This window comes from Leptodactylus fuscus, chromosome 10 (assembly GCF_031893055.1).
Source record: "Leptodactylus fuscus isolate aLepFus1 chromosome 10, aLepFus1.hap2, whole genome shotgun sequence".
Lineage (NCBI taxonomy): Eukaryota > Metazoa > Chordata > Amphibia > Anura > Leptodactylidae > Leptodactylus > Leptodactylus fuscus.
Window position 1 is genome coordinate 3,232,978 of NC_134274.1, and position 72,089 is coordinate 3,305,066.

At 46.6% G+C, this 72,089-nt stretch overlaps 2 protein-coding genes across 2 annotated transcripts; both read right to left on the reverse strand.

The window, feature by feature from the left end:
* Window positions 1–13,064: 13,064 nt before the first annotated feature.
* SMC3 (structural maintenance of chromosomes 3) lies at window positions 13,065–30,400 on the reverse strand. Its single transcript, XM_075258698.1, has 29 exons — window positions 30,205–30,400; window positions 29,006–29,081; window positions 28,433–28,471; window positions 27,452–27,519; window positions 26,306–26,377; window positions 26,132–26,211; window positions 25,619–25,697; window positions 25,261–25,378; window positions 25,008–25,183; window positions 24,782–24,862; window positions 23,780–23,944; window positions 23,549–23,670; window positions 23,176–23,389; window positions 22,696–22,799; window positions 22,025–22,124; window positions 21,059–21,219; window positions 20,469–20,610; window positions 20,213–20,363; window positions 18,708–18,860; window positions 18,180–18,331; window positions 17,852–18,010; window positions 17,401–17,508; window positions 17,205–17,313; window positions 15,875–16,122; window positions 15,301–15,513; window positions 15,023–15,214; window positions 14,765–14,942; window positions 14,497–14,603; window positions 13,065–13,458 (listed from the first exon to the last, which is right to left on the reverse strand). The coding sequence occupies exons 1-29, from the start codon at window positions 30,217–30,219 to the stop codon at window positions 13,387–13,389; spliced, it is 3,654 nt and encodes a 1,217-aa protein (XP_075114799.1). The 5' UTR covers window positions 30,220–30,400; the 3' UTR covers window positions 13,065–13,386.
* An 8,595-nt stretch (window positions 30,401–38,995) lies between these two features.
* DUSP5 (dual specificity phosphatase 5) lies at window positions 38,996–46,053 on the reverse strand. Its single transcript, XM_075258557.1, has 4 exons — window positions 45,529–46,053; window positions 42,582–42,718; window positions 41,094–41,313; window positions 38,996–40,279 (listed from the first exon to the last, which is right to left on the reverse strand). The coding sequence occupies exons 1-4, from the start codon at window positions 45,986–45,988 to the stop codon at window positions 39,873–39,875; spliced, it is 1,224 nt and encodes a 407-aa protein (XP_075114658.1). The 5' UTR covers window positions 45,989–46,053; the 3' UTR covers window positions 38,996–39,872.
* Between the last annotated feature and the right edge of the window lie 26,036 nt (window positions 46,054–72,089).

Here is a 72,089-nt window from a genome sequence, read left to right on the forward strand (position 1 = left end):
TGAAGGCTCCAGGTTGGCCTTGGACAGGTCTCTGCATGGTAAACCTGTGTGCAGAGGATGCCGGACAGGTCTGTGGTGTCATTGAAGAATGGTGGAAAGTGCAATATAAAAAAGGGGAGTTTCCCCTGAAAAGTTGAGTGTCAAAAATCTGGCATTTCTACATTTGGTAAAAACCCCTGTAGGTCCACTGGATTCCTTAGAGGGTCTCTCCTGCAATCCTCCTCCTAAAGGCGGTCTCTCCTGCGATCCTCCTCAAGGGGTCTCTCCTGTGATCCTCCTCCTTGGGGTGTCTCTCCCGGGATCCTCCTCCTTAAGGGGTCTCTCCTGCAATCCTCTTCCGTGGGGGGTCTCTCCTGTGATCCTCCTCCTTGGGGTGTCTCTCCCGGGATCCTCCTCCTTAGTGGGTCGCTCCTGGGATACTCCTCCTTAGGCGTCTCTCCCGGGATCCTCCTGCTTGCTGTGATGCTCATCTTCTTCTCCATCCATTTGCTGCTCTGGGACTTGAACCGGGATCTGTCTGTAGCTGCTCCATCATCACTGACACCATCCTCATTGCTGGCACCTTTACCTTCTGCTCCACCTCAGCACATGAAAGCTGTAGGATCTTATGTGTAATATAACATGCAAAATGACTGTCTGACTTAGTCTGAGAAGGCTGATAACAGGGAGCAATAAATGATGATGTGGCTGATACCAGATAGTAATAAGATGAGATTCCCTCATGACATGGTTGATAGTAATAGATTGTATCCCCTGTCCTACAGTCGGCCTCTCCCTGACCTGAAACGGCTGATCACAGATAGTAATAGATTGTATTCACCCGGAGATATTATGTGTTCAGTTCATACTTTCCTTCCGGATTATTAGCTCCGCACTATATGGGTCACCCAACAACTCTTCCCCCTCCGTTACCAGTAATAGATCAGCCGTCAGCGGACAACAAATCCCAGCAGCTCAGTAATACTATAATAGTGATGACTGTTACTCTATAATTCCCAATCTGCTGCCCCAGGGATCGAACCAGGATCTGCCCATAGCTGCTCCATCACCTGCACCGGCACCTTTACCTTCTGCTCCACCTCTGCACATGAAAACTTCCCCGCTTATCGTTATTATAACTATGAAACTGAAAGTGATTCCTTATGGACAATATATAGGGGAGGGAGAAATCAGAATCTGATCTGAAACAAAACTAATAGGGGGGAAGTAACAAGTAATAGAATATATATCCCAGGACACAGCTCATATGTTGTGTGAGGTGATGGCTCACTGTATATGTGCTCTGGCTGTATCTGGAGGACTCCTCAGGTTGCAGGTTCGATCCCCGGCTGTACAGAACTTTCTAATACTCTGTTTTCCTTTAAAAACGCTGCACCCCTTTCTAACATCATATATGACGAACGACCTGTGTATGTTGTGCTGAGGTGATGGCTCAATGGGTATATTCTCTGGCTGTCTCTGAAGAGCTCCTCAGGTTGCAGGTTCAATCTCAAGGGTGTTGGCTCCAGGTTCAATGGTGAATGAAGGCTCCAGGTTGGCTGAGAATGAAGGCTCCAGGTTGGCCTTGGACAGGTCCCTGCATGGTAAACCTGTGTGCGGAGGGTGCTGGATGGGTCTGTGGTGGCATTGAAGAATGGTGGAAAGTGCAATATAAAAAAGGGGAGTTTCCCCTGAAAAGTTGAGTGTCAAAAATCTGGCATCTCTACATTTGGTAAAAACCCCTGCAGGTCCACTGGACTCCTTAGGGGGTTTCTCCTGCAATCCTCCTCCTTAGGGGGGTCTCTCCTGCAATCCTCCTCCTTGGGGGGTCTCTCCTGGGATCCTCCTCCTTAGTGGGTCGCTCCTGGGATCCTCCTCCTTAGTGGGTCGCTCCTGGAATCCTCCTCCTTAGTGGGTCGCTCCTGGGATACTCCTCCCTGAGGTGACGCTCATCTTCTTCTCCAACCATCTGCTGCTCTGGGACTTGAACCAGGATCTGTCTGTAGCTGCTCCATCATCACTGACACCATCATCATCACTGGCACCTTTACCTTCTGCTCCACCTCAGCACATGAAAGCTATAGGATCTTATGTGTAATATAACATGCAAAATGACCGTCTGACTTAGTCTGAGAAGGCTGATAACAGGGAGCAATAAATGATGATGTGGCTGATACCAGATAGTAATAAGATGATATTCCCTCATGACATGGTTGATAGTAATAGATTGTATCTCCTGTCCTACAGTCGGCCTCTCCCTGACCTGAAACGGCTGATCACAGATAGTAATAGATTGTATTCTCCCGGAGATATTATGTGTTCAGTTCATACTTTCCTTCCGGATTATTAGCTCCGCACTATATGGGTCACCCAACAACTCTTCCCCCTCCGTTACCAGTAATAGATCAGCCATCAGCGGACAACAAATCCCAGCAGCTCAGTAATACTATAATAGTGATGACTGTTACTCTATAATTCCCAATCTGCTGCCCCAGGGATTGAACTGGGATCTGTCTGCAGCTGCTCCATCACCTGCACCGGCGCTTTTACCTTCTGCTCCACCTCTGCACATGAAAACTTCCCCGGCTATCGTTATTATAACATATAAAACTGTAAGTGATTCCTTATGGACAATATATAGGGGATGGAGAAATCAGAATCTGATCTGAAACAAAACTAATAGGGGGGAAGTAACAAGTAATAGAATATATATCCCAGGACACAGCTCATATGTTGTGTGTGGTGATGGCTCACTGGATATGTGCTCTGGCTGTATCTGGAGGACTCCTCAGGTTGCAGGTTCGATCCCTGGGCTATGCAGAACTTTCTAATACTCCGTTTTCCTTTAAAAACGCTGCACCCCTTTCTAACATCATATATGACGAACGACCTGTGTATGATGTGCTGAGGTGATGGCTCAATGGGTATGGTCTCTGGCTGTATCTGAAGAGCTCCTCAGGTTGCAGGTTCAATCTCAAGGGTGTTGTCTCCAGGCTCAATGGTAAATGAAGGCTCCAGGTTGGCTGTGAATGAAGGCTCCAGGTTGGCCTTGGACCGGTCCCTGCATGGTAAACCTGTGTGCGGAAGATGCTGGACAGGTCTGTGGTGGCATTGAAGAATGGTGGAAAGTGCAATATAAAACAGGGGAGTTTCCCCTGAAAAGTTGAGTAAGTGTCAAAAATCTGGCATCTCTACATTTGGAAAAAAACGTTACAGGTGCATTGGGCTGATCCTCTTCCTTGGGGGTGTCTCTCCTGGGATCCTCCTCCTTGGGGGTGTCTCTCCTGGGATCCTCTTCCTTGGGGGTGTCTCTCCTGGGATCCTCCTCCTTGGGGGTGTCTCTCCTGGGATCCTCCTCCTTGGGGGTGTCTCTCCTGGGATCCTCCTCCTTGGGTGTGTCTCTCCTGCGATCCTCCTCCTTGGGGTGTCTCTCCTGGGATCCTCCTCCTTGGGGGTGTCTCTCCCGGGATCCTCCTGCTTGCTGGGATGCTCATCTTCTTCTCCATCCATCTGCTGCTCGGGGACTTGAACCGGGATCTGTTTGTAGCTGCTCCATCATCGCTGGCACCTTTACCTTCTGCTCCACCTCAGCACATGAAAGCTGTAGGATCTTATGTGTAATATAACATGCAAAATGACCGTCTGACTTAGTCTGAGAAGGCTGATAACAGGGAGCAATAGATGACGTGGCTGATACCAGATAGTAATAAGATGATATTCCCTCATGACATGGTTGATAGTAATAGATTGTATCCCCTGTCCTACAGTCGGCCTCTCCCTGACCTGAAACGGCTGATCACAGATAGTAATAGATTGTATTCACCCGGAGATATTATGTGTGTGTCACAGTTCAGTTCATACTTTCCTTCCGGATTATTAGCTCCGCACTATATGGGTCACCCAACAACTCTTCCCCCTCCGTTACCAGTAATAGATCCTCCTCAGATGATTTTTATAATAAATCCACAACCTGCAGCTCTGAGGATAGAACCAGGATCCGTCTGTAGCTGCTCCGTCACCTGCACCGGCGCCTTTCCCTTCTGCTCCACTTCATCCATATTACAATATACACCTGACCAGAGCCGCTAAGCCTTACACCCCTTGGTTATGTTTGCCAGATTTATGAGCTGCCCAGTTGGCAAGTGTTGGCCCTCCTGCGGTCAATGAAGCCTGGACTTGGCTGGAGCGCGGTCACTGGTGTGACGCTGTGTGCAGGGAGAGCCGCTCATACAGCTGCATGTCTCCCCCGGCACCTGTTCATCGCAGCCTCACTCATAAAAACGCTTCTTTAAGATTCCTGTATTATTCTCCATGACTGCTCACATTCCCGGCCCTGACACGTGACACAAAACAATGGGGATCATTATAGAGGGAGCAGCGCAGAATGTGAGGGCTCTGAGCGTGTAACGTGGGATCTCCAGTATACGGGGCAGAAAAGTACAGGAGAGGGGCCGGGACCACCTACATTACATTGCATAATAAGCATAGTAAAACCAGGGAAGGGACCAGAGACTTGTCAGAGCCCCCAAAAAATAAAAGATGTATATGAAGATCTAAGATCACTGGGATGAAGACATTTAGTATTGTATTCTGTCAGCATCGCCTATCTCAGTAACAGGGACTGGGTGACAACCCCTGAACTGCACAGACATCTGCGTGTGTGTGTGTCAGTCATTACTGAGGCTCTTGCATTCTATTCATAAGGCTAAAACTGAAACGCAGCTTTTTTTGTTGCAGATTTTGCTGTGTTTTTTTGAGCCAAAGCCATGAATGGCTAAAAATGGAATGGGAAATATACAGGAAGTTTTTCTACTGCTGCCCAGGAGTCCCCTCAGGTAGAGGCATAATTTGAGGGGGTGCAGTCGCACACAGACCTCGGGACCTTTTCCCAATATACTATAAAATACCTATTAAAGCTCCATGTTACTTCTCTGCCCTCGGGTCTCCCCTTTAGCTACTCTTTCTGGGAGTTTGTCACCCTGACCCCAGCTCTTTTATGGGATTATTTCTGTATCTGCATTTACATTTGGGAAGGACACGGCGGCCACCAGGGGGAGCAAAACTGAAAGCAGAAGACAGAGGCTAAACTGGTCCAACACTAGTAGAACCCATTCACCTTCATCATTGCCCCTCCTAGTGGCGGCCTTGTGTCCCTACAAATGAAGCCAGAAGGATGGATCTGCATGGGATTGTAATCTGAATTTACTGAAAACTCACGCTGTGTTACTTTACCATGTTACTATTGTGCAGAAGTGAATAACATTTCACCAGTGTATACTGTATTCCAGGTTCTGGAGTCTCCGCCACAAAATCGCAGCATGAAGTTGTTCATCTGTTCTATCACTTTCCTGAGATTTATGACAGAAAAGCTGCAGAGGAGGCGTCACATGTGACAAGTAAGGCCTGGCCGCCATGGGGGTGGGGGCACTAGTTGTAGGGTCTTCACTCCTGTAATCCGGCAGCCACTTCCATCCTCAGTGTCACCACATGGAACATTTCCGGGGTTTGCACTTCACCTTCAGACATTCAGGACAGCTGCAACAAGTTCAAAGCTCCTGAGTGTCACATCTGTTCCTGACAAAGACGTTATAAGACAGCGCTGAGAACGGAGGGGACTTACCAGAGCATTTGTGTGTCCACGTGCGGCCATTATCTACGGCTATCCTATATGAGAGCAGGCCTACAAGTGACGCTACTGCAGTGTAACCTAGTGGTAGGAACTGTTACTGCAGCAGTGTGTAATGAGCAGGACAGGACAGCTGTGCAACTATGGAGTCTGAGGAGAGCTAAAGCCGAGCGACCGTGGTGGAGGGGAACTACTAGTATCAGCAAGTCCTGTACAGAAACAGCTGAGCAATCCTCTGCTCACTGGTATCAGCAATCTGCAGACTGATATTACCGATGTCCTTGTCTTTACTCCTATACTGTCCCTGTATTGTCTGGTTTCTCCCCTGCAGAAGGCGGAGACATCAAACCTGCAGGAAAGACCCAGTGGTGGAAGTCTAATAATGTCACAGCGGACGGTGCGGGGTCATAAATCTACCCGATAGTCTGAGTTTACACCACACATTCACTTCAGTCAAATAACTGGCTAGGTTTTTGGTGCATTGTATTTTGGCACATAGCAAGCACTGCCCCCTTTACACTGACCCCGCCCACTTGTCTAACAAGGCACAGAAACATGGGATTATGTAGATAATCTGTTTTCCCTTAGCCCAAACAGCGGCACAATATGGGGTATTCCTGCCCCTGTGTACTGTTTAGGACAGGTGGAAAAAATTTAATAAACTAACAGAGTCCCCTCCCCCTCCCCTATAAGAGGCCAGAAAGACCTCCTCCCCCTCGTGTTAGCAAAAGAGTATAATAATTTCTATAGGCAATCCAACACCTTATCATACATTCAGGGAGGGTAGCTTGTGCCGCTGTTTGGGCTAAGGGAAAACAGATTATCTACATAATCCCATGTTCCCCCTACGCCAAACAGCGGCACAATATGGGGATTTAGCAAGTAAATTATCCGCTAGGGAGGGTGATCCTGGCAGACTGAAGACAAGACGGAACGCCCAAATGCCACCGCTTCAGAGGTGCGCCAGTCTAGTCTGTAATGTCTTGCAAACGTGGAATGCGAGCTCCAGGAGGCCGCACTGCATATTTGGTCTACTGAAAGTGACTGCCTCTCCGCCCAGGAGGCTGCCACTGCCCTTGTTGCATGGGCACGCAAGAACTCAGGGACCGGTAACCCCTGAGACTGTAGAGAGACAGAGATGGCCTCTCTTATCCATCTGGATAATGTGACTTTGGAAGCTTTAATACCCTTGGTGTGACCAAAGATGTTTATAAGCAGATTCTCTGATCTGCGAAAAGCGCTTGTCCGATCCAGATATGTGCGCAAGGCTCTCACCAGATCCAATTTGTGCATCCTTTCTTCATAATCGGAGGATGGGGCCGGAAAAAAAACTGGTAGGGATATTACCTGATTAATGTTTCCCGGCGTGGGTACCTTGGGTAGGAACCCACGGACAAATCTGAGTTGTACCCTGTCTGGCAAAAATAAAATATAAGGTTCTGAGGCTGCCAGAGCCTGTAATTCCCCGACCCTCTTGGCAGATGTGATAGCCAATAAAAAGGTCACTTTGAGTGAGAGGTATCTCAAGTCCACCTCATCCAGAGGCTCAAAGGGGGGATCACATAGCCCCTGTAGGACCGAGGCTAAGTCCCACTGTGGAACTGGGGCCTGAATTGGAGGGCGGAGCCGAGAGGCCCCTTTCAGAAATTGCTTAACCAGAGGATTCTGAGATAAACGTGTTCCCAGGTGAGCGGATAACGCAGAGACATGCACCCTTAGGGTGGCAGTTGTCAATCCCTTCTCCAGACCACCTTGTAGGAATTCCAGGACCGCCTCAGTGGAGGGACTCTCAATCTGTTTTTCCCTGCACCAGTCCTGAAACACCCGAAAGATTCTGATAACTTCGGTTAGTGGAGTCCGCTCTGGAGTTGGCCAAAATCCTTAAGACGGCCTGTGATAATCCTCTGTCTCCACATACGGTGCGGTCAACCTCCAGGCAGTGAGGTTGAACCGGTTCAGGTCCTGGCAGAGCTGACCATTTAGAGTTACCAGGTTGTGAACTTGTGGAAGCCTCCAGTAGGCCCCTCGACTCATTGACATGAGGTGGGTAAACCATGCCCTTTTTGGCCAGAACGGCATGATCACAATTGCCGAAATCTGGTCCTGCCTGAATTTCGCCAATACCTTCGGGATCATCGGGATTGGAGGAAATACGTAAGCCAGCTTGAATTTCCATGGTATTGACAGGGCATCGATCGCCAAGGGATTGTCCTCCCGGTAAAGGGAGCAGAATACCTTCACCTTGGCGTTGTATTGGGTGGCCATCAGGTCCACCTCGGGGAGACCCCATCTCTTGGTAAGTTGAAGAAATATCTCTGGGTTCAACGACCATTCTCCTGTCGTCACTAAGCCTCTGCTTAGCTGGTCCGCTAGAATGTTCAGATGACCTCTGATGTGTACAGCCGACAGTTGAGGTATGTTGTCTTCTGCCCAGCTGAAGATCAGATCTGTTACTTCCATGAGCGAGGGGGATCTGGTTCCTCCCTGCTTGTTTATATAGTGTACTGCAGTCAGATTGTCTGACCTTACTCTCACAGCCTTTCCCCTCAGGTTGGGGGCGAGGGCTAAGAGTGCTCGATGTATTGCCGTCAGCTCGCGCCAGTTGGAAGAGTGGGCTCTTTCTAGCGGGTTCCAAGTTCCCTGGACTAGGGTCTCCCCCAGATGCGCTCCCCAGCCTGAGAGGGAGGCATCTGTGGTCAACAGGGTCCAGGAAGTCTGGGCCGTGGACCTCCCGTCTTTGAGAAAAGACCACCAATTCAGTGATCGACGGGTCCTGATGGATAACTGGATTGGCTTCTGTAGTCCCGAGGGACTGTGGTTCCATTCTCTCAGGATCTCGGCCTGTAGGGGGCGCATATGCCATAATGCCCACGGTACTGCCTCGATGGTCGCGGCCATGAGCCCTAGGACCTTCATCGCCGTCCTTATGGTGACCTTCCAGGTTCGGGTAAGGTGATCTACCGCTCGACCAATCTTCTCCTTGCGAGGAGGGGGCAGGGAGATCATCATGCTGAGAGAATCTAAATTGAACCCCAGAAATTGAATCTGAGTGGAAGGAACCACCACTGACTTTTGCCAGTTTACTAGCCAGCCCAGCTTGGTTAGGAAAGCCACGGTGATGTCCAACTGTGTGGCAAGAGTCTCCCTTGCCTGAGCTTTTAAAAGCCAGTCGTCTAGATAAGGAACAATGAATATCCCTTGGAGACGCAGGGCGGCTACGACCGGGGCCACTACCTTGGTGAAGGTGTGGGGGGCCGAGGATATACCGAATGGGAGAGCCGTGAATTGGAAATGAAACAACTTTCCGCTTAGGTATACAGCAATTCTGAGGTACCTTCTGTGAGGGCCATAGATAGGTACATGGAGATAGGCGTCCCTTAGGTCTAGGGTGACGAACAACTCTCCTGCCTGCAGAAAGGGGAGTACCGACCTGATGGTCTCCATACGGAACCGGACTCTGCAGATATACTGGTTTAGATACCTGAGGTCTATGATCATCCGCCAACCTCCGGACGATTTTGGGACCAAGAACACAGGAGAATACACACCCTGACCCTGTTCGTTTATAGGTACCGGTTCCAATGCAGCCTTGTCCACGTACTCCCGTACGGATTCTTCCAGATGAAGTTGCTTTGTGCCCTGAAGAGGGCGGGTCCTCACGTACTTGTCTGGCGGGTGGCTGGAAAAACTTATTCTGTACCCAGTACATACTATCTGAAGGACCCAAGGGTCTCTGATGTGCTGAGACCAAGCTGGAAAAAATAGTGAAAGGCGACCTCCTACCGCCACGGGCCCGCGGGGCGGAGTGCCTGGATAGTCAGAAACCCTTCTTGGCTTCCTGGGAGGAGCCCCGACCGCTGCTCCTTGCCTGGTTACCGGAGGGTCTGCGGAACTGGCCTCTTGTAGCTCCTCTGGATGGACGATAGCCTCGAAAGGGCCGTTGTCCCCTTCCTGCGGGCTGAGGGAGATTTTTCCCTTTGGAATCGGCGAGCCCTTCCATGATGCGGTCCAATTCTGAACCGAATAGCCTGCCCGGCTCAAAGGGAAGAGCGCAGAGGTTAAATTTTGAGGCGTTGTCTACACGCCAAGGTTTTAACCACAATGGACGCCTAGCGGCTGTTGATAATGCCATTGCTCTGGCGGCCAGCTTGCCTTGGTAGAATGCTGCCTCCGCCAAAAAATCTACCATCAGCCCGATGTCAGAGATGGAGCCCAGTAAATCATCTCGGTGGACTCCAGCATCAGTATCTCTGTGTAAGGCTGCTACACTGGAATGGAGCTTGGTAGCCACTTCCGTAGCTGCTATGCCCACCGAAGCCTGGGCCGAGGAGGCAGAGTAGATCCGTCTCAAGGAACCCTCGGTTCTACGATCCAAAGGATCTTGTAGATTGGAGCCATCCTCGGCAGGTACAGCTATGCGTTTGGACAGCTTGGCCACTGCCATGTCTACTCTGGGCGGATGACCCCAGGTGCTGTGCTGTGCCTCGGAAATTGGAAACAACGCCCTGAATCTTCTAGAGGCATTAAATGCTCTTTCTGGGCGCTTCCACTCTGCTTCCATTCTTTTGGTCATTTCCGGGTCTGCCCTGAAGGATTTTAGGGATCCTCTGGGGCTTTCCGCTGTGGGCTCAGAACTTGGATCTCTGGCCCGTAAGATCTTCAGGAGCTTAGGAATTTTCTCCACCGGGAATAACGCCTTTACAGGCTCCTCAGGTTCCTCTTCCGAGGAAACCTCATCAATAATTTGCAACTCCTCCAAAGGGGGGAGGGAGGGTTGGGAGAGCTGGGGAGACTCCAGCCGCGGTCTTTTAGCCAATTGTGAGATGGAAGCTCTCATCTCCTTCATGGAGTCCTCCACGAACTCCTTGACCCAGCCCACCACGTCCCGAACAGAAGTTTCTTCCGACAGGGGGGCTCTGCACCCGCGGCAGCACTGGTACTCATAGCCATCGGGTAGAGGGATTTCGCATTTTCTGCATGCCAGGTGTCGGCGTTTGGACGTGGCTTTCTTCCTGGGGGACTCCCGGGTGGAGGAGGAAGATGACATCTAGGAGGGGAAAGGAGGACAAAATTAATCCTTTTCCCCCCCAACAGCAGTGCCCCCACCCCACATCAGTCATGCTCAAACCTTGCAGGTGAACAGGGAGCTTAGACAGAACCCAAGTACACTGTGAGAAGTCAGAGCTTGCATGCAGGTTGCAGACAAGCACTGACTAAAAGGTCCTGCCTGTTTAAATAAGGAAGGGGGCGGAGAGGAAGAGGAGGAACTCCCCTCTGAATTCCACCCGCCCCCAATACAAGTGCCCCCGGCAGGTCCTCCCCCCCAGAAGAGAAGACTCGGGGGGGTGTCATCGCAGCCAGGGGGGAGCAGATCCATGCCCCCTCCGAGCAGTTACAAGCTCGTCTGCCCGAGATTCCGGGCCGGCCGCGCGCGCCTGCAGACAGGACGGACAGCCCGAGCCGGAGAGGGTCCGGCGGAGGCCTCCGCCGGAAATGAAGGTGTGGAACGAAGGTTCCGCTTCGCCCAGGGAGCCGGACGGAGGGCTCCTAGGAGATGCCGAGGACGCCGCGCGCCCGCAGCAGGGGGAGAAAGGACGCCTATTCTCCCCAACACCTACCACCCAGGTAGGTAAAAAAAATACGCAAACTAGGAGGGGAGAGACAGAAAGCTCTCCCCCCCCCACCTGTCACTGTCCACAGGACAGAAAAAAACTCGAGGGGGGGGAGGTCTTTCTGGCCTCTTATAGGGGAGGGGGAGGGGACTCCGTTAGTTTATTAAATTCTTTCCACCTGTCCTAAACAGTACACAGGGGCAGGAATACCCCATATTGTGCCGCTGTTTGGCGTAGGGGGAATAGTACAGTACACAGGGTTCAGTCCAAATATAATGCACATAGGAGTAGTGATGTGACCTATAGCAGCCCCGCACCACTGATAGGAGCCCGTCACAGCAAACACACAGAACAGATCAGACGTGGCCTCGATTTCATGAGGAACTTGCAATATTACTATTGGGAAGGCAAAAAGTTGCCCCAAGAGCATTAGTGCAGATACCCATTGTATAGGACACGGGACTGTGAGGTTCTTGGAACATTGTGATAAAAGTGTCATTGTGAGCCCTGCACCTGTCCCAGTCAGGGGTCGGCCCCTGCACTACAGGGACTCATCTCTCTTAGGGCCCGGGTCTTCCATGAATGAGAGTAAATGTGTTTTTTAACAATATCATGTCCTGCAACCACCACAATCCTTTCTGAATGAATAGGGGCCTGCAGTGCACAGCCTTGGCCAGAATGGTGGGGAGCACAAAGTGTCACTCACTTACATCATGGGGTAGGTGCAGGCACATAGTTTGTGTCTTCTCAATAGATTTTATTTTGCTAAAAGTAGGTTCAGATGAAATCTTCAGGAATGAAGGAGCAGAAACCACCGGCAGGAAAACCCAAATACTTGTAAGTAAAGGAGCAATTACAATCAATCGTATATCGGCCTGGATGAGCCTGAGACCTTCTACATCATGGTTACCTATGGAGCGTTCCGGCCTACACAATATACTGAGGTCTCCCTCATATATTCCATAGTAGAGCAGGATACGAGGACCCCACAGGCCTGAGATGACCCCCTGCTGCTGGAGCTGGCATCTATTAGGGGATTACACACCCACTTCAGAGGATCGGTTACTGGGCTCCCATAAGCTGATGAAGAAATTCCTCCATCATCCCTTCGCTAATTGACCTTCTACACTGATAGATGGGTGGACGGGGCGCAAATCTCCATTTAGAAGTATAAGCTTCCGAAAATAGAACAACTGCTCCCAGCAGAGCCCCTACAGAGGGAGGGTTAGAGTGTGGCCTCCACCGCTGTTTATATAAATCCCCATAGAGCTGACAACAGCGAGAAATAACTCTTCAACAAATGTGTCACAAGATCCTAAATGTACCTGCTCCCCTCTGCCGGGAAGTCATGTGACCCAATGAAGGACAACACAAGCTATGGAAATAGGCGCGCACGCTCTCACCGGATCAGCGGGGATCTCTGAAGCTGAGGAGAAACCCTATAAGGGAATGTTACATCTGCACCAGCAAGTCAATGAGATCCTGCGACATCTCTGCACTTGGTGCATGTTTTCTGCCCCTAATAAGTTCAGGCTCTAAGCACTAAACTACACATGTCCTACCGGACAGCATGTACTGCAATGTTCTATCCCAGGAGCACAACACAGCGCCATCTTGAGGCCTCTTTAGGGTGAAGTCCAGTCCTGACTGCTGGTATGAGCACAGATGGTGGTGGTGTCATCTCGGCTCCGGGCTCGCTCTCCACCTCATCTGACTCTCTGGAATGAGGCCTGGGATTGCTGTCTGATGATTACATGTCGGCTGTCTGGAGCTACAAGTGGAAGCACTCCGCCAGGCCAGGCCATTACCCCGACACTTCCCGCATAAATCTTATACAAGCTCATTACTTATCAAAGCCGTAAAATCAACAGTTTATTGACGCTACTTAAAAGGAGGTTCACACGAGGCAGAAGGCTAAAAACAAGGATTGAAATGCAAAGAATAAAAACACGGGGAGGCGAAGAAAAGAGACATAAAAACCGCGTCTGAATGACAAAAAGCGCAAATTCATAATAGTATAAAATACGGAGAAAAAAAAACCTGCGCTACAACATATTAAAACAGCTCCAGAACGAGACGAGAGCGAAACTTTACAGCATTAAATATACAGAACCTGGTGCAAATACAACAACAGGTAAAACTTTATACAAGGTCCTCCGGGGCCGGAGCTCAGCCGTGGGTTGTGTCGTCCTCCACAAAGTCCTTGGCCTGTTCTGCTGTGATCACGTCAATATGACTGACCTGGGGGGGAGAAAAAGTAAAATAAATGACTTCCCCTGGTCTCTGCTCCGCAGACAGTGATATCACTTGGCATTTCAAGTGCATCTGTGAACATGTTATCAGAGAGAAGGGCAGCGCATGCCAGCGAGCCGCTCCGTTATCTGACACTGGCAGGGAATTCTGACCCTCTAGTAACAGCCAAATCTCTGCAGCCGGGCGGCTTCCTATATCACTGAGCACATACTTACAGGCTGCCAAAATACAGGACACGCTGCACAGATTACAGGCTGCATTTCTCTAGGGGTTATTTTTATACAGCGGGGGTTAAAGGGTTAAGTGTCAGTTCATTGTAGGGAGTGATTGGTGAAGGTTTTCAGAATATTTTAGTAGAAAAGAGGCTCTCGGCCTACATTCATGTGAGGGGAAGGGGGGGGGGGGGGTTGATATCACAGATTCCTGATATACTGCAGTGTACGAAGATATCTCTGAAAATAGAAGATGAGTAATATCATCAGGTCCGTTACAACAGGCAGGGTTCATATAAGTGGGGATCGGGCAGAAAAAAAAAGCGTCAAAACACCAGCAGATTTTTCTGCCCCCTCCAGACTGTATCACTAAGCCTAGCCCCTCCCACCCAGCCTGTGTCACTAAGCCTAGCCCCTCCCACCCTGACTGTGTCACTAAGCCTAGCCCCTCCCACCCTGACTGTGTCACTAAGCCTAGCCCCTCCCACTCCGTTCTGTCTCTCTTTGGCCTAGCAATCCGGCCCATTACTAGCCCCTCATAAATCCCAAGTCACCCCACTAATCCACAAGTAATGTTAGTGAAGGGCTTTGCTGCAACTGTAAAAACATCTGATCAGTTTTTGTGGCTGACACTTGGAATATTCCAGGGCAACAACAAGGTTGGGTGATGGGTACGGCAGCTAAAATCAGTCAGTCTGGATTCAGTCGTATCCTGACATCGCAGCACTGAACACCCCAACACACTATACATGTACCCGAGGTAAAGCTTGCACACAATCACATTCTACTTGCAGCAGTTCAGTCTGACACTCACCTTGTTCCTAAATTTCACCCCATAAAACTTATCCGCAGATTCCAGGAGTTCTGGCCTGAAAGTTGTCGTAATGAACTGAGCGTGAGATGCAAGCTCCATGATCATATCTGTGGGAGGAAGGAGAACGATTACATGGGGAGGTGACAGATTTGGGGATGATTTTAGTTCCCCCATTAAAGGGATGAGGTTGCAGTGTTCCCCATCCCCTGATGACATAAACATGAGGAGAACACAAGATGTAAGTGACCTCCAGCCAATGTCTTATTACCTGACACAGCCTTCCTGTGCTGAGCGTCCAAAGCCTGGTCAATCTCATCAAAGAGGTAAAAGGGAGCCGGGTCACATTTCTGGATGGCAAAAATCAGAGCCAGAGCCACTAAAGACTTCTGGCCTCCGGAGAGCTGCTGCATCTCTCTCATCTCTGCCTGCTTCCCTGTGAACGACACCTGGAGAGAGCAGACAGACCATAAACATCTCCAGCCCCTCAGTCTCATCCCATAGACACCCACCAACACCCAATACTTACCCGAATCCCAACACCAGTGAACTGGTCTACGGAGGGTACGCTGCTCTGCGAGCTGGAGCCCTTCTCGCTCTCTGCACCGCCCTCCCCTTCATCCTGAGACTGACTTCCTTCCACGTCGCCTTTCTTCATCACTAGTGTGGCTTTACCACCCGGCACCAGCTTCATGAACACTTCACTAAAGTTCTTGGACACCTAGGAGAGCGGGTTGTCAGGTTACAGCTCTACACATGGGAGCAAAAGGGGAAAAAAAACTTCAAAACCCAAGAAAAGTATCAAACCTGCTTAAACGTGAGCTGAATGGCTTCGTATTTGCGGAGTTCCAGGACGTTCATCAGCTCCATGATAGACTTGTAGCCGCGGTCCAGCTCCTCCTGACGTTTAATCAGCTTCTCCTTCTGCTCCGAGAAATTCACAAACTGGTCCAGCGCCTTCTTGTTGACGTGGCTGTACTTCTTCAGCTCGGTGTTACACTGCTCCAGCTTACGGAATAACTGCAAACAAGGGGAACAGATTGTTAGTCCCATCACTTAAAGGGGTTTTATGTACTGATGACCTATCCACAGGATTGGAATATCTGACGGGTGGGGTTCAACACCAGGACCCCACACCCATCAGCTGACACCAGCTCCGCTCCTATTCTAGTATTAGGCTATTGTACAGTGGTGGCGCCAGTTACTGCAGGTCTGCAGAGAAGCTTCCGGTGCTCTGGGGTGACTGATCCTGTTGTTGGCCAAGATTTTTATGTTAATATTGATGCCTATCCCATCACCATCACTGGAGGAAGAGCCGCAGAAATGTCTGTGTGTCTGCTGCATTCATGTGATGTCCAATGTGCACAGGGTTTTAGGTTACCTGTTTTAAACTCAAGGTCTGATATTTCTCAAACGCCTCCTGAGGAAGGGAGCCCAACTCTCGGATCTTCTTCATACATTCTTCTTTCTTCTTTAAGAGCATTCCTTGCCGATTAGTCATTTTCTCAAGTTCTTTTGTATCATGGTTAATGGCATCCATATGCTCCTTCTCCATATTCTTCCACCGATCCATACTCTTCACAAGGTCTTTGATCTCTGCTTCAGTTTTATCAATGGTAACATCAAGAGCTAAAGAGAGACATCTTCATTAGAGGCCACACAAGCATACAGCAGAGGATACAGCAGCAGAGTATACAGCAGACAACACCTACTAAGGAAGTGGTAACAGTAGCACATAAATGAAAAATGTTGCAAGGTTTTGTACAAAAAATAATAATTGCAATTTTTCCATTGTGTACATATTATTATACTCCAGAGCTGCGCTCACTATTCTGCTGGTCACTGTGTACATACATTACATTACTTATCCTGTATTATACCCCAGAGCTGCGCTCACTATTCTGCTGGTACAGTCACTGTGTACATACATTACATTACTTATCCTGTATTATACTCCAGAGCTGCGCTCACTATTCTACTGGTACAGTCACTGTGTACATACATTACATTACTTATCCTGTATTATACTCCAGAGCTGCGCTCACTATTCTGCTGGTCACTGTGTACATACATTACATTACTTATCCTGTATTATACTCCAGAGCTGCGCTCACTATTCTGCTGGTCACTGTGTACATACATTACATTACTTATCCTGTATTATACCCCAGAGCTGCGCTCACTATTCTGCTGGTACAGTCACTGTGTACATACATTACATTACTTATCCTGTATTATACTCCAGAGCTGCGCTCACTATTCTACTGGTACAGTCACTGTGTACATACATTACATTACTTATCCTGTATTATACTCCAGAGCTGCGCTCACTATTCTGCTGGTACAGTCACTGTGTACATACATTACTTATCCTGTATTATACTCCAGAGCTGCGCTCACTATGCTGATGATTACTAGATTAGCTAGGCTACTATAATGCATGAATGTACAGAGCTCCGTGTAAAACTAAACTCCCCGCAATACACATGACCTAAGCAGCTCTAAACAGTGGAGGCTGGAAAGTTTGCAGAATCATGAATGCAGCTCTGGAGCATTGAGAACAAGATAAGCCATATTATACATGCAGAAGGTGACAATGTTCAGGTTATAACACAGTAAGGTGGAGGACTATGTTAGGACAGGACACTGCCCTGCGGCCTGACCACACAGTATAAGGAGCCCCAGGCTTGTGTCCCCCCCCCAGGACTCACCATCTGACCGTGCCAATGTGTCCTTCACCCGTTTGTTAATGGCCTCCAGTTCGGAGGTGGTCGCTGTCAGGACGGTTCCTCCCTCGGTTTCCCGCAGCTCGTTCAGTTCCTGTCACGCAGACATAACATTTATAAGATCAGTGACGTCCTGCCTTACACAAGTGCGGGGGTCTCCGCTCGGACCCTCCAGACTTACCTGCTCCACCTGGTCCAATCTCTTGCGCAGATTCTCGTTCAGGTAAGTCTCCACCCTGGTGATCGTTCCTTCCAGCTTGATTCTCTCATTTAGAAGTTGTCGGTTTTCCTTAAAAAATGAAAGACTAACATTTGAGAAAATCTCAAAAGAAATGAAAGTGTCTGAGCAGTGACCAGGATATTCCTCCCCGAATGTTAGATACGGGCGCATCGGGCGGAGGGGTCATGGGGTCTTGTATTAAATGACAAAGTTTTACAATGTAATAAATCCCAAAATTCTACCAATGGAACCTTGAACTACAAAGACAATGGTGGGATTGTCGCGTCTGGATACAAAGATGAAACAACTGCTGAGACATTCAAGTCTAAGAATGTACAGAACGCAGAGGATAAGATGAGGCCGTGCAGGAGCCTCGGGTACCCCGACCCGCCCACTAGGAGCCTGTACACACCTGCTGTAGCTGGCGGATCTCGTCATTCAGGGCATCCACTCTCTTCTGGTCCTCCAGGCTCAGCTGAGATAATAAGTCTGTTCCCAGCTCAGCTTTCAGCGACTCTCGGGTCGACTCCATGGCGTGCAGACTCGCCTCCAAGCTCTGCAAACTACGTTGCTGTGAAACATGAAAGAGAAGTCAGAAACAGGACACAAACCTACCAAGGTCTGGTGGGGAACGCGGCCTAAAATGTCCCTTTCTGAGAGGAGGAGTCTGTGCAAAGTCTGTTGGGAAAGATCCCTGTAATCTGTATGTAAGAGCGCTGGACCCGGCAGCAACGTTTCACCTTCGGCATGAACGTCTTCTCTGACTGCAGCCGCTTCTCCTTCAGCATCTTCATCTCGGACAGGATACTATCCCTGGACGCCTTAAATTTTCTCTGTTGGGTTTCGATCTGTTGCATCTGATTCATCAGTTGGTCAATTTCATTATTGATCCCTACACAGCGCTAAGGAAGCTTCTGTATAAGACGGACGGTAGACAAGGCGTATATCAGACTGGCACAATGCTACACGTGGATGGGGGAGATTACACATCATGGCCTCTGCACTGCATCTCATCTGGACAAATCATGGCAGACGGGAACAACTGACCACAAGGCGGGGGACAGTGACAGGTGAGCGGGGGCTGATCCCTACCTGTGACTATGGAGATACTAAAACTATGGGGGGTGCCTGGGGGTGAGGACTTACAGACAGTTATTCCCAACATGGCCATGATTTACCAAGATAGGAATAGCCCGTCGTAGGGACACTTCCCAAATACACCTCACGTTCTAGAAGGCAACACTGGATCTCCATTCAGAAAAGGATACTCTCAATGTTCCTCCTCAGGTTCTCGTTCAGTTTCGCCTCCAGAGCGTGGAGCTCGTCCTCGACTTTCCGGACGTCTTTCTGCAGCTCCAATCTGGATTTCCTTGTGTCGTAGTAACCGCCGGTAAGAGCACCGCGATGGCTGACCTGATCCCCTGGGGTGACACAAAATAGGTATAAGAAAGGAAATAAATGAACCTGAAAGGCCCAAATGTGAAGCTCCGCACTGAGACCCTGCGCGTGGGGGCGGCCATGTGGCAGTGGGCATTAGGGCAGTGGGTAATGACAAGGTCTATAAAACGCTGTGGAATATGTCGCTGCTATATAACATTCCTTTACTACATTCCTGGTTTTCTACATTTTATTGTACAATGAAGGACATGATGTCTCGGCACTGCATAACACAACATGGGAGCAGAAAGTTCTCTATACATCCACCCCTACAGGATTCTTTGGTTTTGGGTGGAGCGAACCTTTCAAGGATTTAGATAGTGATCACATCTGTTGGTGCGACACTTTACACGCCAACCAGGGAGGACCAGGACACAGTGTACGGAGCAGTGAACCGAGGAGCAGAGCTCTGTGCACTGTGATAGTCCAGGAGACAGACTTATACTACAGTAAGCTAAAAGGGTGTCAAATCTCAAACAGGGATGCTCTGGAAATCCACCAGGGGTCACCGCACTTTGGAAGATGACTGCATGCCTTCATGCAACATTGTGTGCGCCCTTGGGGCATTTTTTTGGAGTCTAAAAAAAGGTTGGGAAACTCTAACCTTACAATTCTAGAATGTAACTTATCAAATGACACATCGATCACCTGTATTTACTAATAAAGCTACATATATACCACATATACTGACCGTGTGAGACAAGAGAGACCAACAAAATCCAATGTGCAGGACGTATACAAAATAAGGTGTGTATTAGACAACCAGGCGTGGGCCTGAGGGCTGCCCATCAGAGGGAATCCGACCGATCAGCACTCGTCTGCACTGGCCTTATTACACTGATCTGGGTCCTCTATCCCCTATAAAGATGGCGTCAGCCTAGCAGCGAGCAATCACTCTTAGGTCAGCTGACTGCAGCTCTATTAGACACTATCAATAATAGCCCTGAATATCGGCCTGTCCTACAGAGGATTGTCCGCAGTCACAGGTTACTACACGGAGATATCAGGGCGCAGGGCCTAGACCCTAATCTGGTGGTAAAGCCCATACATGAGCGAGGGGCAAAAAAACACAGAAACCCGCCGTGTGACCAGACTGCTCACTGCTTATAGTCTTTAGATTAAGGACACGGCCGAGGAGATATTTTCATGTTCTCAGCGACAGCTGCTGAGTAAAAAGCAGAAATCTGATCGGCTAATCCCATCAGGCCTTGCTGGGAATTCTTATTTATGTAGGATCGACTCCAAGAACAAATTAAATCTATAAAGTTACGACTTACAATGCTAAACTGCTGTGCGGGCAGAAGCTGACAAGGTGGCATGAAGTGGGTGCACTTACCTTCAAGTGTGATACAATCCATGGTAAAGGCCCTGGCGAGCTGGGTGGACACCTCCATACTGCGGCAGATAAGCGTCTTCCCAAACACGTGTTTGAAGGCTTTATCAAAGCGGGGGTTGTAGCGCAACTTACTGATCATTGGGATGGCGTCCTAGGAGAATAGACAAAAATATAATACAGTGTAATATACAATCACTGCGCAGATAATCCCGATACAACGCACTGCCGCCCCTCAATCATATACACAAGGTCTTACGTTAGTCTCGGGATATGCCGTATCTCTCACGTCCAGCTTATTGAGAGGAAGAAACGTCACTTCTCCAGGAAGATTCATTTTGTTAAACTCCATCAAGATCTTGGTGCTGACTTCATCTGAATCCACAATATGATAGAACAGCCTGGGGGAGGGGACGCGGGAGACATCACAACTCGGCCTCATAGTATGTCCACTTGTGTTAAAGGGGTTAATTTCATAGGACAAATTGCAGATTGGGCTAAATGCTGAGACCTTCCCCAATCCCGAGGAAAGGAGAGATTTCGCAGCCAGGCTGAACGTTGACATGTCTGAAGGAGCAGACGCCTGCTGGGGCCCATTCACTTCAATGGGAGGGTCCGAGATCACCGAGATCTGCACTTCGACTATCTCCAGCGCCCCCCACTGAGGAGAATGAGATGATGAATGGGCCCCGTCCTGCCGCAGATCTGCTGCGCACCAGCAGGAAATCTTTAGGGTACGGCCTCAGACTCTCACTGCAGAGGTCCAGGCAGGCCCAATCCTTCTCTACATCTCAGGACACAGATGACGGACTGACATGTTATGTGCGCGGGGTCATTGTCACACATTACCTGTTCCCAGCAGTGACCTCCACACACGTGTAGAAAGCCGGCTCACAGTCAAAGTTATTCATGATGATCCCATGGTAGCCATTAATGACGTGCTGGTTGATGCCTTTCCTTCTGAAGTGCTCCAGGACCTTATTAATACTGTCAATGCCGTTCAATATGGCCTGAAAGACAGAAACAGGACAAGGGAGTGGTAAGAAACTGAACGCGGGTGTCACGTCTGCACAGTCCGGTCTTATACATGTAACAGCCATGATTGATATCAGTGGGTCATTATTAAAGGTGCGCCGAGTTTCTATATCCACTGAACACAATATGTCACTGCTACAGATGAACGGACTCTGCGTGACGTGTCCTGCGGCTGCAGCGAGAGTTAGAAATCCTTCTACGTGTCTGTGATACCGGAGGAGCCGCCTGATGGAAAACATTATTAGGAAACTAGAAACTGACCACAGGCTTAGAGCTCACGTTCACACAGAGGAATCTGGAGGGGATCCGTCTGCCCCAAAATCTTCTAAGACAGGCCCTGCAAAGCTGTGACAGAGGGTGAAGCTGAGCCTTATGTAATGGGGGCAAAACAGTATGAGCGCAACTGCAGCGGTTACATGGCGGATTCTGCTGCAGCAACACCAAGCAGGGCACAGCGCACACAACAGGAGTGTCATCACGCAGGCAGATTAGGGACAATTTTTGGAAAGGATATTGAGACCACCTGAAAACCCGCTCCAAAATCATCTGTGTGAACTGAGCCTTATAGCCAGTGACAGCTGTAACGTTTATTTCCTTACATACATTTACCCATGTCATATAAGGCCTCCTTTTAGGGGCCAAGATGAGAACCCAAACCGTTCCCTAGGACGCCTTCTCCGGTCCAGTAGAACAACGGGGGCCCAATATGTGATTGGATTACAGTGATCCCAGTCTAAGGCGCCTGCTGGTGTATGAAGAGAACACATGGACGCCTCTCACCTTTCCTGTTGCAGCGCGAAGAAGTTGCTGTTTCTTTTCCAGATCCTCTCTCTTAGCGGCGAGCGCCTGCTGCTCTGCGTTCTCTTCACGCCATAAATAACTGAAAAAGGAAATAACGTTGTATCAGCCCTCGGAGATGAAGATACGGCCAATGACCCCCATCACGTATCAGACTCCTCTGCTCACAGAAAATATGGAGAAAAAACAAATTTGAGCATCATGGAGTGTCAGATCCCAAACCAATATTAGGGCCCATCTATAGGTGCAGAGACTACCTATGTGGCCACAAATCATCTTCCTATGGATATACCAGTGAATTCCAGGGCCGGCTGATTTACAAGATTTACCAGCAGACAGCCATAAGTGCGCTCCTCTCCTGAAAGGACAGACAATCCATCTAAATACCAGGTCACGGCTCCGGTCACACTAACGTTGTGTGACCATTCAGGGACTCCATCCCCCATTCTGCTTAAAATATGCCCCATAATAGTCTATGGGGTCAGCAGGTTTCCTTGGGTAACCTCTTTTTAAGCGGATAGGGTTTCTGTCTTTTGGGTCCCCAAGTGGAAACAATGAAAGCCCAAATGCTTGTAAGAACCCAGTGTAAGACACCTAGAGGAACAATCGGCCTCAGCCCCATCATGTAGTGACCCCGAATCTGCGCCTCTTACTTTCTCTCGCTCTGTAACTCATCTTTCTTGTTTTTCACCTCGTAGTACTTCTTGTCTAGTTCTTCCACTCGAGCTTTTACTTCATTAAGATCTTGATCCAATTTCTACAAATCCCAAACAATGACATATATAAATGTACACACATTGCTATCTCGATATACACACACACACATTATTTAGTCAATCTCCTGTCATGTCCCCCCCTCCTGCTTCAGCCATGTGCCCCCCAGGTTATACACAGGTGTAGACAGTCACCAATAGTCACTTAATGGGGCTTATCTGGTGAGGAATCAGCAAGAACACAGAACAATCTCCTCCACGTGGTTTCCAGGCACATAATACATAGACGGAGTAATACACCCCATTGTGAGAGGTAGAACACGAGTGAGGCCTCTACTCTAGATCCAATATGGAGCAGGTCAATGCTGTGACACCTCTAGATCCCTCCTCATCCGGTTTCCCACTATTTAATAGACTTACAGAGTATTGTTCCAGATTCTTCTCCTTATTGGCCTCGGTATCTTCCAGATCTTTGTGTATGGCAGCGATCTGTCGTTTCTTATCATTTATGGCCTGGTCTAAGGACTTCAGCTCCTTTTTAATCCACTTGTCTCTTTCTTCTTTCGATGTGAATTGGCTGCCTCGGCCTTGCTTGGCGTACAGGTCTGTCCTCTCCTGGGTGGCTTGTGCCAATCTGAGCAGAAAATAATATCACACAGTTACATTACAGCTGAAAATACCAACCACACACGAAGACTTGACTGTAAGTCGCTGGATGTGCCGAGTGACGACACAGGTTATGTGCACAGACCATCATCCTAATCCTGCTCAGCTGAACCCCATCTATACCCACCTGGCAATGCCGCTTTCTTCCTTCTGTTTAACACTGGAGAATTTCGGCTCGGTCTCTTGCAGCTCTTTCTGCTTCTCTTCAATCTTTTCCAGCAATTTCTGTCTTTCTTTCAAGAGACGTTTCTTAAAAAGAAAGACGGTAAAGTTATTCAAGGCCACCATGACCAATGGGCGCAGCTACTTCACGCCAGGTGTGCGGCCTCATCGCCCGCCATGTTTGCCGCAGGCTTACCCTCTGTTCGCTGTTCCCGGCCAGTTCATCCTGCAGATCTTTGGCTTTCAGCTCCAGTTTGGTCCTTTGCTTTATCTGTTCTTGTCTCTCAGAGCTCAGCTGCTCCTTCTCCTCCTTCATTGCAGAGATCTTGGATTTTAACTCTCGCACTTGACGTTCAATGTCCTGTAGAAAAGAAACAGAAACAAAAGATTTTGTAAATTGTGAGGACAAACCATTAATCTCATTGGACACATTGCACACTACAGGGGAACTGAACACTGCTGGGATCCCCCATAGTATAACTGTGAGACCCCCCTACAGTACACCCTATGACCTTCTTATCATTGGGGAGCGGCGCATCCTGATGACAGGGTAGGACAGAACATGCAGTACTGCATTATAGTGTAGAGAGGCGCTATTGGCCAGCCTACCAGTGCAAACATAAAACAAATACTGGGATTTCACCAGTGATGATGTGTTGGATTCCTCTCGCCAAGCCTTGTATGTTCAATCAAGACACAACAGCCCGGAAACGTCCACAACATACTGAAGATACTGGAGGAAATTTATCATTGAGGAATTTACAAAGTCAGTTTTGTGGAGTCTGCATTGGAGTAATTTGTGCCAAATGTCAGATAAATGAAGTAAGTCTGACACGTCTGTCCTGATAAGTTACTCCCCAACATGATGCAAACCCCTCTCCGTGACTTCTTAATACCAGAATTCTGGTGCAGGGTTTGATAAATTCCCTCCCAAGGCCCCTGAGGCAGATTTAGGAAGACAAGTGGAGGCGCCTCAGGGGGATGTTCTCCGGCTCGTGGCTGCAATAGATTTACAGCAGATATTTGGCTTATATACTACATCTGGTGAGGCCCATCTATGGCTGTGACAGTCGTATTCGGGAAAGTGGCAAAGGTGGCACACAGTGTAAAGAAGTGGCGCAGAAGAGATAATAAATGTGCCCCGTTGTCTCTTGAGGGGCGATGTATCAGCAATGTCAGATGTGGCCGCGCCGCTCACCTCCATCTTGTCCCGGGCGTCCTGTTGAGCGTCTCTCAGCTGTCTTGACTTTTCACCACTTGTCTCTCTTTTGGATGAAAGCTAAAAGGGCAGAAGAAACAATGTAAGTGCCCACCTACCCGGGATGACATTACAGGGATTGTCCCGTGGGTGTGAGTCTGTCAGTCCCTCGGGATCCTCTGTAATTAGCAGCGAGCTCGGCTGCACCAGGAGATTAGACACTTACCTCATCCAGCTTGGCCCGTGTCTCGTTCAGCTCCTGGTTGTAGATGGTGTACTCAAGGGCTCTCCTCATCTTATCCCACTTCTGGTACTGCGCCAGCTCTTCCTTCTCCTCCTCCAGAGTGTGCAGCCTCTCCTCGATGTACTTCAGCAGTTCATTAATCTTCTCACGTTTACCCTCTGGAAGGAAAGACCTGACATGTAAGCAGAGAGCAGAGGCGGCCGCACACCAGCCTGTGCCCGGAGACCTTACTGACCTGTTTCCTTCATTAGGGAGATACTTTCTTCTTTCCGTTCGTCGTACACCCGGGTCCCGGCCACTTCACGCAGCAGTTTCAACCTCTGAGAATCCGGGGCAGTTGCCATTTGGTTGATCTATGAGAGTAAATGTAACGTCATGATCTGAAGAGCGTCATATTTGGGCTCAGATCTAAACTGATTTAACCTAATAGTGAATACAGTCACATCATATAATCCCAAACCATCACAGACACTGCACAGCCCAGTGCGTCATAGAATAGGAGCAAACACATTAAATCTACGACAGGCACAGAAACTGAAGAGTCAGAAGTTCCCTGGTCATTACAGACACGAGCTGTCGGCCTAGGTACGCACCTTGCCCTGTTTGACGATGTAATAAGGATTACTGCGAGAAAAGCCGGCACTCTCAAGGAGATTCATCACATCGTTCTTACTGCAAAGCAAGAAGAAAATAGCAAATCAACTTCTACTGAGGAGGGAAGATGATTTTTTTATTTAAAAGGACCGCTATCATCAGAAAAATGGCCGCTTACACAGTAAGTAAGCGGCCATTTTCTTGTGGCCTGTGGGCTATGCCTGAGGCCTAGAAGTTTGACCCCCAGTGCGGGAAGAAGATACGCAGTGAGGCCGTTCCTGAAGAAGATGGAGGCGGCGCTGGAGAGTTCGCTGGCAGCATTGGGCCCGCCCCCAGTGCTGTGAGAGAACTCATTTGCATACCAAGGAAAACCAGATTATATAACGAACGGCGGCGCGGAGAAGACATCTAAAGGTAGGAGAAGAATAACCTTTCTTAAGGATCCCTTTAATGACCCCTATAGACAGCCGCCATACTATACACAGCTCTATATATTCACACACAACACTTACGTCACCATTTTCTTGTCTAAGAAATACTGATCCTTTTTGGCCCCAATAACTCTCCGAAGGGAAACCTCCTCCTTGTCAATCTACAGACACAGAAATGAATAGAGGACATTAAGGAAAGCCGTGAGACCAACAAGAGCTGGAGGCGATGGCGGGTTTATATGGGAGATTTCTCACCGGCAGGCGGTTGTCAGAGTTGTCGAATATGATTTCCACAAAAGCAGAAATGACACGAGGCCCCGTTCCCTCCTGAAAGAGAAGAATAGATGATTATATATAGACCTATACTGTACAGTCAGGGGAGTGCTGTGCGCTATGGGGAGGACGCTCTTGTATGACAACTATGGGGCTGGATTATATCAGGGAACAAAAGGATCAGACACGAAGAAATCCGGCAGATTAACCCTTTCCTGCCGATGGCATTTTTTGATTTTTGTTTTTGACTCCCCTCCTTCTAAACCCCATAACTTTTTTATTTCTCCGCTCCCAGAGCCATATGAGGTCTTAATCTTTGCAGGACAAATTTTTCTTCCTGATGCCGCCATTAATTATTCTGTACAATGTACTGGGAAGCAGGAAAAAAATTCAGAATGGGGTGGATTTGAAGAAAAAATGCATTTCTGCGACTTTCTTACGGGCTGTGGTTTTACGGCGTTCACTGTGCAGCCACAATGACCTGTCCCCTATATTCTGTGTTTCGGTACGGTTCCAGGGATACCAAATTTATATGGTTTTATTTACATTTTGACCCCTTAAAAAAAAATCCAAAACTGTGTTAAAAAATTTTTTTCTACAAGTCGCCATATTCCGACAGCCGTAACTTTTTTATACGTGCGTGTACAGGGACGTATAGGGCGTCTTTTTTTGCGGGGTCGGGTGTACTTTGTAGTTCTACCATTGTCGGGAAAGGCTTTTGCTTTGATCACTTTTTATTCAAATTTTTATCAGAATCAAAACAGTGAAAAAACGTCGGTTTGGCACTTTTGACTATTTTTCCCGCTACGGCGTTTACCGAACAGGAAAGATATTTGTTTAGCTTTGTAGAGCGGGCGATTTCGGACACGGGGATACCTAACATGTATGTATTTCACAGTATTTAACTACTTTTATATGTGTTCTAGGGAAAGGGGGGTGATTTTAATTTTTAATACTTTTTATATTTTCTTTTTAACTTTTTTTTTGCATTTATTAGACCCCCTAGGGGGGTCGCCATAGGTACACACCCGACAGTGTGCCATACTATTACGGCGGATGTCGGGAAGGGGTTAAAGATAAAATGTGTGTGATTGTAGTCTAACAGATAAACACAAGAGATGTACTCACGTGTAGGAGAGCCAGACGCTGCTCAGGGCGCAAGTGACTGAACTCATCGCTGAGCACAAACTGAATGGCTGCAAAATAGAAAAACACCTCAGTAATGTCAGCCATATTGGATGACGCAGGGTATACAGAGGGTGCAGGCTGTACATAACATTTCTGTATAGGAAGGGGTTACCCAGCCTATAGATATTGTCAGAGGGATAACCTCTAGTGTGCTATGGCTTGGGTAACCTTAGGATGGCCTGACACCCCTCCAATCAGCTGATGGCAGTGTATACAGTGTATAGAGCTGTAACCACACACGGTGTAATGGCTGCTCCTTACTTCATGTAGTTCAGTTCCTGCCCCAGTGAATTGGACTCACAGAAATACAGCCGTGTAATCCAATGTACAGACTGGGCATCAAAATCCAAAACCTATTACTCACAGATCATACACGTGGTATATAGAATATATACTGCCATGGCTATGAAATCCAGAACTACGGACATTACTATGGCAAGTAACCGCATAGAGACGAGCCATTCGCTGAGAGCGTCACACACTACACACCATTGTGCATGGCCACAGCAGACGCCTCGCTCAGATTTCTGCTGCCTGATCATATAAGTGTATACGTGTCCCATATAAGTGTATAGGTGTCCCATATAAGAGTATAGGTGTCCCATATAAGAGTATAGGTGTCCCATATAAGCGTATAGGTGTCCCATATAAGAGTATAGGTGTCCCATATAAGAGTATAGGTGTCCCATATAAGAGTATAGGTGTCCCATATAAGCGTATAGGTGTCCCATATAAGCGTATAGGTGTCCCATATAAGCGTATAGGTGTCCCATATAAGAGTATAGGTGTCCCATATAAGCGTATAGGTGTCCCATATAAGAGTATAGGTGTCCCATATAAGCGTATAGGTGTCCCATATAAGCGTATAGGTGTCCCATATAAAGCAGCACAACTGGAATAAGGAGAAGACGCTCAACTCACCGTAGAAGAAGTTACTTTTGCCGGAACCATTTCTTCCCACTGAAATAAGAGAATAAATGAGGACACGTCAATGACTACAGCAGAGAGAACATTATACAGTATATACAGCACCGAGGGCTCAGGACATGACATTATACAGTATATACAGCACCGAGGGCTCAGGACATGACATTATACAGTATATACAGCACCGAGGGCTCAGGACATGACATTATACAGTATATACAGTAGTGAGGGCTCAGGACATGACATTATACAGTATATACAGTAGTGAGGGCTCAGGACATGACATTATACAGTATATACAGTAGTGAGGGCTCAGGACATGACATTATACAGTATATACAGTAGTGAGGGCTCAGGACATGACATTATACAGTATATACAGTAGTGAGGGCTCAGGACATTACAGAGGGGACATAAAGTACATAAAGCTGCAGCTCTATGCAATGTGACATCAGTTTTCCCCTATGGCCCCCATACTCTACCCATGGGGTATAACTACAGAGGCCACAACACCCCGGTGACCCGCCAGTCTCTCCGTATCCTCACCGACCTGTAGCAGTCACTTACCGATCACATTGTGTTTGGAACTGAAAGGGTCCACAATGGTCTGATCCCTGTAGCTGCGGAAGCCCTGGATGATCACCTGGGGGAGGACAAGAAGGCAGCACTGGTCAGCAGAGCTTATAGCCCCCCCCTAGTGCCTGTATACATGTAATACACATCCTCCTCCGTCTGATCTAACGCAGCAGCAGGTCACTGAGCATGCCCACAACATCCTGAGCGTGCCCACCTCCTGCAGCTGCCGTAAAGCAAATCTTTAAATGCTGCAGCATCTCAGGTCAGACGGCGCCCCCTAATAATGTACCAAACACACAACTACAAAACCCTCTGCTTGCTGTCATTGAATTGTTTCAATCATTGCTTCTATTCAGAGGCTTTTACTACAAGGCCAAGACTTCTCACAGCTGAAGGTTTGTTGCAGTGTTCAGTCTACACACTATAGTGTGAGATAAGGCTGCGTTCACATTCGTGTCCTTTCATCCAATATTTTCGTCCATCGTCCAATCAGACACAACACCGGATCCTGAGGGGCTTCATGGACAATAATGGGGTCCAATAGTGTTACCCCAACAATACAGGTTCAGCTTGTGCGACTTCAGACGGATGCTGAGGCAGGTGTGACCGTGACTGACGCACTGTAACAAACCCTCAGCTGTGAGATGTATTGAGACTGCAGACAGAATACCGGCCGCCATAGACATTAACCCTTAAAGGAGATGAGTGGTAAAAGTATTCGCATGCGACTAACAGGCCACGCCCACACATTCAGTCTATCCACACTGCCAGGTGTTGTGTAAACATGGCGGCCGCTGAGGTGACCACTGAGCCCCCGAGTGCGCCCCGACTTCTAGTCACAAAAACTGTGAGCATTGGCGCCATTATTAGCGACCAGACGTAACGGCGCTGGGGGGGGGGGGTCACAATACGGCGACATCCACAGGGCGACCACGTACTCCTGAGGGGCGACATAATTTACCGTATATAGGCCTGGCCTAGACCGTACCCCCAGCACAGAGCAGCGGAGGCCTGAAGTACTACAACCCCCAGCATACAGGCAGGCAGGCCCCGCCACTATAACACTAGAGAGGCAGTCGTGGAGGACTACAATCCCCAGCAGGCCTGTACCAGCCCCCTCAGGCAGCCGCTGCACTCCAGGCCCCGGCCTCTCCCCCACAGGCCGCCGCCTCCTCCTCCCCGCCGCTCACCTGTTTGATGTACATGGCTGTCGGTGACCCCGGGCCCCTGCTCTGACTCTCGGGCCCGCTCCGATCTGCTCGCTCCGCTCTCCCACGTATTCGGTTTCACCGCTCAGTCTCCCGCCAGCAGACAAAATGGCGGCCGTCTCCTCCTTCTGAGGCGACGAGGACCGAAGCAAGTGGCCGGGGGGAGGAGCTTCACTGAGGGACGGCGGAGCGACCACCGGGCGGAGAAGTATGGCGGAGACACCAAGGCAAAACTCAGCGGAGGAGAAGGAAAGAGCGGAGCAGCGGCCCGGGGCTGTGAGGAGAGGCGGAGTGAAGAGACTCCCCCCTGGGAGATGGTACAGTCCGGGACAGGACACTTGGCGCCAAACTAGAAGCAACAACACACAAGGAATAACACAAAACTCTCTATATACTGTATATACTGGAGGACACCTATATACTGTATATACACAGGGACCTCTCTATATACTGTATATACTGGAGGACACCTATATACTGTATATACACAGGGACCTCTCTATATACTGTATATACTGGAGGACACCTATATACTGTATATACACAGGGACCTCTCTATATACTGTATATACTGGAGGACACCTATATACTGTATATACACAGGGACACCTATATATGTATTGTATATACTGGAGGACACCTATATACTGTATATACACAGGGACCTCTCTATATACTGTATATACTGGAGGACACCTATATACTGTATATACACAGGGACACCTATATATGTATTGTATATACTGGAAGAGACCTCTATATATATATACTGTATATACACAGGGACACCTATATATGTACTGTATATACTGGAGGACACCTATATACTGTATATACTGGAGGACACCTATATGTATATACTGTATATACTGGAGGACACCTATATACTGTATATACTGGAGGACACCTATATGTATATACTGTATATACTGGAGGACACCTATATACTGTATATACACAGGGACACCTATATATGTATTGTATATACTGGAGGAGACCTATATATATATATATATATATACTGTATACACACAGAGGCACCTATATATATACTGTATATACACAGACACCTATATGTATACTGGAGGACACCTATATATATACTGTATATACACAGACCTCTATACTCTATATACTGGAGGATATCTATATACAGTATACTGTATATACGGGAGGAGACCTATATACTGAATATACACAGGGACACCTATATACTGGAGGAGACCTATATATATACACTGTATATACACAGAGGCACATATATATATATATATATATATATATATATATATATATATGCGGGAGGAGACCTATATATGTACTGTATATATACAGAGACAACTATATATGTACTGTATATAGACAAACACCTATATATACTGGAGGACACCTATATATGTACTGTATATACACAGAGACACCTGTATATGTACTGTATATACTGGACACCGCCTCTATATGTACTGTATATACTGGAAGACCCCTATATATGTACTATATATACTGGACTACACCTATATATGTACTGTATATACTGAAGGAGACCTCTATATGTACTGTATATACTGGACTACTATATATATACTGGACTACACTTATATATGTGCTGTATATACTGGAGGAGACCTCTATATGTGCTGTATATACTGGACTACACTTACAGTCCTATGAAAAAGTTTGGGCACCCCTATTAATCTTAATCATTTTTAGTTCTAAATATTTTGGTGTTTGCAACAGCCATTTCAGTTTGATATATCTAATAACTGATGGACACAGTAATATTTCAGGATTGAAATGAGGTTTATTGTACTAACAGAAAATGTGCAATATGCATTAAACCAAAATTTGACCGATGCAAAAGTATGGGCACCTCAACAGAAAAGTGACATTAATATTTAGTAGATCCTCCTTTTGCAAAGATAACAGCCTCTAGTCGCTTCCTGTAGCTTTTAATCAGTTCCTGGATCCTGGATAAAGGTATTTTGGACAAACAATTCAAGTTCAGTTAAGTTAGATGGTCGCCGAGCATGGACAGCCCGCTTCAAATCATCCCACAGATGTTCAATGATATTCAGGTCTGGGGACTGGGATGGCCATTCCAGAACATTGTAATTGTTCCTCTGCATGAATGCCTGAGGATTTGGAGCGGTGTTTTGGATCATTGTCTTACTGAAATATCCATCCCCGGCGTAACTTCAACTTCGTCACTGATTCTTGTACATTATTCTCAAGAATCTGCTGATACTGAGTGGAATCCATGCGACTCTCAACTTTAACAAGATTCCCGATGCCGGCATTGGCCACACAGCCCCAAAGCATGATGGAACCTCCACCAAATTTTACAGTGGGTAGCATGTGTTTTTCTTGGAATGCTGTTTCTTTTTGGACGCCATGCATAACGCCTTTTTTTTTTATAACCAAACAACTCAATTTTTGTTTCCAAAATGAAGCTGCCTTGTCCAAATGTGCTTTTTCATACCTCAGGCAACTCTATTTGTGGCGTACGTGCAGAAACGGCTTCTTTCTCATCACTCTCCCATACAGCTTCTATTTGTGCAAAGTGCGCTGTATAGTTGACCGATGCACAGTGACACCATCTGCAGCAAGATGATGCTGCAGCTCTTTGGAGGTGGTCTGTGGATTGTCCTTGACTCTTCTCACCATTCTTCTTCTCTGCCTTTCTGATATTTTTCTTGGCCTGCCACTTCTGGGCTTAACAAGAACTGTCCCTGTGCTCTTCCATTTCCTTACTATGTTCCTCACAGTGGAAACTGACAGGTTAAATCTCTGAGACAACGTTTTGTATCCTTCCCCTGAACAACTATGTTGAACAATCTTTGTTTTCAGATCATTTGAGAGTTGTTTTGAGTAGCCCATGATGCCACTCTTCAGAGGAGATTCAAATAGGAGATCAACTTGCAATTGGCCACCTTAAATATCTTTTCTTATGATTGGATACATCTGGCTATGAAGTTCAAAGCTCACTGAGGTTACAAAACCAATTTTGTGCTTCAGTAAGTCAGTAAAAAGTAGTTAGGGGAATTCAAATCAATAAAATGATAAAGGTGCCCATACTTTTGCACCGGTCAAATTTTGGTTTAATGCATATTGCACATTTTCTGTTAGTACAATAAACCTCATTTCAATCCTGAAATATTACTGTGTCCATCAGTTATTAGATATATCAAACTGAAATGGCTGCTGCAAACACCAAAATATTTAGAACTAAAAATGATTAAGATTAATAGGGGTGCCCAAACTTTTTCATAGGACTGTATATATGTGCTGTATATACTGGAGGAGACCTCTATATGTGCTGTATATACTGGACTACACCTATATATGTACTGTATATATTGGAAGACCCCTATATATGTACTGTATATACTGGAGGACATATATATATATATATATATATATATATGTGTGTGTATATATATATATATATAGGATATGACTAGATTTATATACTGTAGAGATACGTGTGTGTACTGTACTAGATGTATATCGTATATACTGAAGATATACTGTAATATATATATATATATGTGTGTGTGTGGTGTGTGTGTGTGTATATATATATATATATATATATATATATATATATACACCCGTTCAAGATTATACAGAAAATATCCAGACATATATGCTGTACTTTGTGATTTGACCATATGTATATACCTTACTGTGTATTATATCCAGATGTATATACTGTACTGTGTCCCATGTATGGGACCTTGATGGGACTTGGCAGCAGTGTAAGTGACCGTCTGCTTCACCACAAGTGTGAGAAGGAGCTATCGCAAGTCCTTCCTTCCAACCACGACCAGGCTGTATAATCTACATCAGACCAAGCGAAGACTCCGCACAGAGAACTAATGATTATGAATGTCCTCCTTCTTTCTTCTCTGTTCCGTAGCTGCTCTGTTCCTTAGGACTCCTAGTATATTTTTCTCAGCATATGTGTGTCTACTACTTCTGTAATATTTTACTGTGTATTAGCATGTATCTGTATTACTATGCGGCTGAAACATACTGAAATTTCCCCACTGTGGGACTATTAAAGGATTATCTTATCTCTTATCTTATATCCAGATGTATATACTGTACTGTGTGTGATGACTCCCCATTATAGTCTGTAAAAAAAAAAAAAAAAATCAGATGTTTGACATTTTCACCCAATATTATGTAAATGTACTATAAAATATAGTGCTCCAAGCCAACCCCTATACTGTACTGTACTGTATATCTCTATTATATACTCACATATGCAATGACAGACTGTAACCACAAGGGGGAGATATTTCATTGTAAAAGATTCTCCACTGGGCAGGAATACATCTGGGGTTTGTCTATGAATGAGATTTCCCATGGTCCCATATATCTATCAGGTCCCGCCTGTCACATGTTCTGGGATCTTACAGCGCCCTCTACAGTTGTGTCCTCTAAGGTCGGCGGGGGTCTGCTGGGCTCTTATAGACAGAGGCCCGGCTGTCTGGCCATCTCTATGCCTGTGTCTCCTATATCCCGCTGCCGTCTGTTCAGGCCTCTTAAGATTTCACTACAACTATTGCACAAGTCTCAGCAGATGCATTACATGTAGTGTGAACATGGTTTGAGTCATAAAACCGTACAATATACTGTATTCTGTATAGTAATGTATACCGGACACAGGCCAGTTATATCTAGTTTACCTACCAAGTGTCTCAGATTCTGCAGGACAGTGCCAGATTTCAGGTTCTGTGCCACTGCTGCAGGGGGTGAGGAGATAAGCCCTCTCCTGCAGGCCGTCACCTGTGGTGGAGTATAGCGGTGACACAACATGGAGCTGTCCCTTCCCTGCTTCTCCATTCAGCTCCTGTCTCTGATCTTGGAAGCCGCCAGGGGCGGTGACGTCACTACATTGTGCCTGGCACTCCCGAACCGCGGGCGGCATACACCAGAGCGGACTGTGGGGTGACGGGGACTGGTACTAGGTGTTATCTGTGAATTTTAATGTTGGGACTCCAATGAGAGAGCATTATACTTGGGGGGGGGGGGGGTTAGCTGTAATGAGAGAGCATTATACTGGGGGGCCACAATGAGAGCGCATTATACTTGGGGGGGAGCTGTAATGAGAGAGCATTATACTGGGGGGCCACAATGAGAGAGCATTATACTGGGGGGCCACAATGAGAGAGCATTATACTGGGGGGGGGGGGTAGCTGTAATGAGAGAGCATTATACTGGGGGGCCACAATGAGAGCGCATTATACTTGGGGGGGAGCTGTAATGAGAGAGCATTATACTTGGGGGAGAGCTGTAATGAGAGGGCATTATACTGGGGGGCCACAATGAGAGCGCATTATACTGGGGGGCCACAATGAGAGAGCATTATACTGGGGGGGGGGAGCTGTAATGAGAGAGCATTATACTTGGGGGGGAGCTGTAATGAGAGAGCATTATACTGGGGGGCCACAATGAGAGAGCATTATACTGGGGGGCCACAATGAGAGCGCATTATACCGGGGGGCCACAATGAGAGAGCATTATACTGGGGGGGGGGAGCTGTAATGAGAGAGCATTATACTGGATGCGGATGAAGGTAGTGGAGATAATAGTGTGGGGGCCACAATAAGGGAGCATTATACTGGGGGGGCAGAGAGAGGACATTATACTGCGTGGAGGCTAATGGGGCCTTATATTTTGTGGGGGTATTTGGCGGGACTCTTAGATTTTGTCTTCTTTCGGTCTTCTGAATATTGGGGGGTTTCTTTCCTGGATCCCAGGATACCTTTGTGTCATTGTGGTAAGATGAAGCAGCCAGCAGGGGGCGATCTCCTCCTTTTGTGAACACTGCCATCATGGCTTCCAGGTCTATATAAGCTGTGAGGGATCGGTCAGGTTTCCATTATATCTCTGGATAGCAAAGAGCAGAATCCCATACACTGATACCATGAGCCCCCTCCTCTGATCTCCACATAACCAGCCCCCATGCACTGATACAGTGATCCCCCTCCTCTCTTATCCCCGGCCCCCATGCTCTTGCATAGTGAGCCCCCTCCTCTCTTATCCCCGGCCCCCATGCTCTTGCACAGTGAGCCCCCTCCTGTCTTATCCCCGGCCCCCATGCTCTTGCACAGTGAGCCCCCTCCTCTCTTATCCCCGGCCCCCATGCTCTTGCACAGTGAGCCCCCTCCTCTCTTATCCCCGGCCCCCATGCTCTTGCACAGTGAGCCCCCTCCTCTCTTATCCCCGGCCCCCATGCTCTTGCACAGTGAGCCCCCTCCTCTCTTATCCCCGGCCCCCATGCTCTTGCACAGTGAGCCCCCTCCTCTCTTATCCCCGGCCCCCATGCTCTTGCACAGTGAGCCCCCTCCTCTCTTATCCCCGGCCCCCATGCTCTTGCACAGTGAGCCCCCTCCTCTCTTATCCCCGGCCCCCATGCTCTTGCACAGTGAGCCCCCTCCTCTCTTATCCCCGGCCCCCATGCTCTTGCACAGTGAGCCCCGTCCTCTCTTATCCCCGGCCCCCATGCTCTTGCACAGTGAGCCCCGTCCTCTCTTATCCCCGGCCCCCATACTCTTGCACAGTGAGCCCCGTCCTCTCTTATCCCCGGCCCACTGCTCTTGTACAGTGAGCCCCGTCCTCTCTTATCCCCGGCCCACTGCTCTTGTACAGTGAGCCCCGTCCTCTCTTATCCCCGGCCCCCATACTCTTGTACAGTGAGCCCCCTCCTCTCTTATCCCCGGCCCCCATGCTCTTGTACAGTGAGCCCCGTCCTCTCTTATCCCCGGCCCCCATGCTCTTGTACAGTGAGCCCCGTCCTCTCTTATCCCCGGCCCCCATGCTCTTGTACAGTGAGCCCCGTCCTCTCTTATCCCCGGCCCCCATACTCTTGTACAGTGAGCCCCGTCCTCTCTTATCCCCGGCCCCCATGCTCTTGTACAGTGAGCCCCGTCCTCTCTTATCCCCGGCCCCCATACTCTTGTACAGTGAGCCCCGTCCTCTCTTATCCCCGGCCCCCATACTCTTGTACAGTGAGCCCCGTCCTCTCTTATCCCCGGCCCCCATACTCTTGTACAGTGAGCCCCCTCCTCTCTTATCCCCGGCCCCCATGCTCTTGTACAGTGAGCCCCGTCCTCTCTTATCCCCGGCCCCAATGCTCTTGTACAGTGAGCCCCGTCCTCTCTTATCCCCGGCCCCCGTGCTCTTGCATAGTGAGCCCCCTCCTCTCTTATCCCCGGCCCCCATGCTCTTGTACAGTGAGCTCCGTCCTCTCTTATCCCCGGCCCCCATACTCTTGTACAGTGAGCCCCGTCCTCTCTTATCCCCGGCCCCCATACTCTTGTACAGTGAGCCCCCTCCTCTCTTATCCCCAGCCCCCTGCTCTTGCACAGCGATCCTCTTGGTTCCAGCCTGTGTTTTGATGCAATCTCTGGCTTTCTATCTGAGAACATATTAATAGCCCCGCCACACAATACACAGTGAGTCACTCGCTGAATCACAGGCCGCCATTTTCCTGCCATTTCCTCACTTTCGGCTTTAGCGTATAATTTTACCTTAACTCTGTTTTTTTTCTTGATTTGCCTTAGTCATGGCCGCTGCAATCGTGTCTAATATGTGTAATAGACGCTGCCAGGGCCGGCTATAGGGCACAGGATAGTATAGAGAAGGGAAGCCATACTTGTGCGCTTATACATCGTGTACGACATCCTACTGCCTGGGATTTGTTGTCTTCCTGCTTCAGCTCTAATACCTCACAATTCCTCTAAGTCTTGGGGAGATTTCTGGAGGGAAGAAGGGTCGGACATGTTGAATTCTACATTTTGTTTTGGGGGAAGTTCTGTCACCTGCAGCTTACAGCCCTCACCCCATGTATAGGTGAGACCGACAGCTATTGCAGCTATATGGGCACCGATAGGTCACTTGACCTTAAATTGGAGATGCAATAACAACCAAGGAGGTTCCTCTGATCTTGTTCTGCACGACTTGGCAAGACATGAGAGTGTACACACGGGTGGTGCGGGTCATCCAAGGCGACCAGAAGCCGGACCTCCCCCATGTAGGATTTCCTGCCCATTGTTAAGTCTGCACTTACATGGAGGCTTCATCTGGTCCAGGCCTCAAAACGGCAAATTCTCACGCTCACAAGATTCTCACCAGTAACAGCAGAGCCTCAAGGAAGTCCGACCGACCGCACATCTAAGATGTCACCACCAGAGGTAAATGAGGGTCGAGGACAGCGGGGGTCTTCATGTCCGGCGTCCACTCCTCTTTTCCAGGCTGCTCTGACCAGACACGGGTATACAGTACGGCCACCTGTATTGTATAATGTAGCAGAACAGGATCCGATCTCAGGCCGTCTGAGGACGAGGAGCAGCTCCAGGTTCCTGTGGTCGCACGTTCTTACAATATCCCAAATTTTATTAAGAAATAAAATAGAAAAGCTGAGTTTTGTTTAAATAAAAACCACATTTATTGGCACGATGAAGGCTCGCGCCCCCGATCTATAACACACAGGAGAATTATTGCATTGTACCCTGTAATAGTCAGTCGTGATAAATGAGCAACAGCTTCATGATACAGTAACATCAACCGCCTCTCCAGCACACGAGAGGTTAAGTAAACAATCCAGTGTTAACCCCCTCAGCACTGGCACGCACCAGTTTGCCTGCCAAACTAAGGCTCGAGGTTCAGCCCCTTGGGGATGAGGAACGTCTCAGGATGTATATTGCTATTAGAAGAATATATATCTATAGTGCATTATTCCAGAAGCCGCAGCAGCACCTCCCCCCGCCCCCCACCCCTATACTTGACGGTCACAGGCGGCCATGTTGCCAGTGGTTTCAGTAGTGCAGGTTCAGGTGTCAAGAAGGTCGCGGTTTACGACTGGTCCAGATGGTTAGTGCATATGGAGAGTTGTAGTTACGGGTCACAGGCCACCTGATGTTTTTGCAAGAACGGTGCAAATGTTACATGATCAGGTTTGTTGCAAGCTGTAATCTCATTATATTGTAGTCCGTCTTGCCCTGACCTGATACGTTGATGGAAATCGTGTAGCTTTCACCTGTCCAATGGACTTGCATGCTCTTCCTGCCACCAGTGTGTGAATTTCTTACATGCTTTCAGCTCATTCCCATCACCCTGTCAGATCCCTTTAATTTGAGGTCTCTACAACGAGCAGTACTACCACCCCCAATGGCCAGAGGGGCAGGCACGGCCAGGAGGAGCGCAGGCTTCCACCCACTGACGCACAGCAACGCCCACGTATAATCACCTCCGAGTCTCCGCACTGCCAAATGCTCTCAGTCATAAGAAGGGGACGCTGCTACCTACACACCTCTTGGCATGCAGCGATGCCCTACCTCGAAGTTAGGAAGGGTTGGATATACATCGTATTACAGAGCGTAAGGTATTCGGTACCTTTGCTCTAGTGCTGGGGGATTTGCGAAGTATCACATGTAACCGTCCGCTACCTAAACACATTGGAGAGAAATCCTGTTCCAATACGGGAACGTTCTCAGGATGTAAACAGCAGGATCCGAGTCATCGGAACGTGAAAGTCATTAAAGCATTGGATGTAAGCTGTATGGACGCATCGGTGCGATACCAATATTATATATTGCACATTGGAAAAAAAAAAGGTTCATAGTGGAGGCGCTCCGGTATCAGCAGGATGACGTCGCAGTGATAGGACTGAGTTTTAACTGGTGCACCGGAGACCTGAGCGGGACGGGGGACAAGACAGAGGTTGGGAAGGAAAAACAAGACCCCTCGAAGTGCTGCCCCAGGTCCATCTCTTCTGTGAAGAACGATACAGTGTCCCTTTTACAAGACATGGCAACTGGAGGGGCGCTCGCTTTGGAAGAGAAGATCTCCGTCTCGTAGTGAAGTAGCTGACCCATGAAGCTGAAATTGGGGGAGATAAGGCTGCGGCGTTGCTTGATGTACTCGAAGGCCTCCTCCAGGCGGAATCTCTTGGTCTTCATGAGGTAGGCCATACATATGGTAGGAGACCTGGAGATTCCAGCCTCACAGTGGACCAGAACCTTCCCTCCTGCTAGTCTCACAGTATCTGTACAAGAGAACGCATGGGGTATAAGTAACGGAAGGAATCGGCACCAAGAGTAAGAATTGGCCAAAAGCCTAAAGATGACCTCGCCCAAGCCATATATCATGGCAAATCTATCAAGGCTATGGCCGCTTTTCTGAGAAGTTACACCTATAGGAGTGTATGGAGTAGCTGCAGCTTAGATAAGGGCTAGTCCTGGCCCGAGTCTGACCTCTCAGTACTGTACGCAGCACACCTGCACGGGCAATAACCAGCGATCTGTGATACGGAGATGGCCACTAATCACCTGGCCATTAGTCACTTTTATTGGCCACTAGAAATCTATTGTTCTGTGGAGAGAGGGGCAAGTTATTGGCTATGAGGACAAATGGTCTATAGTCCTGGAGGAGAAGTTCCTGTAATTACAAGGCTGAGAATTCCTCAGAAGACTACAATGGCAGTCATAAAGATGTTCAGAGCCCCGGAGCAGCTGTCTAGAGGGTCAGGTAGTAAAACCAGACATTCCTCACCCCCTCCTCCCGTAACCTGGGACTGAACCCAAATAGCACCTTGACCTTTATTGCAGCGTCATAAACTACAGTTGTCGTCCCTGATGGTCTGGTCGGGGTAAAGCGGAGTTCACTCTGGAGTTATATAGCACATGGAATTTACCTGGAGCCAGGGTGTAAGTAGAGGGGTGTAGTCACACCCGGGCCCAGGAGGGGTCTCTTCCCAATATGAGGACACCAATACATTATAGTTAGGGGCCAGGACCTAGATGTCTGCAGTGCTACGCACATCACTTATCCATAGTTCCTACTCCTTCTCACAAGCTTACCTATAAAATCAATGGCCTCCTGGAAGTGGCTGCTGATGTCCGTGTTGTGGTTGTCTTCCACCGGAATCCACTTATAATCATACTTGTCCTTGATGCAGTCGGGGCACTTCCTCGAGACGTTGAGCAAGGCGCTGATATGGAGGTTTGCAAGGAATTCACATTTGGAAGCATGGTAAGCACTGCCAAGGTAGAGGAATGGAAGGATCTCAACAGGACTGCCCTGGAAGATAAAACATACAGAATATTACATAGGGCACAGTACGGGGTCAGAGGACGCAGCATTGAATAGACGGCCGAGTGGGTTTCAGATGAAATGAGTAATATTCTCGCTCGCTATGATGAAACAAAGCAGTGCTAAATATGGAAGGCTGTTATGTCGCTGCACCCTAGAATTATAAGCCAGTGAATCATACGGAGCCCACACAGACCTCCCATCGTCAGGCCCACGTCCTCACCCACGTTACTTCCTGCCCTCAGACCCTAGTTTGGGTTCATAGGCCTGATCTTATATCAACAGGGCAGTCTGCCTGATCGTCTATATATCTGAAAAACGAGAAGTTGGTTGCACCATAGGATGCCAGTCACCGACCCCGGGTCAACTTGTCTAAAATTAGCAGGAATAACAAATCTGCTCATGAAACAGACTCGCCCCTCTACAAGGGTAGGCACGGCCTCTAAGTTACTCATCTACAGAAGTGGAGGAGTCTCCAAGTGATGGAAGCCAAGGCATGGCCGGGAGTTGTGGTTTACTATCAGCTTGGAAACCACTTATGTAGATAGTAACTGGCCCGTTACATATGGAGGTCACTGATAGAATCCAACACAAGTTCAATGTCACTACAGAACATCCGATGTCAAGAGCTGACAATCTGTGACCGTATGGACATCCGAGACATCATGAAACATTCACCAGCTGCCATCTATAATTCAGCAGTAAGACAATCTCCGGGATATAGGGTGTCCTGTCCATAGGTGCAGGAGATGAGTCACGGCTGATGCTCCGCATTAAGTCATCTCTTCTTTCCAGTCCATCTCCTCTGCAGAGTCTAATCCGGGAGCAGGAAGTCTCCAGGGCTCTTATTGATCTCCGGAAGCGAAGCCGAGCGCTACACCACATCCCCGGAGAGGCAACGCTTCAATCACAGATTAACAAATGACACCCTGCCACTTGTCAGATCTGACCCATCTACAAGGCCATGATCACCCTACTGTAAGGGATCTGGGGACTGTAGGACAATATTCACGGTGTACTCTAAGTACTGGAAGGGTGGAAACAGTCAGCAGGAGAGGAGTATTCCCAGAATGCGCCAAACAAGTGTCCATGCAGTACCAAAAGTTGATGACCCCTGTCCTAGGCTGAGTCCATGAAGATCACTGGCTTTGGGTATTTATGACTGTCCTTGCCCCTTTGGTCAGTGGAACCCCGCACCAGTAGGGGGCGCCCCTCCTATCCCCCCATTGTACATCACCGCACAATATTCTGCTCACCTCATCATAGGACGGCTTCTGGAAGGACGACAGCTTCTCGCACCGGACATTTCTGTCGCTTTCATTCTCCTCCGGCGATAAGCTTCTCTGATCCACACAGCATTCCGGATACTCAGTGTGAAACGACTCGAAGCCTCCTACAAGAAACAAATCACATCATTCAGTTTTCAGAGTTACAATGTTCCCTCTCTTGGTAATATTAGAACCGCTACATCCTGTCCTCGGGTTGGGAACACTTACATAACAATGATTTACCACGCCGAGGATTATGGGCAGATTAGCAATGAGGAGAATAAGACGGAGCGAAATGTGATTATTATCTGGGGATCTGCTGGGTGGTGGCAGAGCGGAAGCTTAGAATTTCCTGTGCGATGGCAAATGGAGGCCGGGCAGGTTATTCCTGTCACAGGAGGGACAAATGGCCATATGTCCTGCACTAATCAGGGCTCAGGGGAGAGGATGTGATTAGCATTTACCTCCTGGACTACGGGGAGGGGGTGCTGTAATGTATTGTCTAGTACTGGGGACAAATTAGGATGTCCTGGGGCTTGTAGTGACCCATAACATCACCTGACCAGTGGGCTCAATGCACCCATCAAATACTGATACACAGACACGGATCATCAGCCCCATGTAAAGGGTAGGTTATGGCAGGGAGGATAGAAGGACACAGTCTGGTATTCAGGATGGCAGAGGGGTTATAGGTAGGTTCTCCATGGACCCAGTAGGGGGCACAGCCTTGGTTCTGATGTCCATGACACCCCCTGTGACCACCCTCAGAGAGTGTCAGCACAGGCAGGTCAGGGTTGTATTTAGGAGAGGTAAGTGGAGGGTCTGTGGGTACACCCTGGCATACAAAACAACTAACACACCAATATAATGTCACCTATCTCATCCACACCAGGGAGAACCTACTTCTCACCTAATTTTCCCCCAAATATTTCATTTTTGACAGAAGGACTGCTACTTTATGGTCAATTATTTTACAATAAAGTCCAGAATAATCCGAGGATGGGGCAGGGATCAGACCCAGAGGCGGAGTCCTCCAGACCCCATCCAATAGAGTCCTGCCTTATCTGCATTGGAGAGGTGACAGACCCCCCATGACCTGCAAATAACCTCCTGGCATCAGTAGCCTCAGGGGGTCATTACTTTACTGCCCCATTAACAAGCCCCAGGGGTCCGGCCACCAGTTATATGGGGAGGGGGCACAGTATAGGACATGACAGCTGTCTAATGGATGAGATGATTTCATTAACAACCGACTCATCCTCCTGAATCCACAATGGAGCCTTTCTATTCAGATGAGGAGGGGGCTGACACATTGGATTTCCTGTGCAGGACATAACGTATCCCCCTCCCCCCATCTAATAATTATTGAAATGCCAGTCTGAGCGATGAATGAAGACAAGAAACCGGCAAAGGGGAACCCCTCACCCAATAGGCTTGTACAAATCAGGGGGATCAGATGTAGGGACAGTTATACAGGTCAGATAGTGACGGGATACCGCTGACATATATAACACATAATACTGTATGTAACCCTGACCTAATAATCTACAAGGTCCCCGCACGGGGCAGTTACATAAGGGGATAAGCTAGAATAGGAAGAAGAAGGTCCCTGCCCGGCGAAGCGCCAAGACATATGAGGCATCAATGTAGGGGGTGACCGATTACATAGGGAGGAATCAGAATGACCTATAATGGAATATTCAATGTATAACCGGGGATGGAGAAATGTATACAGCTAGAGAACATGACGTATAGGAGGAATGATCAGCCCGTACACAACACCATAGTGTAAGAAGGGTACACAGGTCATGGGGTCACTAGGAAATGACGACCCAGTGAGCAGAGGTGTCAGGACACGGCGATACCCAATTATGAGATGTAACGCGATGTGTAAACATGAAGAGCAGGATCTGAGTCACGGCTAATGGGGAAGATTCAGAGGTGAATAATACGGAGAGTCTGTGCCGTATACTCATCAGCACGCCGTGTACTACAGGATATGTGTACAGCAGCCTAGTGTGTGTGTGTGGGGGGGGGGCTATATACTCTAGTGTACAGGGGATCGATAGATGATGGTACAGGAGTGTAAAGAGATATAGATAATAGATGGGTATATACAATACACAGTATGAGGGTTTCTATATACACACACAGTGCATGGGGAGGGTATGAGGGGCTCATAATATATTTATGGTATTGTGTATATAGTATAGGGGTAGGTATAGTAGATGTGTATACTCACATATCATGTACAGTATCAGAGGAGGTATAACATAGATAGATAGATAGATAGATAGATAGATAGATAGATAGATAGATAGATAGATAGAATACTGATCCAGGGCAGGGTCTCTCTCATATATAACTATATATGTATATATACACACACACACACAAACATACTTATATTAGGGTACACAATATATAGCATTATGGCAGCCACATATACATTAGGATCCACTATATACAGTGTTAGATATATGGGGGGGATCTGTATACACAAATACATTAAAATACACTATACACTGTATAAGAGCAGGTATATGGATTTGTATACACACACTCACAGATAGATAGATAGATAGATAGATAGATAGATAGATAGATAGATAGATAGATAGATAGATAGATCCACAATTTACATAAGGGCAGGTATAGAGAATCTATATACAGTATCAGGTATGAGTGTTTGTATATAAACAGATACATTTTAGGATCTACTGTATACATTATCCGATCAAGTACACTACATCTGTGTATATACCCACACAAACACTATATACATACATACTCTACCTAAGTATATGGGATCTGTATATACAACTATATCTGTATATTTTATTAGTACATATAGTGTATACAGTATTAGGACAGGTATATTAGATATAATATCAGTGTGGAGTCTCTATCTATCTCAGGTTGTAGTGGGGCTCACCCTTGAGGAAGCAGACCCGGGGTCCAGCAGGGAGGCTGATCAGGGTATTGAGGACTATATGAGCGGCGCTCTCCTTCTTCAGCTTCTGCCACCTCGGACTCCTCTCGTCCAGCACCACCACCACGGACACTTGTCCTTCCTTCAGCCGGCAGCGAGCCGTCTCTTCGGGCACCACAAAGTGCAGGGGCGCCGCTCCCCCCCTGGCCCGGCGCAGCAGCACAGAGTTGAGGTTGACATTGATGGAGCCTCGTACACTGGAGGCGCTGAAAGGCAGGTAAGGGCGGCAGTCCAGCACCAGGCACCGGGAGTACTCCTTCCTGAGGAGCCGGTGCAGCCGCCGGCTGTCTATGGAGGTCACCTTCATGTCAGCGGGCAGAGCAGTGAGCAGCCTCGGGTAAGAGCAGCCCTTTAAATTACACTTCCGCCTCGGGGGTTCCCGAAGCCGCCGCTTATAAGTCATTGGTCCGCCCGCCCGTGACGTCAATGACCATATATGGAGAATGACGTTAACCTTGCTCCATTCATGGCCTGCTCACTGGCCCCGCCCCCTCCACTCACTCACAGTCTTTCCCCAGCCCGCTAGATGGAGATGTCAGGCTGCGGGGGAAGAAGAAGAGGATGAAGAAGAAGAGGAAGAAGAGGAAGAAGAAGAAGAGTGATTCACCCCCCAATAGAGGAAACCACAAGTCACAGCCCACCCCACACCCACAACATCCAGCGGCGGCAACCTGTCTGCTAGATAATAAAGTGTCTCTATCTATCTATCTATCTATCTATCTATCTATCTATCTATCTATCTCCTATCTATCTATCTATCTATCTATCTATCTATCTATCTATCTCCTATCTATCTATCTATCTCCTATCTATCTATCTATCTATCTATCTATCTATCTATCTATCTATCTATCTATCTCCTATCTATCTATCTCCTATCTATCTATCTATCTATCTATCTATCTATCTATCTCCTATCTATCTATCTATCTATCTATCTATCTCCTATATATCTATCTATCTATCTATCTATCTATCTATCTATCTCCTATCTATCTATCTATCTATCTATCTATCTATCTATCTATCTATCTACTATTTTCTATCTATCTATCTATCTATCTATCTATCTATCTATCTATCTATCTATCTATCTACTATTTTCTATCTATCTCCTATCTATCTATCTATCTATCTATCTATCTATCTATCTATCTATCTATCTCCTATCTATCTATCTATCTATCTATCTATCTATCTATCTATCTCCTATTTTCTATCTATCTCCTATCTATCTATCTATCTATCTATCTATCTATCTATCTATCTATCTATCTATCTATCTCCTATCTATCTATCTATCTATCTATCTATCTATCTATCTATCTATCTCCTATCTATCTATCCTGCTGTGTTGCAGTCAGGTCATCTGCAGGGTGGACTCTTAACATCTCGGGTCACCAGACCTGCCCTGACAGATCAGTGTTGATCAGATTACATTGTGTCTGGTGTCACTGGAGCTGTCTCTGTGTGTGACTGTCTGTCCCTCCGGTGCTCTTGAGTCTCTTGATGTCTCTGGATCTGTCTGTCAGTGCCTTTGTGTCTGGTGTCACTGGAGCTGTCTCTATGTGACTGTCTCTTATCTTTTATTTGTTGTCCATCTGCCACTTCTCTCTCTTCCTGGGACAGTCTCTTGTGGTCTCTCATCCCTCCTATCCATAGCTGTAGACTATTGATAAATCTCCCATTATTAGGGAAATATAACTCTCATTTTCCTCCCGCTGAGCTCTTCCTGGGGACTCTCATGACCTTGATGTGTCCTTGACGGTCAGTGCAGCTCCATTCTAGTGACAAACATAGGATTGCATTGATTCACAGTCACATGTCCGTTCTAGCTCCACAGGACACTGCATGATATCAGGGATACATTGGATATGAGGTAGGATAAGCGGCGAGGCCGCTGATCTCCAGCAACTCTCACACTATATAGTAGGACTGTGAATTGAGTCATCCTGACAAGATCAAGGTCAGTGGCAGATGACAGATATTTTCCTAGAATGTATCTATTATGATGTTATTATAATTACAGTGTGACATCACCACATATCACACCGCTCTACTAGTGACCCGCAATACAGCAGTCAGCGACCGAGAGGCCAGAGCGAGCCTGTCAGCATTACTATAGCCATACAGTGTCAGGAGGGGAGAGGCCGACTGTAGGACAGGGGAATACAATCTATTATTATCTGTTATCAGCCATGTCAGGAGGGGAGAGGCCGACTGTAGGACAGGAGAATACAATCTATTACTATCTGTTATCAGCCATGTCAGGAGAGGAGAGGCCGACTGTAGGACTGGAGAATACAGGTTGCTCCTCAGTAGATGGCCATTATCACTCCCTCCAGGTTCTGCCTCAGTCTATAATAATGGATTTTCCTGACATTTTACTACTCCAGTGTTTCCGTATCTGGAAGGAGCACAGAACATATAGATCTATAAATAGAGAGTAATGCACAGAAGGACGGTGCAGCACAGCGCGTCTCGGCACAGTCTGCTCCGCTCTCGGTGATGGCGTCTACACTGCCAAAGAATTAACTCTTTAACATCAAGTTGCTGAGCTCAAACAATGATCGGCTACAGGTGAGGGATCACAATACAGAATTTCATTGGCAAATTTGTACAATGTGAAAATAGATTAAACCGTAGGGGAGTGGACAATATGGTTTCAAAAGAAAAAATAACCCCCACCCTACGTACATACCCCCCCCAGGTCCAACCACAGGGTGGAAGTGAAATAAAGGGCTATCAGCATAAAAGCCACTGATGCCTCCTATCCCCTAATAGAGAGGAGCCTGTATACAGCATGTCAGCTGGGGCGCTCTGACAGACTTCTCCATAAGTCACACCTCTGCCCATAGATATTAAACATGGCCAGGGTTCTCTGGGCAGCTCCTCTACAGGTTCATGCAGGGACTAATAACCGAGCTGCAATGTCTCATCTATCTATAGTGTGAGATCTAAGTCTGTGTGTGGCACAGAATGGGTTAATAGTAATGGCTGCCCTATGAGGCTGTGACATAACAGCAGAGTTGGCAGACTGTGATGGCAGAGCAGATGGTAGCGCTAGGTGGCGGGATGCTGTATTTATAGGATCTGCCAGGGGTTTACAATAAATGACACAACTTCAATCATTAAAAGTTTTTGCCCCCCTCCCTGATGCCTGTACAAGGGAGATGCTAATAACGATAACTTATATAGCGCCGATATATTCCGCAGCACGTTACATATCAGAGGTTACATGAACAGATCATGTCTAGGTGTCAGAGCCTGGGCCTCCTCTATGGGTAATGGGGACCACGTTGCATCTTCTTCTAGCAATGGCTGGATCTCCTAATTTCGTTCTCAGGGTTGTCCAGAAGGGACAAAGGATCTTTAGGCCTAATTGTAACTCGCATCCCAATAAGCATCTGCAGCCACTCTACATGGGTAATGGATTTACTACCTATATACTGCATTAATATATATCACCTATGTAACTGATTGAGACCCCCAACAATAGTCAGGGCAGAGGGTGCCTGTCCCTATTCCCCCCTCACCATGGGATCATGTATTGATGTGACCCCGCCAAGCTCCTGTGGGGTCGTCTCATCACCCCCATGTGATAATGTGCGGACATGTGTCCTTGTACCTGGCCTCTTTCATCTCTTCCAGCTTATCTGTGGCCCCTATGATCTCATGGGGACTTAGTTCATGTGTTTACAGTGGGATATTTGAGGTTATCTCCTCCAGACATGATACATCAGTCGCCCGACTATAATGACATAACCAGACAGCTGCTGTGATGTCATATCCTGCAGGCCCAGGGAATCATGGGAAGGTGCTGACTGCAAGACTTTCATAAACATAAAGTCTATGGGGAGACTAAACATGTGAATAATGTGAACATAAATTACACCGCCATAATGACATCCAGAGTGACCGCATAACCAGTACCCAACATGGAATGCTACACATAGTGCCCTTATTTATATACAGAGCTGCCAAGATAATACTCCCATATACAGTGCCAGATAGATAATACACCCATATACATTTCCAGATGGATAATACTCCCATATACAGTGCCAGATAGATAATACTCCCATATACAGTGCCAGATAGATAATACTCCCATATACAGTGCCAGATGGATAATACTCCCATATACATTGTCAGATAGATAATACTCCCATATACATTTCCAGATGGATAATACTCCCATATACAGTGCCAGATAGATAATACACCCATATACATTGCCAGATGGATAATACTCCCATATACATTTCCAGATGGATAATACTCCCATATACAGTGCCAGATGGATAATACACCCATATACATTGCCAGATGGATAATACTCCCATATACATTTCCAGATGGATAATACTCCCATATACAGTGCCAGATGGATAATACACCCATATACATTGCCAGATGGATAATACTCCCATATACAGTGCCAGATAGATAATACACCCATATACATTGCCAGATGGATAATACTCCCATATACATTTCCAGATGGATAATACTCCCATATACAGTGCCAGATGGATAATACACCCATATACATTGCCAGATGGATAATACTCCCATATACATTTCCAGATGGATAATACTCCCATATACAGTGCCAGATGGATAATACACCCATATACATTGCCAGATGGATAATACTCCCATATACATTTCCAGATGGATAATACTCCCATATACATTGCCAGATGGATAATACTCCCATATACAGTGCCAGATGGATAATACACCCATATACATTGCCAGATGGATAATACTCCCATATACAGTGCCAGATGGATAATACTCCCATATACATTTCCAGATGGATAATACTCCCATATACATTTCCAGATAGATAATACACCCATATACATTGCCAGATGGATAATACTCCCATATACATTTCCAGATGGATAATACTCCCATATACAGTGCCAGATGGATAATACTCCCATATACAGTGCCAGATAGATAATACACCCATATACATTGTCAGATGGATAATACTCCCATATACATTTCCAGATGGATAATACTCCCATATACAGTGCCAGATGGATAATACTCCCATATACATTGCCAGATGGATAATACTCCCATATACATTTCCAGATGGATAATACTCCCATATACATTGCCAGATGGATAATACTCCCATATACAGTGCCAGGTAAGACAGGAGTGCCCGCAGTGCCAGATAGATAATACTCCAGTGATAATACTACAGTGACATATAGAGAGTGCCCCATATACAGTGTCAGGAAAGGCAGGGAGTGCCCTCAATGTCAGATAGTCCCCCATATACAGTGCCAGGTAAGACAGGAGTGCCATCGCTGCCAGATAGATAATACTCTCATATACAGTGCCAGATGCTAATATTTCCATATACAGAGACAGATACAGAGTGCCCCATATACAGTGGCAGACGGATAATACTCCCATATACAGTGCCAGATAGATAATACTCCCATATACAGTGCCAGATACAGAGTGCTCCATATAAAATCCCATTCAGATCGGTGCTGTCCTAGGGAGATGACACCACTACGCCCGGCTCACTGTCTATTACAGTCTAAGTTCCCCCTTCTATCTATCAGAATCTCAGGCTGCTGCTCTTTGCCTCCACCATGCTCTACACTGCAGCTCTATCAGTAACTTCAGCCTTTGTCTATCAGAATCACAGGCAATCCATCCCCAATGCTTTACACTGCAGTCCTGCTTGTTCACTTGCTGGCTGCTGTGCAAAGCAAGTAGTAATAGGAAAGCGGATTATCATTAGAGTAAAGGCAATGTGTCGCCAGAAAATAACAAGATTTATATTAAACATATTCTTAAACAATTTTGGTGGCCTTCTTAAAATGTTTCCATGTTATTATATATATATATATATTTTTTTTTTTTAAATCCTAAAAATATTGCAGTTCCCACTTTGTCCACTAGACCATATACTGTACTATACTAGGCCGAGACTTCCTGTTTTGTGTAGATGTTGTTGCAGCAGTCACCTGACTTCCAGCACCCTGATGATCACAGTGATCGTGTACATGTAGAGGATCCGCCAGTCACAATCGGTGATGTCACATCTTATCTGCACAGGCCTAAAACCCACCCCCATAAAAGTCAGTAGGGGTCTGCTCCCCACCACTGTGTCTATGGCCTATGCTCCAGGAAGTCACTGGATGTTGTAGGCTTAGTAGTAATAGTTTGAATTGTAAGATTTTTTAGGAATTTTTTTAGGATTTGAACAGCAGCTCAATTCATTCCCTTAAAAGAACTAGACCCTGGAGATCTGTATGGGGGTCTGTATAGATTCTGCTGATGAGTGACCCTACAAGAGATTGATGATGAGAGTAGGACTTCCTGCCTGGTGTCTGGTGGAAATATTTTCTTATCTCCTTCCAGGAGCCGTCTTATCTGCCGTCCTCTGCCGCACTCAACACCTCTAAGTGCTAATGCTTGTCCTGATGACACTGCAGCGACCCCGTGAACTGTGGGAAAATACATGGCCTGGAGAGACCACCTAATAAGTACTGAGGCGTACTGCTGCACAATCTGTATACATATATGTCCTAGAAATCTGACGCACAATCTGTATACACACACACACATATATATATCTCTGCTATAAAGCGCTTCACATGGGCGCAGGGTGGGCATTCACCCCTAAAACTGCATAATATAAATAATCACATTATAGAGGCCTGCGTCCACGGCCACAGCTTCAGTATCCTCTGGAGGGTCCGCTGTGATCACCAGGGAGGCTGCAGCCAGACACATACGTCCTCTGTACATTGTGGCGGATTCCATTATAAGTCAGACTGGAATTCCTAGAACCTTCACTGAGGCCAAGATTCTAGGAATATATCCAGAATATAACAACTATACATCAACCGTACTGACACGTCTGCCCCTAAATGACACAACGACCCTATACAATCCTTGTATCCAGTATATTCTTGTAAACAGGGCGCTGCGTGCGCATAACGGAGCCTGTGACAAGCAAAGAATATCATTGTGATGTCATAGATGTTACAGGGTGATAGACACATAAGAAATCAGGGGACGGCAGACGTGACTCAGCCCGCTCAAGTGGAAACTGTGAAGTGATGAGCACAGGAGGGAGCTGCTGCTGCAAGTGACATGTCCTCTACATCAGCCCCGGAAAACATCTCCATCGGATGTCATCAACCCTGCACTGCATATAATAGGGACCGGCGATGAGATAAGGGGGCACGTCCATGAAGTCAAAGCAAAATGGAGAAATATTAAGGAAGAACCACTTATACATTAGGAACAGCATGTGTACATAGCGAGTAGTGATGGTGCTGCCCCTTATATTATACCTGTGCGGAGCAGAAGCCACAAATTACAGGTTACATATAGAATTAACCCATCTCATCTGCTATGATACTATGTATATACATTACATTACTTATCCTGTAGCTGTTGAGAGCAGGGTATATAATACTCATGGGAATTTAGTCTGTGACACTGAAATTTCCGTGACCGGTGAGTCACTGCAGAGAATGAGGGATGGAAGGTAGAAAACTCCGAGCAGCCGAGCACCACTATATAAAGAACGTAACCCTTACTACAGAGAGTATACCAACCCCCCACCTTCATAGCCATTACTTATCCTGTATACAGTGTTGGCCAAAAGTCTTGGCCCCCCTGCAGTCCTGTCAGATAATCCTCGGTGTCCCCCAGATAATGATTACAAGCACAAACTCTTTGGTAATATCTTCAGTTATTTTGCTTGCAATGAAAAAACACAAAAGAGAATGAAAAAAAAAAAGTCACATCATTGATCATTTTACACAAAACTCCAAAACTGGTGCAGACAGAAGTATTGGCGCCCTCAGCCTAATACTTGGTAGCACAACCTTTAGACACAATAACTGCGCACAACCGCTTCCGCTAACCAGCAATGAGTTTCTTACAAGGCTCTGCTGGAATCTTAGACCATTCTTCTTTGGCTCCTGCTCGCGGTCCCCCCTGAGATGTGAAGGGGCCTTCTCCAAACTGCCACCCAGAGATCTCTCCCCCTCCCCCACAGGTGTTCTATGGGATTCAGGGCTGGACTCATTGCTGCCACTTTACAAGTCTCCAGGGCTTTCTCTCACCACCATTTTCTAGTGCTGACCTGAAGTGTGTTTTGGGTCCTTGTCCTGCTGGAAGAGCCCTGACCTCTGAGGGAGACCCAGCTTTCTCACACTGGGCCCTACATGATGCTGCACAATGTGTTGGTCGTCTTCAGACTTCATAATGCCATGCACACGGTCAAGCAGTCCAGTGCCAGAGGCAGCAAAGCAACCCCAAACCATCAGGGACCTCCGCCATGTCTGACTGTAGGGGGCGTCTTCTTCTCTTTATTTCCTGTAATCTCTATGTTGATGCCTTTTCCTACTTTTGTCTCCTCTGACCAGAGAACATTCTTCCAGAACGGTTTTGGCTTTCTCAGGTAAGTTTTGGCAAACTCCAGCCTGGCTTCTGTCTGTGGGTAAGAAGTGGGGTCTTCCTGGGTCTCCTACCATACAGTCCCTTCTCATTCAGACGCTGACGCTGGATAGTACGGGGTGACACTGTTGTACCCTTGGACTGCAGGGCAGCTTGGACTTGTTTGGATGTTAGTCGAGGTTCTTTATCCGCCATCTGCACAATCTTGCAGTGAAATCTCTGGTCAATGTTTCTTTTGCGTCCACATCTCGGGAGGTTAGCCACAGGGCCATGGGCTTTACACTTCTTGATGACACTGCGCACGGTAGACACAAGAACATTCAGGTCTTTGGAGATGGACTTGTAGCCTTGAGATTGCTCAGGCTTCCTCACAATTTTGCTTCTCAAGTCCTCAGACAGTTCTTTGGTCTTCTTTCTTTTCTCCATGCTCAATGTGGTCACACAAGGACACAGGACAGAGGTGGAGTCAACTTTAATCCATTTCAACCGGCTACAAGTGTGATTTAGTTATTGCCACCACCTGTTAGGTGCCTCAGGTAAGTAACAGGTGCTGTTAATTACACAAATTAGAGAAGCATCACATGATTTTTCAAACAGTGCGAATACTTTTGTCCACCCCCTTTTTTATGTTTGGTGTGGAATTATATCCAAATTTGGCTTTTTGACAATTCTTTTTGTGGTTTTCCATTGAAGACAAATTAAATGAAGATAAAAATACCAAAGAATTTGTGATTGCAGTCATTTTCTGGAAGAACACGAGTAATATCTGACAGAATTGCAGGGGTGCCAATACATTTGGCCAACACGGTATACTGCAGAGCTGCACTCACTATTCTGCTGGTGCAGTCACTGTGTACATACATAACACATTACTTATCCTGTATTGATCCTGAGTTTTGCTTGTGAAAGTGTCAGTCTTCACTGTAAATCTGGCATTGTAGTATTTAACCAGATATACAAAAAAATGATATGAATTCATAAGTCATTAATGGGCCTTCCTGCAGGATTTGTTTGTGACATTTTTTGTTGCAATTTTTCTAAAAAGTTTACTAAACATTATATGTAAACAAACCCTTAAAGGGGTTGGCCACTTTCAGACCAATATTGACAAACAAATGTACAATAAGAATATATACAATTTTCCAATATACTTTCTGTATCAATTCCTCACAGTTTTCTAGATTTCGGCTTGCTGTCCTTCATTCTGTTACTTCTAGAGGATAAAACTCTGACCATGGTCATGTGATATACGGTCCATGGTCATGTGATATACGGTCCATGGTCATGTGATATACGGTCCATGGTCATGTGATGAGGACACAGGTGCCGCTCATTACAGTCACAGCACACTAATTAGACATCAGCCAGGTAATCAGCTGTGCACCTGTGTGCACATCACATGACCATGGACCGTAAATCACATGACCATGGGCCGTAAGTCACATGACCATGGTCAGAGTTTTATCCTCTAAAAGTAACAGAATGAAGGACAGCAAGCCGAAATCTACAAAACCCTGAGGAATTGATACAGAAAGTATATGGGAAAATTGTATATCTTTTTATTGTACATTTGTTTGTCAATATTGGTCTGAAAGTGGCCAACCCCTTTAAAGGAACCCCTGAAACAGCATGTTGGGCCATTGCTTGGTATCAGAGGCACAGTGCTGGATCTTCATGTATTAGAATTCAGGTGCCGCCACCTCGGCCTACAGTTCTGTATACAAGGCTGTACCTGCTGCCATTGTCATGACTAGTTAACCCCAGGGAAGAGGGGGGTGAATACTTACGCACTTCAGCTCTAAAGAATATGAATCATTTTTTGGTATCCTTTTGTACAAGGTGAGTAAAGCCTCGGGACATGAAGGGTGTATGTAGGGGAGTCATTTTTGTGGCATTTTTTGTGATTTTTGCAGAAATGTTGTTTATTGCAATTCCAAGTCTTAGCAAAACAGGACAAAATCCGGAAAGTGACCGAATGTTATCTGATAATACAATACAAAGTCCATGGGCATGAATACTTATCATGGGGGCTGTATACTGTCTATGTCCAGGCTTCATCTCTCTGCCCCATCATTCGGCCCTGTCCCTTTGGTCTGGTGTTCAGTAAGCGCGATGTATTGATGTCACTTACATGACGGCCGGCAGCAGAGACAGAAGAGAACACCAGGGGAACGGGGCGAAGTGAGGGTCTCCTCATGTCTTATATGTATGTGTTATCTCATCATGTCTTATATGTATGTGTTATCTCATCATGTCTTATATGTATGTGTTATCTCATCTTGTCTTATATGTATGTGTCATCTCATCATGTCTTATATGTATGTGTTATCTCATCATGTCTTATATGTATGTGTTATCTCATCATGTCTTATATGTATGTGTTATCTCATCATGTCTTATATGTATGTGTCATCTCATCATGTCTTATATGTATGTGTCATCAGCTTGTTACATCCAGGTTTCCAGTCTCTGTTACATCCAGGTTTCCAGTCTCTGTTACATCCAGGTTTCCAGTCTCTGGAACGTTCCCCGTCACTGACAGTGAGCAGAGATCTTGACACGGGCGAGGGCCTGACTCACGGAGTCTGAGGCCGCTGTAGTGCTGGCAGAGCTGTGATCTGCAGGATGATCTGTAGTCAGTGACGTCTTTCCCTCCTCTGTAGGAACAGCTTGTGTGTTCTATTCCAAGCCTTGTGCAGCTTTCTATATACCCGGCGCCCCGGGGCGCTCACTTATGTGTCAGTAATACGGAGACCTTCTACTTGTAGCACATCATACAGATACTTAAGGCCTAGGATGGAGACGTCTAATCTCCTTAATAACGTCTCATGCAGGGCGGTTTATACCCACACACTATTTTTGGTATTAATTTGTGTGATATAGTCAGCTGACTCATGGATTGGCGCCGCTGCCATTTATATCACCGCAGCCACAGCTCTTTAGGACTGCTATCTCCTTAACACCTCCATGTATCATAACATATGATACTGTAAGATAGGGGGGAGGTCAAGTTGTGAAAAGGATTACTTCTGATGACACAATCCCTTTAAGGTTTATATCTGTGGGGACATAAAAATAATTTGTTCTGCAGATATGGAATTAAAAGGATTGTCAATATTAGACGGCACCCTAGTTAGAAGATGATGGTGTGACCCTCAGGGATCAGCTGTACACTTTGGGGAGGACCTTATAGTAAGCATTCATCCTCCCTGCAGCGCCTCCAGAGGGGAACTATTGCATTGATGTTCTTGGTCCTCCAGAGAGAACCTTACATCCACGAGCATGGTTACCACCAAGAGCCAACTACATATCAGGATACACCATTAGGATAATGAATGAGACGTTTCCTGACCTTAATATCTGTTCTCAAGTTATTATAACCCGGTGACCGCATCACATGACCTTACGACGATTCACCGCGCAGATTGGCGGCATCCGCGCTAATGACATTATTGTCTGGATAATCTCGGAAGTAAAATGAGAGATAACTAGATAAACGGGTTTGGCGAAGGGCAATGAAATAATATCTTGTCCAGTCATGCGTCTTGTATCCGCCACGATAATCCGGAGGAACGTTACAAAACGAAACCAAACATTTGTGGTGACTCAGTAACATTCCTACTTTTTTTTTCTCTACGCAGAAACTAAAATAACTCAGCAAAACGTCAGCGCTGCCAGAGCCACGGGGGCTGTCACTTAGAGGAGGCCGATGCGCGCTGCCAGCAGCTTCTACAGATGTGCCGCACAGCATAAATCATGTCACATATAGAAGGATTGACAATGTGGGTGAGGGGCAGGGAGGATACAGAGCATCAATGTGGGGGGAACAAAGAGGATACAAAGTATCAATGTAAGGGAACAAGGAGGATACAAAGTATCAATGTGGGGGGACAAGGAGGATACAAAGTATCAATGTGGGGGGACAAGGAGGATACAAAGTATCAATGGGGGGGAACAAGGAGGATACAAAGTATGAATCAACAAAAGAAACAGAATTATGATCTTTATATCCAGCACAAGATTAAGGAATATCAGAAGACTGAGCAGAGGAAACATATAAAATGTGATAGGAGCAGAAAATATACATGTCCACCTACCAAACTGAGTGACTATACACATACTCCAGAGCTGCATTTATACAGTTATTCCACCAGCAGAATAGTGAGCGCAGCTCTGGAGTATAATACAGGATAAGTAATGTAATGTATGTACACAGTGACTGCACCAGCAGAATAGTGAACGCAGCTCTGGAGTATAATACAGGATAAGTAATGTATTGTATATACACAGTGACTGTACCAGCAGAATAGTGAGCGCAGCTCTGGAGTATAATACAGGATAAGTAATGTAATGTATGTACACAGTGACTGCACCAGCAGAATAGTGAGCGCAGCTCTGCAGTATAATACAGGATAAGTAATGTAATGTATGTACACAGTGACTGTACCAGCAGAATAGTGAGCACAGCTCTGGAGTATAATACAGGATAAGTAATGTAATGTATGTACACAGTGACTGCACCAGCAGAATAGTGAGCGCAGCTCTGGAGTATAATACAAGATAAGTAATGTAATGTATGTACACAGTGACTGTACCAGCAGAATAGTGAGCGCAGCTCTGGAGTATAATACAGGATAAGTAATGTATTGTATATACACAGTGACTGTACCAGCAGAATAGTGAGCGCAGCTCTGGAGTATAATACAAGATAAGTAATGTAATGTATGTACACAGTGACTGCACCAGCAGAATAGTGAGCGCAGCTCTGGGGTATAATACAAGATAAGTAATGTAATGTATGTACACAGTGACTGTACCAGCAGAATAGTGAGCGCAGCTCTGGAGTATAATACAGGATAAGTAATGTAATGTATGTACACAGTGACTGCACCAGCAGAATAGTGAGCGCAGCTCTGGAGTATAATACAGGATAAGTAATGTAATGTATGTACACAGTGACTGTACCAGCAGAATAGTGAGCACAGCTCTGCAGTATAATACAGGATAAGTAATGTAATGTCTGTACAAGTGACTGCACCAGCAGAATAGTGAGCGCAGCTCTGGAGTATAATACAGGATAAGTAATGTAATGTATGTACACAGTGACTGCACCAGCGGAATAGTGAGCGCAGCTCTGGAGTATAATACAGGATAAGTAATGTAATGTATGTACACAGTGACTGCACCAGCAGAATAGTGAGCGCAGCTCTGGAGTATAATACAGGATAAGTAATGTAATGTATGTACACAGTGACTGCACCAGCAGAACAGTGAGCGCAGCTCTGGGGTATAATACAGGATAAGTAATGTAATGTATGTACACAGTGACTGTACCAGCAGAATAGTGAGCACAGCTCTGCAGTATAATACAGGATAAGTAATGTAATGTCTGTACAAGTGACTGCACCAGCAGAATAGTGAGCGCAGCTCTGGAGTATAATACAGGATAAGTAATGTAATGTATGTACACAGTGACTGCACCAGCGGAATAGTGAGCGCAGCACTGGAGTATAATACAGGATAAGTAATGTAATGTATGTACACAGTGACTGCACCAGCAGAATAGTGAGTGCAGCTCTGGAGTATAATACAGGATAAGTAATGTAATGTATGTACACAGTGACTGCACCAGCAGAATAGTGAGCGCAGCTCTGGAGTAAAGTGGTTAATCGGCTTCTCATGAACAGTGAGATTAGATTGCGACCTTGGGGGGGGGGGGGTCAGAGGATTACAGTCTATGATTGTGTCTCATATATAATGGAGAATAACTAAACCAAGTGGATGCTGGTGGTTATTGTGCTTGCCATTCTCATATTGCTGCGGCTGTATAGTGACATTATGGCTGCCAGCATGAGTGAGATTTGAGTCTATGAGTCTTCTACAGGCAGTGTGGTCATTATACAATATATCAGCTGCTGCCAAGGATTAATAAAGAAGGTTCCTTCATCAACACCAGTCAGCAGCTATTAACCCTTTGCCTGCAGGGTTATGGCGGTTTCTTCTCTGCTGCCGTCATGTTGTACGTCCTGTGTGATTTCTGTTGGGATTGAGGATACTGAGTCTCTGAATCATCTCTCTGCAGAGTGCTGGAAATTATAATTGGTGTATAAAACAAGCCGGTGACAGGTACATGAGATTATTTATACCCTCTGTGTGCGGGAGGCTGGCAGCAGATTACTGTGCCATGCATGGAAACTGTGCCGCTAGTGAGAGAAAATAACTGAAGAATTATTGCAGAGAGCCGGGCATCTTAAAAGGACTCGTGACCTAAGAAATGTGCAGAGGAGGTGGTGACCGTACCATAGAGGTGGGCCATGGGACGCAGGACTCTTTTTGTAGGCACAACCTGGATGGGAATGGAGTGGCTAAGTCACCAGGGGCCCCTACTTGCTAAGTCACAGCCCTGTTTACAAGAGGCTTACTGTTTGGTGGCACTAGGTGTTATATAGTGGTCTTATGGACACCTCAAAGTGCAAGGGCGTAGCTAGAGGCGGTATAAAGGTGACATCTGCACCTGAGCATTAGTGCCTGAGGGTGTCCATAGGTCACTCTGCCACATAAGAGGACATTACTATTATAATAGCACCTGGTGGAGATGAGGGTCTCGGTGACAGATTTTGCTCCAGGATCCAGAAGCTTATCCATGCGAGTATTTCCCCGGTGTCCTGATAGTGGCAGTCATTAAAAATAGTTACCTGCAGACCCCATAAACTATAAGGCCAGCAGGTGTCTGCAGAGCCCCTAGTTATTGGGGTCACTTTGGGTGGGGGCCTTGCTCTCAGGTGCAGTTGTTTGTTGACACTCTCTGCCTTTCACCGTTTGTTGGTTTCTGTGTTGCATAAGTCAGTGTTGTCTATGTGATCTCTACCAAACAGAAGGACCGTCACCCATCCTGTCACTCTCCAGCTAAAAATAACCTCCTGGCAGGACCAGTTACATCTTCATAAACTGGGACGTATGTGAAATATGTCAGATTTCTTAATTATGAGTAAGAATGAAAGCAAATTCCAAACCAGTCTGACGGCGTGAACCATCGACAACCCCGTGAAGTGGGGATGAGTCACCGCAGCAGAGGAGGAAATCCTCAGAACATTGTGCACACAGGTCCTCGGGGTGTCAAGAATCCTAGTAACCACTGCTTCCTATAAACAGAAGATGTGTGCCCTCCCTCCAAATATTCAGCTTCACATTTATCAGAATGAAATCAATCAGAGAGACATCTGGCTCTTACAGGCAGTGGGAGAGATTGATCAAGTCCGATGTCCCCCAATGTTGGAGTAAGATACTAAGAGGCTCATCCACCCACAACTATCAAAAAAATGTCCTGTAGTCTACGTCCCCCCCGTCTTCATTCTGAGCATGTGCGGGGAAAAAACTGAAAATGGACACAAACAAATTACTATCCGCAGGTAACGCGCTGTGTCCGCCTTCCATAGACTGATACACTGTAACAGAAGAGATGGCCGTGCTGGTGATGTGTATATGACAGAGGATCGCTCGCCGCTCCTCTACATGTATCACTTATTATTATTACACATTCCTGAGGGATTAGATTATTAAAATCACTAATTTGATTTATCACTGATTCTAATTATTAATTCAATGCAAATATTCTAATTAAATAACATTTCTGCCATAACCGATGATGATACAAGAGAACACAATGACCTCAGCACAGTCACAAACCAATTTCTAATTTGTGTTGGTGTTTTTAGAAATGTTGACATGTACACAGTAACACACCCTCAGCTGTTAGAGTTATTTATTGTACACACCCTCATCTACCAGGACTATATGTTATATCATAACCACAGCGGCGAGAGCTATACACTGTAACACACCCTCACCTGCGAGAACTATATGTTATAGCACAACCCCTACACACCCTCATCTATGAGAACAATATCAGTATCACAAATTCTAGAAATCATAGCAACCAAGTATGTCACCCATCTCTCTAAGAACCCTGAACAGTTAATTTCTCTAGCTAGTCTCCTATAAATATGTATAACTAAGAGGACTGGCATTGCTGGCTGTTGTTCAGCTTTCACCTGAAGGAACCTCTGCAAAGGATCTTTGTTGCTGAAGCTGCCTGGACAATGTCTGATACTGCAGATGAGGTAGATGATGATGTCATGATGTGACTGTATGGAGGTGATGTCATGATACAACTATGTCACTGTATGGAGGTGATGTCATGATACAACTATGTCACTGTATGGAGGTGATGTCATGATACAACTATGTGACTGTATGGAGGTGATGTCATGATACAACTATGTGACTGTATGGAGGTGATGTCATGATACAACTATGTCACTGTATGGAGGTGATGTCATGAGGACAGGAGTGATACTCCCTGGGATAAGAGGGACTAGTGGAGTACACCACGGGTAGTGTCGGGGTCTCCTGCTATTTGGGGCAGTCTCTAGACCTGAGCACCCTCAGAAGGATAAATCTGAATTAGTAATTTGAGCAGTCTCCAACTGTTGTGAAACTACAACTCCCAGCATGCAGCTGTCGGGATCAGTAGAGACTGTTTAGAGCAGCCTCACTGCATGTTATCTGTGTGTTATGTGAGGATTTATCTTTGTCTGCAGTGTAGTTGTCTCTGGAATCTGATAGGGGTTGTAGTAATAACCAGTAAATATGGAACAGGGACCTTTAAGAGAGCAGCACATCTATCCCATAATGTCCCATCAGTGACTGGCAGGACGGCGCTGGGGACCGTCACATGGCCGCTGCTCTGACTGCACTTCTGGTTGTTATTGTGATTATAAAACATCATTAGATTTTAATTAGAGCAATTATAACATGAAGAGCGGATGTAAGTGTCACCGAAATATCACCCCAGCCGCCTGTCTAGTCTACTGTGCAGAGGAATACAATCTATTACTATCTGTTATCAGCCATGTCAGGAGAGGAGAGGCCGACTGTAGGACAGGAGAATACAATCTATTACTATCTGTTATCAGCCACGTCAGGAGAGGAGAGGCCGACTGTAGGACAGGGGAATACAATCTATTACTATCTGTTATCAGCCATGTCAGGAGAGGAGAGGCCGACTGTAGGACAGGGGAATACAATCTATTACTATCTGTTATCAGCCATGTCAGGAGAGGAGAGGCCGACTGTAGGACAGGAGAATACAATCTATTACTATCTGTTATCAGCCATGTCAGGAGAGGAGAGGCCGACTGTAGGACAGGAGAATACAATCTATTACTATCTGTTATCAGCCACGTCAGGAGAAGAGAGGCCGACTGTAGGACAGGGGAATACAATCTATTACTATCTGTTATCAGCCATGTCAGGAGAAGAGAGGCCGACTGTAGGACAGGGGAATACAATCTATTACTATCTGTTATCAGCCATGTCAGGAGAAGAGAGGCCGACTGTAGGACAGGGGAATACAATCTATTACTATCTGTTATCAGCCATGTCAGGAGAGGAGAGGCCGACTGTAGGACAGGGGAATACAATCTATTACTATCTGTTATCAGCCATGTCAGGAGAGGAGAGGCCGACTGTAGGACAGGAGAATACAATCTATTACTATCTGTTATCAGCCATGTCAGGAGAGGAGAGGCCGACTGTAGGACAGGAGAATACAATCTATTACTATCTGTTATCAGCCATGTCAGGAGAGGAGAGGCCGACTGTAGGACAGGGGAATACAATCTATTACTATCTGTTATCAGCCATATCAGGAGAGGAGAGGTTGTGTGAAGACCGTTCCAAAAACGGTGTTGTGTGAATACAACCTAAGTTTCTTGCCCTTCCTCTCATTGGTCCTATTCAAGAACACTACAGTCAAACTCCTTCATCTAGAAGTGACTGACAACAGAAAGCAATAGCGCAGAAATAAGACCAGAGCAGGAGTGTGCTACACGCGGCATAAGATTAGTAATATGTCATTTCTAAAAGTCAGCAAATGGAATAAACCACAGCTATAAGTGAGCGCCAGCACCGGCAGGGCATTCACAGCACTCAGCATGGCGGCACTGAGGGGGCAGGAGGAGCTTTGTTTCTGAGGATCGGAATAATAGCGGTTGCATTTCTCCGGCTTTTTGTGGCGGCTGTGTTTATTCACATACTTAGAATTTGGGTCGCAGTGACGGCAGCAGATGTACTTGTGCTTTTCTGAGCTTGGGAGATGACGGAGAAGAATTCTCCTCCTGCTTCTTATCAATCAAGAGCGGCATTAGGAGCGTGCCCAGACATCTCAGTGTATGTCCTGACAGCATGCACAATATACACACTTGGCTTGGCTGAGGGTGCATGTGCCATCAATAGGGCGAGGGGAGTAAGACGCTGCCACACAACTCTATTGGCAGGTTTACTTAGTGAGAACAAAATGATTGGCATCAAAAATTCAACATGGCCATTTCTTCTATCCACAATGTCATCTGCCAGGCAAGTTAGCAGGGACTTGTACATATCACATTCTGCCGGTCTCACCAAAAATCGCCACGTTCCAGTTGCCTTTACTCTTATTGAGCACCTTAAATCTGTACACATTGGTCTCTAAAGATTTACGGTCTGCAGAGTTGCTGTATCTAAGCCTATCCTATGTGATACCGTCTGCTGGACCATAGGCCATAGTTCAAAGATCCGTTGATAGAGTCAAATCTATGATGGATTCGAGAATACGGGCGTTCCTCAGTTTGTCCATCGGTCATGTGAATGTGGCTTACACTAGGTTCACACCAAACAGACCCCACAAATGGAAAACTGTTCATAGTGTGCTCTTCCAATAATGGTTTGCAGTACTACTCCCCCCATCATGCAGTGGTGTGTGTATATATACTTGCAGACAGTAGTGTTATTATGATAGTAATGGCTCTTCCAGTAATGATTTGCCGCTGTCACTGTGTGGCTGATGTGTCACTATTCTCGGTAGCCGGTGTGAGGAAGTTGCTCTCATGTCCATGGTAAGTGGAGGAGGTTGTGGTTTCTCACTATGATAATCCGTGTGTCACACAGACACCCACACCAGCGGCGCTGCCACCATGTGCAAGGAAATGAGCGCATCCTGTTCATGAGCGAGACTCACACCTGATACACCCGGCAGATTTCAGGGTTTATGTCGTCACCTCGTGAGACCACACTAAGAAGTGATCCAAGGGCATGCAATGGTCAGACTAATAATAATGTACAGTAACACCATAGATAGATAGATATACATATATACAATATATAGAGATAGATATCACCAATACAACTTGGGTTGGACTGGATTAAATAAACATGGCAGCTTTTTTCTACAAACTGTACAATACCTGGTACTAGAATCACTTCAGTGGAGCTGAGCTGTAATACCACACACAACCAGGGGACAGGTGTGGCACTGTCACTGTTCCTCATCCTTACAACCTCTTATATAGTATATCTCAATACAAAGCACAGCGACTATACATTGCACTGCCTGGTATTCAACGAAGAGGCCACAGCCTCTATAAACAACTCGCCTATTGCAAGGATAACCCCTTTTAACCCCTTGCTCACATCCATCATAATAGTACAACAATTTATATACGACACCCACTCAGGAGCGATGCGGGGTCTATAGATGCGGGGTCTATAGATGCGGGATCCATAGATTATTGCGTTATTAGTTAGTGTTATTGCCGTAATTGTACCAACCCAAGAATTTTATATAATGTAATTTTGTGCAAATGCAGCTATTTCTTTAATTCCACCCCATTCTGAATTTTCCAGCTTCCCAATACATTGTATGGAATATTCAATTAGCATAAAGTGCAATTTATCCTGCAAAAAATAAGCCCTGATACAGGCATTAACCCTTGACCGAATGTGGCCCAATGTGTTACAATTGTAGCTTGTCTCCACATCAGTTGCACAGGCTGTTGATACAATGTTTCACTTCCTGCGTTAATCGGAAGTAGCGGAGATCTGCGGTGCCGGGAGGGGGTTGCGAGGGCCAGGAAGTAAATTATTACTATGGTGCACTACGTGGGGGATGTGCTGCGGTTGTGCAGATAAAATCTGGATATCGGCTCCAACCTCTCTTACATGACACATGCGTCAGCAGCAGAGTCATCCACCACAGAACAGCCCGGATGTCGCTATGTATACAGCTTCTTATAGCAATATAAAAAAGAAACAAAAAAACATCCACCTACAAACACGTAGCACTGAAATATTTGTTTTTGCAAAGTTAAGCAAATTTATAAAAAGATTTCATTAAAAATTTCCATTCGTGCTCCTGTGTAACTCCTTCACCTAGCGGATTGTCCTGCTGAATATGTCCTAAGTCCGCAGCAAGCGCCTTCTGGCTTTGTTTCGGTTCTCTCTCTTCTCCATCTTTGTTTGTGCAATACACATTAATGCTGACTGAAGTCGCTGACTATTAGGATCCCCCCCCAATGATACTCTTATGGTACAGTCCAAGACTGAGCCCTAGAGCAGAACTTGACATGTTATGACATCTGTTATGGCCACAATCAGCAGCAAACAAATTTAGGAAATGGCTATAACTTTACCCCCTCACCTCTGAGCCATGGTCCCTCTACTACTGGTTCCCATCAAAGGTGCTACACCAGTAGTCACCTCTTAATCTATGGTGGCCCCATCTCAATAACCAGAGATGACCTCTACCATGGTGTTTGGAGCTGGCTGTATACTCTTCTTTAGATACACTGATGTTTTGAGTGGATTTGAGGACGACACAACAATGGAGGTGTGAGCCGCGGCCGATGACAATGAGGTACCCCTACCAACGTCACCGCCATGACTCTTCCTAGCCAACCACGTCATATGACGACAGTTCTGCTATTCTTCATTTCCCTTATCTCTGCCGCTGTATTGAATGGAAGCCGGGAGATTTTTACTCTGCGGACTCGGCGCACAATCATCCGTGCAGGACCATTAAACAATTACTTGCTGCAGATTGGAGCTTGTGTGACTCATCCGATCAATAGGCCGTCTCTACATCAAGGGGCCTGAGCTCGGATCTGAAGACCAGCCATGAAGCTCTGGAAATCGTTCCATCGTGACAGCAGGAAATTCACAGAATTAATTGATTTTCGAAGATTGGTGCGGTGTTATTAACCATTCATCCTCCATAAAAATAGACTGACTGTTATACTTCAAATAGGCCATGTCAGGTTAGATATCGGTCTTGGTATTTGGTGCGGTATTGGAGATCGGGGTAGGAATCCCCCCACATGCCATAGTGATTTAGGACAATAAGTGTTCAGTATGTAACATGGCATCTCCTGAAATATTCATGCAGCAGTTGAAGACGTCTCTTGCGTCACTGAATGATGGACGCCCAAGGCCGAGGCCTGAGGTTCATTATTCATTCATCTTGTGTCTGCATTGTGTTCGGCATGTCCTCAGCAGCACGTAACTCTGCCGCATTGATGTCCTCAGTGCCACGCTCTCTCCGGTGTGAATGAAAATAACAACACACGGGTGATGTCACGGTGGGATTATCGCCTTCTTGGCAGATTTTTACAAGATATGGCCACACTTAATTGGATGAATCATTGCAAGCAGAACCTGCGCCCCGGAGCTCAGAGGAGACTCAGCCATGACTGAACTACAGATTCGGAAAAGATATCCTCTATAATACATGATAAATCTGCAAACTGTAAGGCACTCTGTGCGGATGGATTGTAGGGGTCAAATCTTTCACCACCAGACGACTCCATCATGGACAGTGGCATTAGATTTTAGGGACTAGTTTCCACTGAATTTGGTTCGACACTAGTTTTATGGAATAGTTTGGTTAATGCCCTCTATACCTCACCCTCATCTGAACATGAGCTTATGTCCTGCACCCCTGACACAGGTCATGAAGACTTGGCAAAAGGCAATCATACAAGTTAGCTGTCAGTCAACAGCCATTCCCCAGATTACCCCATACGTATGCACCCTTGGCTTTTCTTCTGTGGGAACAAAGGATCAGACATGTTGTCAAACCCCATTTGTCTTTCCCAAAACATCTATTGTCCATGAAGGTCAAGACATTCTCATACATATTAAATACATACGCTTAAAGGCATTTTCCAGGCAAACGACCTATCCTTAGGTTTGTCAGGGGTCCTGGGTGTCGGACTGCTGCCTTTCTGATCTTGATTACTTATCTTAAGTTAGGCCATTGATATCATTTGCCCACAAAACCCATTCAATGTATACGGACACTATGAGAAAGCTAAATGACAATCCCTGTTAAGCCTTATTGGTTTTCACCATCATTTTTGGAAATAGAAAACAGCTAAATGATAGCCGGCAGCTTTTCCTCCAGCATTTCCCATATACATGCACTCCTGGCTTTATAAGGGTTCTCAATGGTGAGAAGGGAGCTAACAGCTACCTTCAGATTCCTGTGACACCACTCCAGACCATTCTGTTCTCTCCTGATCCCTCTGTTTCTCTTCTAGGCCCCTCTGTCCTCCTTCCAGACTTCTCTATCACCCCTTGAGACGTCTGTTATTCCTCCAAACCATTCTGTTCTCTCCTGATCCCTCTGTTTCTCCTCTAGCCCCTCTGTCCTCCTTCCAGACTTTTCTATCACCCCTTGAGACGTCTGTTATTCCTCCAGACCATTCTGTCCTCTCCTGACCCCTCTGTTCCTTCTCTAGGCCGTCTGTCCTCTTTCCAGACTTCTATAATACCCCTCCAGACTCCTCTGTGCCCATCCAAGCCCCTCTGTCCTCCTTCCAGACTTCTCTACCATTCCTTGAGACTCCTCTGTTATTCCTCTAGACCATTCTGTCCTCTCCTGACTCCTCTGTACTCCTTCCAGATTTCTCTATCACCCCTTGAGATGTCTCTGTTATTCCTCCAGACCCTTCTGTCCTCTCCTGACCCCTCTGTTCCTCCTCTAGGCCCCTCAGTCCTCTTTCCAGACTTCTGTAATACCCCTCCAGACACCTCTGTGCCCCTCCAGGCCCCTCTGTCCTCCTTTTAGACTTTTCTGTTCCCTCCACACTTTTCTGCCATGGTGAAATCCAGCAGCCCCATATGTCTTTCCTTTGACTTCTGCCCTTTGGGGATAAATCAGGACCCCTCCTCACAATATGGTTGACTGTTACTGCAGAAATGGGGTTTTGGTCAGCGTTCATGTAATGGCTACCACCAGCTTTAGAAACAGCTGGATAGATTTTTGACCAACTTGATCAGAGAAGACAACCAACTTGTGACTTCTATTTTGTCTTGAGTTTTCTTCCTCCATATCTGGAGCTCAGTGGTAATACAAGTTCACAAGTCATTGCCTAGGAAGGGAGGAAACCAGAGGCCATAGGAAGGAAGTGCAGGGGAGACGGAGACGCTTTAGCAGCTGAGTGACGAAATGGAAGAGACCTGAGCGTGGAGAACATCCTGACGGTACATTGTGCTCCACCGCAACGGCTGCTACTTCCGCTCATCCCCTGGTGACGAACGGCTGAACTGCAGGAGAGACACCTGTCAGTCATTTCCTGCATGGTGTAAGCGGTCATATCACATCTGGAGGAAGACGAGGAATTTACTTGAAGACGCGGAGTGGAAAAAACAACCTCACAAGGGGTTTCCCTCTTCCTTTGCAGTTTCAGTTTTTGTCATGGCGGTTGAGGTGCTAAATGTAAATCACTCTACAGAAGTCTCCAGCACCAGATATAGCAGACTCCCTACAGACTTCAGGTTTGGGCCCAGACCCCTGCATTGTGGATTTCTGCACCCCTAACCATATTATGGGGTCCTGAGCCTATTTCCATAGGTGATCACTGTACACATGAACTACCGTCTTAGTATTTGCCTAGTTACATTGTCACGTCCGGATGATGTGATGGAAGCGTTTCACACCTCGCTGCATTAGTCGCTTATAAAGTGGCAGGGAAAGGGTTACGTGTATATCCGGCCTCCTCAGTGTCACAGATGGGGATTATACGTCAGTAGGCTTCGATGACTCAGGGTCTCCCTCCTGGGGGGATGAGAGGAGAGACTGCTGCACTCTGCCTTTCCATAATCAATAGCGACTTATTGAATGGCCTCTGGGAGCACAGGGTGAGTGACACCGGCGGGCACCACGAGGAAGGGGCCGACAGCTGCAACTGGAATAATAAAGAATGAGATTACATGTAGGCCTCGTCCAGGCCTGTCTAACCTGCGGCTCTGCAGCATCTACCTGGGCTTTATGGTATTACAGGGTGAATAAATGTGTTTCACTTGTAAATAATGCAACAGGATCAAGAACTGGGTGTTGTATCTGTACCTGACTGCACCGTGTGAATACAACCTGATGGTGCTGGTGCTAAAGGCAGAGATAATGCAGGGATGGCAGCTCAGCAAGCTCAACTCAAGCCAGGGACTGCCTGTAATAGTGACCTGTACACAAACAGCACTGTAATAGTGACCTGTACACAATCGGCACGTGACTACAGAAGCAGGGACTGCCTGCAATGGTGACCTGTACACAATTGGCACACGACTACTGAAGCAGGGACTGCCTGCAATGGTGACCTGTACACAATTGGCACACGACTACTAAAGTAGGGACTGCCTTCAATAATGACCTGTACACAAACAGCACTGTAATAGTGACATGTATATAAAGATCACACAACTGCTGAAGCAGGGACAGCCTGTAATACTGACCTGTACACAAACAGCAAACGACTGCTGAAGAAGGGACTGACTGTAATAGTGACCTGTACACAAATGCAAATTACACAAATGTAATAGTGACCTGTGCACAATCGGCAGTCGACTACCTAAATAGGGACTGTCTGTAATAGTGACCTGTACACAAGCAGCACTGTAATAGTGACCTGTACACAAGCAGAACTGTAATAGTGACCTGTACATAAGTCGCACATAACTGCTGAAGCAGGGACTTGCCTGCAATAGTGATCGAAACAAAAAAAAAAAAGCAGTGGGGCAGTTTTATAAAGACTGGCTTCTTAGCCCGGAGCCAGTGGGTGATACATCTCACACATGACCTGCACCCTTTGCTGGACTGTGTGCCCACTGCCTGCCCTCACAATGCCCCTTTTTGGGGGAAGTCATAAATGCCTTGCAGATTTTAAAAAGTTGCAAATTTTTTTGTGTGCAAATCATTGCAACCTTTGATGCCTGGCATAACAAATGTGTAGTAATGTTATCACAGACAGCAGGGACTGGGCGCTCAGTGCTGAGACGGGAGTCCAGTGAACGGCGAGGTAGGCAAAGTTTTTCCCATGCAGGCAACTGCAAGGCAATATTTTATTTTTGTATTATTTTATCTCCTCTTCTCTGTTTCTCACTCCCTGCACTTTGCAGGACTGTTGTATTTTTTTTAGTGTAAGTCTCCTACCCTTTTGCAGAAGCCCTGACCTATGCCAAGGGTTTATGGAGACGCACGAATCACATTATCTATACTAGAATTTTTTAGGTTGGATTTCCTTTTGCTATCCTGTTACTATCTAGAATTAAGACTAGAACATTCAATAAAAATGTGTGAAAATGAAGGACATGGTGTGAAGGTGTCCTTGTTCTCAGGACAGAGCGCCTGGATGTGAGAATGTCACTGTCTTGTGGATTAGGATGTGACAATATTTGCATACCTTGTGAAAACATCACCTGGGCGCGCTACCTCCTGCCCATTAACTCATCGTTTACATGTGGCAGATCTGTCCAAGGTGCAATGTAAGTGAAAGGGAGACTTTATTACAGCTGTGGATTCAGTCTGGGCCGCAGTTACAATTTTCATTTACTCCTATAATGCACTTCAGTCCGTGCCCACACTAAAAGACAAGAAAAAATGTCCGCCGAATCCTAGAAGCCACAACGTTCCTTTGACCTTTCTTGCAGCAGACTGGCATTGAGTGCTATCATTTAGTTTTCTGTTTCTACTCAGACCCAAAGCCTTCTCTCTTGCAGACTCACTTGATAGAGCTTCAATGTATTGTATAACACTAAAGTGTCAGGTCCAGGTTGAGCCGGAGAGACATATTTCATTAGGACCTTGCTATTTCGGTCATTTCCGTGTATTTCCTGCAGGAAGCGGACCTGTCCCACTAATCGTTTACAGAGCTGTTAAACAAATGGGGAGAGATGTG

Coding starts and splice junctions, on each gene's coding strand:
- SMC3 (XM_075258698.1), bottom strand. Junction 26,378..27,451: donor AGCGTCTGGCTCTCCTACAC/GTGAGTACATCT, acceptor CTTCTCTTTCAG/GAGGGAACGGGGCCTCGTGT. Junction 22,125..22,695: donor GAGTTACAGAGCGAGAGAAA/GTAAGAGGCGCA, acceptor TTCCTTTTTCAG/TTATTTATGGCGTGAAGAGA.
- DUSP5 (XM_075258557.1), bottom strand. CDS start 45,988: ATGACTTATAAGCGGCGGCTTCGGGAACCCCCGAGGCGGAAGTGTAAT. Junction 42,719..45,528: donor CCGGGTCTGCTTCCTCAAGG/GTGAGCCCCACT, acceptor TGTTTCTTGTAG/GAGGCTTCGAGTCGTTTCAC. Junction 41,314..42,581: donor AGAAGCCGTCCTATGATGAG/GTGAGCAGAATA, acceptor TTTATCTTCCAG/GGCAGTCCTGTTGAGATCCT.